Here is a 68,073-nt window from a genome sequence, read left to right as displayed (position 1 = left end):
TATTCCTAAAGCTTCATCCCAGCCCAATTTATGTTTAAAAGAAGTGCTTTGTCTGCATCAACACATGCACACGTACACACACACACACAAAGATGGCATCCCTTGCCGCGTTCTCAGAGAATGCGCAGACCAGCTGGCTGGTGTGTTTACGGGCATATTCAATCGCTCCCTTTCCCAGTCTGCTGTCCCCACATGCTTCAAGATGGCCGTCATTGTTCCTGTACCCAAGAAGGTAAAGGTAACACAACTAAATAACTATCGCCCCGTAGCGCTCACTTCTGTCATCATGAAGTGCTTTGAGAGACTAGTCAATGATCATATCATCTCCACCTTACCTGTCACCCTAGACCCACTTCAGTTTGCATACCGCCCCAACAGGTCCACAGACAATGCAATCGCCATCACACTGTACACTGCCCTATCCCATCTGGATAAGAGGAATACATATGTAAGAATGTATGTAAGAATGCTGTTAATTGACTATAGCGCAGCATTCAACACCATAGTACCCTCCAAGCTCATCATCAAGCTGGAGGCCCTGGGTCTCAACCCCGCCCTGTGCAATTGGGTCCTGGACTTTCTGACGGGCCGCCCCCAGGTGGTAAAGGTAGGAAACAACATCTCCACTTCACTGACCCTCAACACTGGGGCCCCACAAGGGTGCGTTCTCAGCCCCCTCTTGCTCAGCCCCCTCATGTACTCCCTGCATGGCCATGCAGGCCTCCAACTCAATCATCAAGTTTGCAGACGACACAACAGTATTAGGCTTGATTACCAACAACAACCAGACAGCCTACAGAGGCCCTACTCGGACTGTGGTGTCAGGAATACAACCTCAACAAAACAAAGAAGATGATCGTGGACTTCAGGAAAGAGCAGAGGGAGCACCCCCCTATCCACATCGAAGGGACAATAGTGGAGAAGGTGGAAAGTTTTAAGTTCCTCAGCGTACACATCACAAACTGAAATGGTCCATCGTACACATCACAAACTGAAATGGTCCATCCACACAGACAGTGTGGTGAAGAAGGCTCAGGAGGCTGAAGAAATGTGGCTTGACACACTTTGACAAAAGCACGACCGAGAGCATCCTGTTGGTCTGTATCCCCACCTGGTACGGCAACTGTACCTCCCTCAACCACAAGGCTCTCCAGAGGGTGGTGTGGTCTGCACAATTTATTTTACCTTTATTTAACTAGGCAAGTCAGTTAAGGCCAAATTCTTATTTTCAATTACAGCTGGGTCAACTGCCTGTTCAGGGGCAGAACGACAGATTTGTACCTTGTCAGCTCGGGGGTTTGAACTTGCAACCTTCCTGTTACTAGTCCAAAGCTCTAACCACTAGGCTACCCTGCCACCCCTATAGTCAACTACCTGCCAGTCAAGACACCTACAGCACCCGATGTCACAGAAAGGCCAAAGGCCAAGGACAACAACCACCTGAGGCACTGCCTGTTCACCCCGCTATCATCCAGAAGGCGAGGTCAGTACAGGTGCATCAAAGCTGGGACCAAGAGACTGAAAAACAGCTTCTATCTCAAGGCCATCAGACTGCTAAACAGCAATCACTAACTCAGAAGGCTGCTGCCTACATACAGACTCATATCACTGGCCACTTTAATAAATGGATCACTAGTCACTTTAAACAATGCCACTTCAATAATGTTAACATATCTTTCATTACTCATCTCATATGAATATACTATACCTTATACCATCTACTGCATCTTGCCTATGTCGCTCGACCATCGCTCATCCATATATTTATATGTACATATTCTTATTCCATCCCTTTAGATTTGTGTGTATTCGGTAGTTGTTGGGGAATTGTTAGATTACTTGTTAGATATTACTGCACTGTCGGAAGTAGAAGCACAAGCATTGCTCTACACTCGCATTAACATCTGCTAACCATGTGTATGTGACCAATACTATTTGATTTGATTTGTAGAGTGTGAGGTGAGTGGGACCTGGAGAGAGGCTAGGTATTAATAGCTTTATGGACCTCGTCCATCTTTCTGCTATTCTTGGCTATGTCATCACACAGAGCATGGTGTGTGTAAGTGTGTGTGGAGGCTACATGAATGTGAGTCTCTGTACATGTGTGTGTATGTGCTTCTGTGAGAGAGTATGTGCCACATCTCAGGCAGCAGGGGTGAGGACTATGGCATGGTAACCACAGGTACAGGAGGCTAGCCACACCCATAATACGCTCTGTGACAAATGAAAACATAAAAGACAAGAACAGACTGTACTCACACACACACACACACACACACACACACACACACACACACACACACACATAGGGGAATGGAACACCCCATAATTACTGAGAACTGAAGCAGATTGGCCTCCCTCTCAGACTGGTCATGTGTTTTTGGTTCCCTGAAATATCCTAACGTCCTAGACAGAGAGTAAGGTTCTGTTGGCAGCCTCAGTGCCAAGGCGGGCTGAGTGCCAAACACTAAACACTGAACCCTTCTACGGGAGAGGAAAGAGAGGAGGGAAGGGAGAAGAGGACAGCATGAAGAGGGTGTAAGGGTGAGGACTGAGGAAAGAGGAAAGAGGTCATTATTTTCCTGTGGCTCTGGTCAAAAGTAGTGCATATTTCGTTTTTTTTATTGAACCTTTATTTAACTGTGTGGAATAGGATGTAATTTGATATGAGACATATAGCCACAGAAACACAGTTACAGTGTGTAGGAATACAAGGACACCACATAAAGCCATCTATGACATAAGCATCTGTGGTTTTATTCAAAGCAGGACAATGCTTAATGACATTGTTGCCAGGAGGAGGAGTGTGTTGCGGGGGCAGCACGTTGCCAGGGTGGTGTGGTTTAAGCAGTATTCTGCCACCTTCTTGTTGGGGTTCTTTCCGGTGAACCACAGCTGCAGGCAGCAGAGAAGAAAGGGAGGAGAGAGGGGTGGAGAGGACAGGATAAAGAAACAATGTTTCATCACATTGTTTTATTTTGCATTTAAATGTTTGTGTGTGTCTGTGAAAGAGTGTATACCTGTGTGTGTGCGTGTATGTGTGTGTCAAATCACATTTTATTAATCACATGCTTTGTAAACAACAGGTGTAGACTAACAGCAAAATGCTTACTTACAGGCCGTTCCCAACCATGCAGAGAGAAAGAAAAAAGAGAAATAATAGAAAAGTAATAATAAAATACACAATGAGTATGATAACTTGGCTATATACACGGGGTACCAGTACAGAGTCGATGTGCAGGGGTACCAGTCAAAGGTTTGGAGACATCCACTCATTCAAGGGTTTTTCTTTATTTGGTAGGCCGTCATTGTAAATAAGAATTTGTTGTTAACTGACTTAAATAAAGGTTAAATAAATTAACATAAAAAATATAATTTGTACTATTTTCTACATTGTAGAATCATGTAGCAACCAAAAAGTATTAAACAAATCAAAATATATTTGATATTCTTCAAAGTAGCCACCCTTTGCCTTGATGACAGCTTTGCACACTATTGGCATTCTCTCAAACAGCTTCACCTGGAATGCTTTTCCAACAGTCTTGAAGGAGTTCCCACATATGCTGAGCACTTGTTGGATGCTTTTCCTCTGCGGTCCAACTCATCCCAAACCATCTCTATCGGGTTGAGGTCCCTGGTATAGAAGCGTTGATGCAGTCAGTCAGCACTCAGTGGTGCAGCTGTAGAACCTTTTGAGGATCTGAGGGCCCATGCCAAATCTTTACGGCCTCCTGAGGGGGAAGAAGCGTTGTCGTGCCCTCTTTTCCAACTGTGCTGGTGTGTGTGGACCATGATAGATCCTTAATGATGTGGACACTGAGGAACTTGACGTTCTCGACCCACTCCAGCCCTGTTGACAGTGGTGTAAAGTACTTGAAAGTACTACTTAAAAATACTTGAAAGTACTACTTAAGTCGTGTTTTGGGGTATTTGTACTTTACTTTACTATTTATATTTTTGACAACTTTTACTTCTACTACTTGTACTTTTTACTCCTTCAATTGTCCCTGACACCCAAACATATTCGTTATATTTAGAATGTTTAGCAGGATAGGAGAATGGTCTAATGTGCACACTTATCAAGAGAACATCCCTGGTCATTCCTACTACCTCTGACCACATGCTTGTAAATTATGCCTGAGTGTTCGAGTATGCACCTGGTTATCAGTACATGTAAAAAACAAGAAAATCGTACCTTCTGCTTTGCTTAATATAAGCAATTAGAAATTATTTATAGTTTTACTTTTACTTTTAATACTTAAGTACATTTTAGCAATTACATTTATTTTTGATACTTAAGAATTTTGAAACCAAATACTTTTAGACTGTTTCTCAAGTATTGATTTTACTAGGTGACTTTCACATTTACTTGAGTCATTTTCTATGAAGGTATCTTTACTTGTACTTAAGTATGACAATTGGAAACTATTTCCACCGCTGCCTGTTGATGTAAATTGGGGCGTGCTCATCCCTCCATTTCCTGTAGTCCACGATCAGCTCCTTTGTTTCGCTGACGTTGAAGGAGATGTTGTTGTCCCGGCACAACACTGCCAGGTCTCCGACCTCCTTCCTATAGGCTGTCTTGTTGTTCTCGTGGGTGAACAGGGAGTACAGGTAGGGACTACGCATGCACACTTGACGGGTCCCAGTGTTGAGGGCCAGCATGGCGAATGTGTTGTTGCCTGGTGTGTGTCTTGTGTGTGTGTGTGTGTGTGTGTGTACTGCCAGCTATGCCAGCTATGGCAGTCCTCCTGACACAGAGACACATTAAGGATCCGCTCCTATCACCAGGACTGGTCCACCTACACAATAAAAGTCATAGAATGTTGATTCAAGCATAACCTACATAGAAACTAGCTATGAGAAACTCCTTGATTTTCCTTATTAAACTGTTTTGGTAGTGCACGTACACAGGTGCACGGACACCTGCTCATTGAACATATCATTCCAAAATCATTGCCATTAATATGAAGTTGGTCCCCCCTTTGCTGCTATAACAACCTCCACTCTTCTGGGAAGGCTTTCCCCTAGATGTTGGAACATTGCTGCGGGGACTTGCTTCCATTCAGCCAAAAGAGCATTAGTGAGGTTGGGCAATTCATCCCAAGGTGTTCGATCAGATTGAGTTCAGGGCTCTGTGCAAGCCAGTCAAGTTTTTTCACACCCCGATCTCGACAAACCATTTCTGTATGGACCTCGCTTTGCACATGGGGGCATTGTCATGCTGAAACAGGAAAGGGCCTTCCCCAAACTGTTGCCACAAAGTTGGAAGCACAAAATCATCTAGAACGTCATTGTTTCCTGTAGTATATCACTGGCACTAAGTGACCTTGTATCACTGGAACTAAGGGGCCTAGCCCAAACCGTGAGAAACAGTCCAGACCATTATTCCTCCTCCACCAAACTTTACAGTTGGCACTATGCATCCGGGCAGGTAGCGTTCTCCTGGCATCCGCCAAACCCAGATTAGTCCATCTGACTGCCAGATAGTGAAGCGTGATTCATCACTCCAGAGAACGCGTTTCCACTGCACTTTTAAACAAGACCTGTTAAAGGTCTTGCTCACATCGGCTACGGAGAGCTTAATCACACAGTCATCCGGAACAACTGGTGCTCTCATGCATGCTTCAGTGTTGCTTTCCTTGAAGCGAGCATAAAAGGCATTTAGCTCATCTGGTAGGCTTGCGTCACTGGGCAGCTCACGGCTGGTTTTCCCTTTGTAGTCCGTAATAGTTTGCAAGCTCTGCCACATCCAACAAGCATCAGAGACAGTGTAGTAAGATTCAATCTTAGTACTGTATTGACGCTTTGCCTGTTTGATGGTTCGTCTGAGGGCATAGTGGGCTTACTTATAAGCGTCCGGACAGTGTCCCGCTCCTTGAAAGCGGCAGCTCTAGCCTTTAGCTCGATGCGGATGTTGCCTGTAATCCATGGTTTCAGGTTGGGATATGTACTGTGGGTCACTGTGGGGACGATGTCGTTGATGCACTTCTTGATGAAGCTGGTGACTGAGGTGGTATGCTCCTCAATGCCATTGGATGAATCCAGGAAACTTATTCCAGTCTGTGCTAGCAAAACAGTCCTGTAGCGTAGCATCCGTGTCATCTGACCACTTCCATATTGAGAGAGTCACTGGTACTTCCTGCTTTAGTATTTGCTTGTAAGCAGGAATCAGGAGGATATAATTATGGTCAGATTTGCCAAATGGAGGGCAAGGGAAAGCTTTGTATGCATCTCTGTGTGTGGAGTAAAGTTGGTCTAGAGTTTTTTCTCCTCTGGTTGCACATGTGACATGCTGGTAGAAATTAGGTAAAACGGATGTAAGTTTGCCTGCATTAAAGTCCCCGGCCACTAGGAGCACCACTTCTGGATGAGCACTTTTTGTTTGCTTATGGCCTTATACAGCTCATTGAGTGCGGTCTTAGTGCCAGCATCAGTTTGTGGTGGAAAATATTTGGCTATAAATAATATAGATGAGAACTCTCTTGGTAGACAGTGTGGTCTGTAGCTTATCATGGGGTACTCTACATCGGGGGAGAAATACCTCGAGACTTCTTTATTATTAGACATCACACACCAACTGTTATCGACAAATAGACACACACCCCCGCCCCTCGTCTTACCAGACGTAGCTGCTCTGTCCTGACGAAACACAGAAAACCCAGCCAGCTCTATATTATCTGTGTCGTCGTTTAGCCATGGCTCTGTGAAACATAAGATATTACAGTTTTTAATGTCCCGTTGGTAGGATAGTCTTGATAGTAGATCATCCAGCTTATTCTCCAGTGGTTGCACGTTGGCCAATAGAATGGATGGTAGTGGAGGTTTACTCACTCGCCTACAAATTCTCACATGGCATACGGACCTTCTCCCCATGTATCTCCGTCTTTGTGATGGAACTCACGTTCCCAATTCCCTGGAGTGCCCAGTTAGGGTAAAGGAATATGAAGTGGCAAGTGTCAGTGCTTTTATGCAGCTCTCCTACACAGAGGCACGTGAAGTAGTTGAAGGAGTGAGGGGAGCTGAAGATATGGTGGTGGATGCTCCGCAGACTGTAGAGATTCAGTGTTGTTCAACAGTCGAGGGAAACTGATATGCTGACTGTGAAGAAGGTGGATTTTATGGTGTTTATCTTGCATATAATTAATTGTCCTGCACATACACACAAAAAGTCCAAGAAACTGGACATAATAGTTTCTGCGGCTGAAATGTTTTTGGGTTGACAGGACTTCACTGCCTAAACATTGCAAAGAATACTGTCCAAAGATGCTCTTCCCTCTCAGGCCCCAGAGCCTGTAGGGATGGTTGTTGGCAGTTGAATCTGATTTTTTAAATTATATATTTTTTAATTAGTTGGTCTGACATACAGCCAAAACAGTAGGTGGCGGCATGCACCTATTGCATTTGTTTGAGGACTGCAATAATATCAAAGAAGACCTCATATAGCAATACACCAACAAGTGTAGTCTGCCATAAAACCAAAGATAGAACAATGAGATGGTTGAGTTATAAAAATATTTGATAAACCTCTAGAACAAGAAGCAGCAGCAGCAGTAGTAGTAGTAGTAGTAGTAGTAGTAGTAGTAGTAGTAGTAGTAGTAGTAAGCGGAACGTATGTGGAACGATATGCGTACACACCGGGAGCGTTTACAAAACAACACTGGTTTCCGGTCAGTTTAAATTTGAAATTTATATTTTGATAGCTACTAGTCGGGATAGGGGTTTGACAAGTAAGACGGTGAATATTTTGACATGTACAGTAAATATCTGTACAATTTTTTTGTTGATGTATTAGATATTGTTTCGTAACATAGCTAGCTAGCTAACGCGTTAGCTACATTATGCAGGATGAAGAGTGTTTGCTAGCTAGTAAGGAAGATCTGCAATAACTTAACAGATACCATTTTAAAGTATTCAAAACCTAATCTGCAATTCTTACAGTAGCTAACCTACCCAAGTTAGCAGCTAGCTAGCTATGTTGTGACATTTCTTACAGGTAGCTTTCGCTAGCTACACTCTCAACACATTGTTAGGGTCACTGAAACCAACATCTGATTGTACTCATCTAGCCAGGTCTGTTATCTAGGTGGGTGCTGATAGCTATCCTGTCTCAATGAAGTATGTGTGTCTTCTCAGACAGAGATGTCCACGCAGTTCCCCTCGCTGTTTCCCAGGATGACAGAGACTCTGTGGTTCAACCTGGACCGGCCGTGTGTGGATGAGACAGAGTTACACCAACAGGAGCAGCAGCACCAGACCTGGGTACAATCAAACAAACACAGAGAGAGAAAAGAAAGGACAAGACTAGAAGGAGTGACAGAGCCAACCTGGGTTCAGACATACACACACTGACCTCTCCTGTCTCTCCCCCTTAGTTACAGAGCATCTCAGAGAAGGACAATAGCCTGATGCCTATTGGGAAGCCAATTTTCGAGGTATCTGAGCTTTAAATAATGTTTATTTTACTTACCTAGACAACTGACCTGTCGGTCACTCATATTTTCATCCAAAAGTTGGCCCAAATGTATACAAGATGCTTATGGATTTTTACCAAGTCCTGCGATATTACAAAGGTGAATCATGTTCACATTTATTTGACCTTTATTTATGCAGGGAGTCACCATTGAGACCAGTGTCTCTTTCACAAGGGAGCCCTGCAAATACAATTTCATACGACCAAATCGAAAACAATATATATCCAGTAAAATACAGTACAACACAAATGTCATTTTTTTTTAATTACATTCCTCAATAAGAAGGTCAATCAATATTTTAAATTGCCCGAGCAGCACCAGAACATCCAATGGTAATGTATTTTGTAGTTGGTTCTATGTGGGGGTGGAAAGGGCATGTGGGGCACAATTCAATAAAATAGACACATGTTTGCATTTTGTGGTTATTCCCAACAGCTCCCAGGTTTGGGAGAGTCATTAGGGGCAGCAGGGTAGCCTAGTGGTTAGAGAGTTGGACTAGTAACCGGAAGGTTGCAAGTTCAAACCCCCGAGCTGACAAGGTACAAATCTGTCGTTCTGCCCCTGAACAGGCCACTGTTAATCCACTGTTCCTAGGCCATCATTGAAAATAAGAATTTGTGACTTGCCTAGTTAAATAAAGGTAAAAACATGTTTTAAAAAAAATTAGGGCCAGAGGAGGGAGGGCAAGCAAGAGCTTAAATTATACCATCCAAAGATAGTGTAAAGCTACAGTAGGAGAGAACAGCTACATTCCCCACAGATATATTTTTAGGTTCACTGAAACCCAAATCTGATCAGCTGTGTATCTATCCCGGCCTGTTATCTAGGTGGGTGCTATCCTGTCTTAGTGAAGTAGCAGAGATGTCCATGCTGTTTCCCAGGATGACCGTCTCTGTGGTTCAAGACTGCTGTTATGCTTTTGTAATGCACGCTAGCTCGCATTCAAACCAAGTAAAGTTAAAGATGGTGGTCCTAAACCCCCTACCCTGTGTGAACTTGGTTATGGGGGTGTGGTACACAGAAAGAGAGTTTAGCAGCTAGGGAGAGGTTTTAATATGTCATGACATTTAATTCCTCAAATTTTACATATCGTTTCACTGCTACCTTGTCCTCAGACCTGCTGTTTTCAACTCTCTCCCTCCATCCCTCTACTGTACCTGCTGTCTCGACCTCTGAATGGGGCTCAGTGGTCTAAGGCACTGCATCTCAGTGCTAGAGGTGTCACTACAGACCCTGGTTCGATTCCAGACTGTATCACAACAGGCCGTGATTGGGAGTCCCATAGGGCGGTGCACAATTGGCCCAGCATCATCAGGGTTTGGCCGGGGTAGACCGTCATTGTAAATAAGAATTTGTTTTTAACTGACTTGCCTAGATAAATAAAATAAAAACGCTTGGCTATGAAAAACCAACTGACATTTACTCCTGAGGTACTTGACCTGTTGCAGACTCTACAACCACTGTGATTATTATTTGACTCTGCTGGTCATTTGTGAACATTTGAACATTTTGAAGAACGATCTGGCCTTGTATTCTTATAATCTCCAACTGGTACAGCCAGAAGAGAACTTCCTAGGTTCCTGCCTTTCTAGGGAGTTTTTCCTAGCCACAATGCTTCTGCTTTGCTTGCTGTTTGGGGTTTTAGCCTGGATTTCTGTACAGCACTTTGTGACATCGGCTGATGAAAAAGGGGCTTTATAAATACAATTTGATTTGATTGTTTACCATTTTGCGTCAACGTTTGGAATAAAATAAGATAGTGGTATTTTCTTTTATAGTGGCTGTTAAGGATGTTTTCTGTCATTTTTCCATGCTCACTCTGGTGTGTGTTTGCGTTCTCTGTGGGTGTGTAGCAAACATTTGACGAGGAAGAAGAGGAGGAGGATGAGGATGAGGAAGATAGTGAGGAAGACTCTGAGGATGAAGAGGACATGCAGGACATAGATGAGATGAACGACTACAACGAGTCACCGGACGACGGAGAGGTCAACGAGGTCAATGCGCGCGCACACACAATCAGGGGTTAGGGGTCACGTCTATGGAGCACTACATAAGGGAAATACTAGGCCTTCTGATTCTTAATGTCACTCATCCCTCTCTCAGGTGGATATGGAGGGAGCAGACCAAGACCAGGACCAGTGGATGATCTAGGCCAGAGTAATCCTCGCTGCTCTCTGATGCCCCCTTGGTAGCGCTCATCTACTCTGCCGAACAGTGGCTTTTGGTTGGTGAACTTTCCCTGCTGTTCACACCCACCCTGTGAAACTAAAGGGGGAGGTGTGAGCTGCGTGGGGTTTTACTGCATGGAGAAAGTGCTGTGTGCGTGTTCTCTCATTCAGTGTTCTACAGTTGCAATGTGTGAAGACTGTAAACTGTAAAACATTTTTCTCTTGAAACAAGCGTTTTTTGCAACATTAGGAGAAAGAACTGCTCCACCTCAACCTCCCCTCTGCTAGTTCTGTCCTCCCCCACAGATCACGAGACACTCAGACCCTTTGTTTAGACGATGCACACATCAAACTCAAGGACATCAGAGTGCACTTACTCCCCTCTCTGGTACTCGTTTATTCTGTGTGTGTACTTTGACTCTCCCGTCCGTCCGTCACCAGTCGCGTCACATCTGAATGGGCATAAACCATAGCCTGTACACTGCACCTGCATAATCTGCTGTGTGTGGGTGTGCTGTCAACAGAAACCTGGAGAGTTAAAAACAAACGTTAGTATTCAACAAAACTGATTTTAAAAAGGAATTTCACAGGTGCTCGTATGTATGTATGTAAATGCCTTTTTAATTGGTCCAGTGTCTTATGTAAATAAAGAGCAACATTGAGTACAGATAATGGATTTATTGATGCCACACAGACTTGTATAACACGTGTTAGATGCTGTCTGAGCGATATTCAACCAGCAGGGGGCACTAAGCAGAAGGCAGCAGGAGACTAGGAGGGTCAAGGCAGCAGGAGGCTCAGACAACAAAACCAGAAGTAAGTTGTACCCAATCTTGCATGTCTTAGTAATAGATATGTGTGTCTCTCTCTCACTGTGTCATCTTCGAAGCCTCGTGTGACCTCTGCTATGGCAGTGATTCTTGCATCCATTTCCACACTGTAGAGCCTGGTGCCCAGGCGATACGCACTGTGCTGTATCCACAGTGGGAACCCAGCACTGTCAGAGGGCAGTGCTCGGAAAATAATCCGCTTCCTTATCTTACCTACACACACATAGGTGTGGTCAGACAGGCAAATGTGGATGGAGAAGAGAGGGAGAAGAATTTCAGTCAGGTGGGGTCACCTTTCTTGGGGCTGATATTGCTGCTGAACTCCACCTTGCTGCACCAGAGGTCAAAGGTTTTCAGGATGCTTTCTGGGTCTCCGGGGGTGGGGTGGGTCAGAACATACTGGAAGGCCCTCTCTTCCCGGCTCAGCCTAGTATTACAGTCATATCACATCCTCACCAGCACCGCCCGGTAGAACAACAAAGTAGTAGTAGGGAATAAGTCAACACCAGGGGGAGGAAGGCCAGCATTATGGCACCAGACACCATAGTACTGCTGCAAGGAGAAACGCACACATACAGTAGGTACACACACTAACACACATATCTAAACACACACCAGGAGAAGGGAGACTACCAGCGCACATACTATTCATTAAAAAAGATAATAAAATAAACTCTTCCTCAATTACACAAACACCCATTACAGTCCATTCTGTACTTATAGACCAGCAAGCTAACCAACATACACAGCTGTTCCTCCGGCCAACACCATACTGCAGTTACTAGAGTTTTACGCTGAGTGACAGGAGATTCTTTCACCTCACTGACAAACAACGCTACATTGAACTACTACAACTCAACCTACCATAACACAAACCTCTTGTAAAAAGTATATTCTCTCCCACAAAACCGCCATACAGCAAAAACAAGACTCCTCTGCCCAGAGATGAGTTTGTCAAATAGGAGAAATGCAAAAAGGTTATTGTGTGTGTCTGTAGTCAGAGCTCCATAGGTGAGGGCAGAGTGTGTATGTAGTAAGGAAGTTGGCCTTCTGAATTAGTCATTGATAACCTGAGGCACGTTTGTTTTATTCACAGAAAACAGGTGTGGCCATAGTACCCCTCCCCAGCCCCACTCCATCGTTTCTCACACATGATATTATTATTGACTATTATGTCATAATAAACATACAGCAATACATCACTGGTAGGCTACAGGGAAAGTTATTCATATGTTGACTCAAGACACTCGAGATGTAGGAGGGCAGAGAGAAGGGGGAGAGAGACAGACAGACATGGGTGGATTAGGTGTACAGACACGTGTGATGTGAGTCTAGAGTCAGGTTTGTCTCTTCCTACAAACAGAAGGATCCAGAAAACACACATGCACAGAAAATAATAGTGACAGCAGTATTTACAGCTCAAAATAATGTTTATTGGACACTTACACAGCAGTCTCTGATACTATCTGCCAATAATACTCTGCTTTGAATGGAACTAATGCTGCTCTGTGCCTCACTGGTAACTGTGTCCTCACTCGGCTCACACAAATCACAATCATGTTCTCACATTTGATTAAAAAAATAATAATATTCAGAATTTAATACACTTAATAATGAATATGTGACAGGTGCCCAGAACATAGATCCAAACAAACACACTGGTCCTCTGATGGTCTCTCTTCTGCCTAGCAGGTCTTCGTAGATCTGAACAGACTGGGTAGATACTCAATTATTCTTATTTATTTAACCTTTATTTATCTAGGAAAGTCAGTTCAGAACAAATTCTTATTTATAATGACGACCAAACCCGAACGACACTGGACCAATTGTGCGCCACCCTATGAGACTCCCAATCACGGCCGGATGTGATTCTGCCTGGATTCGAACCAGGGAATGTAGTGACACCTCTTGCACTGAGATGCAGTGTCTTAAACCCCTGCGTCACTCTGGAGCCCTATGATGAAGGGACGACTTCTCCAGAGCTAGATGATATGAATATGAAAGGGATATTGAAGGGATATGAAAGGGATGTTGAAGGGATATGAAAGGGATATGAAAGGGATGTTGAAGGGATATGAAAGGGATGTTGAAGGGATATGAAAGGGATATGAAAGGGATATGAAAGGGATATTGAAGGGATATTGAAGGGATATGAAAGGGATATTGAAGGGATATGAAAGGGATGTTGAAGGGATATTGAAGGGATATTGAAGGGATATGAAAGGGATGTTGAAGGGATATTGAAGGGATATGAAAGGGATATTGAAGGGATATGAAAGGGATATTGAAGGGATATGAAAGGGATATTGAAGGGATATGAAAGGGATATTGAAGGGATATTGAAGGGATATGAAAGGGATATTGAAGGGATAGGGTCTATAGGCCAAGAGGTTGACATGTAACAGGGCTGTGGTGTCCTCTCATACGCATCCAATTGGCCAAATTGGAAAGTCTCTTTATGCTTGTTTGATGACATCATCAGCAGGCTTGTTTGAGCAGTCTCCTGATGAACTTCTTGAGTTCTTTGTCCCCCTTCCTCCATCTCACAAGCCTAGAGAGGACCAACCTGCCCTCCTGTATGTCAGCAAGGCCCAGGTACCACACCCCTGCCACGGACCCCTTCCCCTCTCCCCCATTTGCCTCCTCCAGGGCAGGACAGGTGCAGGTACCCCCTTCCTGCAGCCAAAGGGCACTGTAGGCCATTGCCCCCCGGACGCCCTCAGCCCTCTCCGTGCCTCCACCCTCCCACCTCAGGATGCGACTCCGGCCCAGAGGGACTAACCTGCAGTCACCCCCCTCCACAGACACACTCCCGATAAGCAGTTTAAAGGCTGAGAGAAGAAAACACAGAAATACATGTAAACACGTTTACACATGTAAACAGGTTATAGGCCTCTATAAGCCTTTGTCTAAAGTGTGACCAATGCCATACACACATCACTCACCATATGGACTCTTGCAGAAGTTGTTCTGGATGTCGGTCTCCCCCTCAGCAGCCAGACTGCATGAGTCACAGATCACTGTTCCTGAGGACACCAAGAGACATGCCACGGAGAACAGGGTTAGTTCGTGTGTGAGTGAAAGGGCTTGGAACATGTTTGCAGAGGATCAGCTTTCTATGATAATGATGATAACGATAGGCACAAACCCTCTGATGCCTCCTCGTGACCCGCTTCCTCTCCCTTCCGCGCACGCTGTGTGTCTTGGGTCGTGGTGGGAATACAGAGATGGACCCCGCGTGGGAACTGTGTGCAGTTAAACATGTCGGGCCACGGGAACCCGAACGCGCTCATCACAGGGAGACAACCGTCCCTCACAGCCTCGCACAGCCCACGGCAGGGGCGCACGGGCCCCTCCGGTAGGCACACCGGGGCGAATAGCGAGCACAAGAACTTCTTGGTATCTCGGTGGCAGAGTTTGGAGACCAACGGCAGCCAGGCGGCCGACTGTTGCTGGGCTTCTTTCAATGAGTCGTGCCCCAGCAGGTTGGGCAGCCGCATATCCCCGTAACCGACGCCGTGGCACAGAGAAAGTGTGCTGGGGATGGGCTTACACACCGAGCGAAACGATGAGGAACTGAGACTTTCGGACGCAAACTGAATGGAGCTGTCTGTGGTCAAAACCGAGGCGAAAGAAATAGACACCAACACGCAAAGTGATAACTTCAGTTGAGCCATACTGACGACAAGTGTAGAATAAAAAACCAATGCAGCACGGTGGTTGTTCAGCAGTGCGTAGCCGGTTGGAACCAACCTAGTATTAGGCTAGTGTGTAATGAGGGCGCCTGGCGTCACCCAGTCATGCAGAACAAACTGGTTCTTACATCAAATGCAATGGTGTGACTCCCGGTTATTGAGGGCTGTAAAAGTGTCTTTGTTATTAGAACGGGGGGGGGGCGTCTGAAAGACTGTTTGTTGTTTTATCTTCCCATAGAACCTCCCAGAACCTGCCCCCAATGAGTCTGCGCTAGCAATGTATTTTTGCCATCTATTCGTTATGCATTTTCCTTACAACGCGGTCTGTTTTCTGCAGGTTTATTCCCCAGTCAAAACAACAGCAAGCTCACTATTTTAGCAAGTCTTTAAAAAAAAAAAATACCACTGTCACGTGATTAGGGCATCCGTCCCCATGGCATCTTCATATTGGCCGGATGTCATATGTTTGTTGCTGAGCCCTGGCTGCGCAAAAACTGCTGTCATGTGATAGGCTTCGTTTGTTGTAGTAGCTGACAGAAGCGGTCAGCGAGAAAGAGAAACAAAGAAAGAAGTTTGATTCCTTTCCCGTGGACTCAGACAGGGTCTGTTTCTCTTATTATAGCAATAGTTTCCCGGGTGGAGTAGTTGGAGATTGGGTTCGCGTACCTGGCAGACCGCCGAACGCCCAGCGGACGCCATGGGTTGTTGTTACAGTAGCGAGAACGAGACCACCGAGCAGGTAGCTAATGCTATGCTAGTTGGTTATCTAGGGTGTCAAATATTATTTAACAAAACATATTTAATTTCTTTGTGGTCATAAGGCCATTGCAAGACAGTTTGTTGTTACGAATTCCACGAGTCAAAAGTGAAAATATGGTGCTTCTTTGCGTGTTAAAATGAAACTATTTTTAAGTTAGCCAACTACGACCCAGCAGAAAGCTAGCCAGTCCTTTCAAATCAAATTGTATTGTACACATATAGCAGATATTATTGGGGGTGTAGCGAAATGCTTGTGTTCCTAGCGCCAACAGTGCAGTAATATCTAACAATTCACAACAATGCGCACACATTTAAACGTACAATAATGGAATTAAGAAATATATAATATTTAATTGACAACTGCTAGCTGTGCTAGAAAAATTGGGCCTAGGGAGTTTAGCTAACGTTAGTTCCCGTATTGGCAAGTTGACCAACTCACCTAACAACATTAGCTAGTTAAGAGACGTTTCAAAATAGTGACAACCTTTTGTTGACAATTACAAACATTATCTAGCTTACTTAATCAGTTCATATGTGTACGTCAGTAGCTATCTACTTGCAAGGCAGACAATAGCTTAGTTTCAATTCTCAACTATCATGATGATGATCAATCAGGGCCAGTAAAACGTGACCACTTATGTAAATTGGGCCTCAAAGGTTCACATTCGGTCAAGCTGTTGGAACATGTTGATATTGCCAGCCAATCAACTTCTCCCAGATGCATGTCATATGATCTCAGATTTCCCATCCAGTTGTGGTGACATAGGCCAAAATGGAATTTGGAGAAGGGAAGTTTTCTTTTTCCTTTGGAAAAATGTGAGGCAGGGATTGTATCCTGTTTATCAGATGACTGTTGTACACATTATAGCCTGCCACTACTTAGCTAACCTTGTTATAACACAGTATAATACTGAACTATACACACCAGTATCATTATATCAGGGTTCTGTAACTTTTGTTTGGGTTCATTATTTTCTTCCTGTCAAAGCAACAAATCAGAGGTTGAGTATTATAGGTGTTGTAGGGCGCCCCTTTGTTTTAGACTTCAGTTCAGATGTTGTATCATAATCATTTTAGCAATAAGCAGAATCTGGTTACCCAAACAGCCTGTGATAGTGATGAAGGATGTTGTGATAGTTTGTGATCGCGATGCGCATGTTGTGCCTCAGGACCCTGACGAGCGTAAGCCGCTGATCCCCCACCCGAACCCCGACAGCAAGCCCCTCAACGGCACAGAATGGAACTCCACCAGTGTACCCTCAGCCCGCACAGACGAACAGGCCTTACTCACATCCATCCTTACCAAAACAGCCCTGTAAGACACAAACATTCTCTTTCTCCTCTATCATCACGGTGTTTATTTCATTGGAATTGAATTCTGCTGAATACCTGCCTGTCTTTCCATTTCTTAGGAACATCATCGATGTCTCGGCTGCAGACTCTCAAGGCATGGAGCAGCATGAGTACATGGACAAAGCTCGGCAATATAGGTGGGTGTGTGGAGGTAGTTGCTTAATGTGTATGTGGGTTTTGACTGGCCTTGTAGATGTGTTTCAGTACTAACCTGTCTTTTATTGTGTTTTCAGTACAAAACTGGCCTTGTTGAGTAACAGTCTGTCTCAGAAGAAGCCCCTCCCTCTCCCTTCCCTCACCAGCCAACCGCACCAAGTGCTCGCTAGTGATCTGGTGCCATATTCGGATGTACAACAGGTGCTCGCGCACACACACACACTGGGGGTGTAACGTTTCATAGTTTGGTACATGGAAACCATGTGTTTGATGTATTTGATACAATTCCATTGATTCTACTCCAGTCATTACCATTCTGATGTTCATCAGGACATCTTTCTATTACAGTCATGTGCTTTCCCTGTCCATAAACCTGTTAGTGTATGGCAGCTCTGGAGCAACAACAAACGCATTATGTATCCGATTGATGCGAGTTAACCTCATTTGTTCTAATTGTTTTACAGGTGTCCAAGATAGCTGCCTATGCTTACAGTGCAATCTCTCAGATCAAGGTGGACGCTAAAGAAGAGCTAGTGGTTCAATTTGCCATCCCCTGATCTACACTCTGGCCTCCATAATACACCTCCCGTCCTGTCCCCAATGCCCACACTGCATCTATGTGTCCCAGTCCCTGTGCTACCCAGCTATGCCACCAGGAACCTGCTGAGGACTATGACAACCAGGCCTCCCCTGCTGAAAGGGTTAACCAACCTTGCCCTGCACCCCTCAGAACCACCTTTCAAAGCCACCATTCATCCTTCTTTCACCAGCCGTCAAATGTTATGGCAGTATAATGGTGTTAGGGCAGTCTTTGTTTTTGTTATTTTAAATGTTCTTGTTTGAAGAGTGACTGAGTCTGACTGAATAAACGGTTAGCTAGCTGCATGACTAGGCTGCTGCTGGCGTTAGCGCTGGCTGTGAGTTTTTCAGGTGTAGCTAACCTCGTCTGATATGCAGCTCCGGTAATGTACTAACTAACTAACCACAGCTAGGAAAAGAGGGTGATTATGCATGTCCAAATGTAGCACAGGAACAGGGCAAAAAAAATATGTCCACAGCCAGCCAACCCACTACGGTGAGCATGGGGATGCTGTTCTGACACGGTGTGGACCGGTCACCCAGAACACACATCCCACCCCTCATGTCATCAATATGAATTTCTAGAAAGAACCCTCACTATAGTGTTCCTTATCTTTGTTAAAATCCTTAGATTGACCTAAAGTAAGTTGGGTAGGTTTAAAAACAGGAGGGACTTAGTTCAACTATAGTACCTAAGTTCAAATCTGATATGACCCATATGAGTCTTCCCTTGAGTTCAGCTCATGTTGGCAGAGGTGAGGACAGAGGTTGGAATCCACATGGGTTTCTCTGATTTCTGGGGGAAACATGCTTCGCACTTCAATAATTTAGCTGGCAGTCCTTGAATTCATATCTTTAGACTTCACAGAAACAATACAGCTGGGGGTGGAACTGGGCTTGGGGGGAGGGTTCGGGGGCTTGTAATGTAAATGAATCAGTGAAGTGTTGATGCCTTCTATGTACAGATTTATGTGATTCAGTCAGAAGCAAGAAATGGAGTGTATGCACCTCCCCATTGTAGAGTCTGTTGGTCAGGATTGGCTAAAGCTCCAATGAAGTTGTTTTAGGAGCCAATCAAAACTAAGGATACAGCAGCCCAGTTTTTATGACATAAAAGGAAAAAAAACTTAACACCCAAGTTTGTTTGAATTTTTAAACAAAACAGATTGTGATGAGTTACTCACATTAACCATGAACTGAAAGCTGTCATGGCAGTTTGAGATAAACAACCATAACCTGTGAGTATCCCCTAAATTAAAATGATCAGAGGCGTTGTGATTATTTATTCATGTTTTAAGTGTATTTATGCTCCGGGGTGAGTGTGTGTGTGGGTGGGTGCCTCTCTGGGGTCTTTAAAGGGATGATCATCTGCAAGGCCGTGTTTATTTGCCACTTTTTGCAGTGTGCTTGTTTTGTTTGTTTTGTTACTTCAGTGTGCAATAGTACCTGGATAACATTGTTCATTTCTTAGGCTAGTACCAAAAGGTTTATTAAGATATACTGTTAATACATTTTTTTTTCCCCAAATAATGAATTCATTAAAGACTTTCAACAATTAAACTGGTGTTCTGTAGGTCTGTATAGAGAGAATTGTGTGGTGTATCATTACAACAAACCTAATGAACACTATCACATCTTATGTAGTGTGTACTGTAAGTAATGGATATGATAATTTTTTCAACTTTCTCTGAAGCCTTTGTTTACCATGATAGGGATTATTCAGTATGTCTCGTAGCTGCTGGTCAATTCTCAGATCCATATTTCAACACAAAGTAACACCTACCAAAGTGCATTGGGGAGAGTGAGTGAGAGGGCTCTGTTCCTGGTTGGGCCTGGCTGGTCAATGGTCCAGTTCAATAATTATACAGGTCAAGGTCACATCTACTGTAGATGTGCTATTCCTTCTTCCCCAACTCTGACAGACACCAGAGTTTCTGATGAGTAGATTTGTATTGTACTTTTACATGATGCGTCAGGTCATAATGGTCTTCTGATGTAAGCCTGTGGTTCTGGAACTCTGGTTGGTTGGCATGATGATTGTGCCCCCCCCCTGGTGACAGGCCAGTTGTCCTGGTGTTTTGCTGTGATTGCTGGGATGATGCCAGACCTGGGCCATGATTCTATCCTGGCCCGTTACAGCGCAGAAGTCCAACAAGTGAGGCAGGGCCGCAATCACACACACAGCACCACAGGCATTACATGAGAAAGTTCGTATTACTGGGTGTTTGTCCGGGTACACAAATTCTCTCTTGACCATAAGGCTGTAGAACTGAACACATCTTATACATTCAGTGACTATACACACTGTAAACTGGTAGTAATTTAGCACTGAACAGAGAGGGAGAATGCCCCAAAACTCAGTAGGAGTTTAGTGTTGCTATGCAGACAGGCAAAGAGTCGGTGTGTAACTAGACCCTGATCTCTCTGCTCATTTTAAGCACCTGTCAGAATCCTACGCAGCTGCAACGAACTCAGCACCTGTTACACATAGAGCTCAGAGCCACATTGCCCTCGGTGAACATACAGGTTTCAAACAGCACTGGGAGATCACACGAAGAGTATGAGTGGAATAAACCACCCCTGTAACCCACCCCCTATGTGGGGCTTAGTGGCGGCCTATATTTGCATGTGGGTGTGTGTAGATTTGGGTTTGTCCTCACCTTTCTCATGTAATGCCTGTGTGTGTGTACCTGTAGCTCCCCTCATTCTCCATTGTGTTGCCGTGCAGGAAGGGCAGGGCGCCTAGCTTATCCACCTCTGAAAGGTTACAGATGCTTTTATCATGGCAATACAACACCCGCAGTTCCTTCAGCTCTACCAGGACCTGGGAAACAGAGTGTGCACACACACACACACACACACACACACACACACACACACACACACACACACACACACACACACAGGCTTTAGGCCCTTAAATGTAGGGTGATCACTACTAATGTACTAGATCAGTGGTTCCCAAACTTTTTAATAGTCCCGTACCCCTTCAAAAATTCAACCTCCAGCTATACCCCCTCTACCACAAAAGTCAGCGCACTCTCAAATGTTGTTTTTTGCCATCATTATAAGCCTACCATACACACACTATACGATACATTTATTAAACATAATAATGAGAGTTGTTGTCTCAACCCGGCTCGTGGGAAGTGACAAAGAGCTCTCATAGGACCAGGGCACAAATAATAATATAATAATCAATCATTTTGCTTTTTATTAACCATCTTACATATAAAACCTTATTTGTTAATCGAAAATTGTGAATAACTCACCACAGGTTAATGAGAAGGGTGTGCTTGAAAGGATGCACATAACTCTGCAATGTTGGGTTGTATTGGAGAGAGTCTCAGTCTTAAATAATTTTCCACACACAGTCTGTGCCTGTATTTAGTTTTCATGCTATTGAGGGCTCAGAATCTACTCTCACATAGGCATGTTGTTGCAAAGGGCATCAGTGTCTTAACAGCAGAGATTTGCCAAGGCAGGATACTCTGAGCGCAGCCCAATCCAGAAATCTGGTAGTGGCTTCTGATTAAATTTTCACAGAAGCGCAATATTGATGAGGCTCTTGTTCAGATATCGGTAACTGAACTGGAGGCAGGGCATGAAAGGGATAACGAATCCAGTTGCTTGTGTCATTGGTTTCGGGAAAGTACCTGCGAAATTGTGCACCCAACTCAGAGGCTTCGCTATATCACATTTGACATTGTCCGTAAGCTTGAGTTCATTTGCACACAAACAATCATACAATGATGGAAAGACCTGTGTGTTGTCCTTGTTAATGCAGACAGAGAAGAGCTCCGACTTCTTAATCAGAGCCTCAATTTTGTCCAGCACATTGAATATAGTTGCGGAGAGTCCCTGTAAACCTAGATTCAAATCATTCAAGGGAGAAAAAACCTCACCCAGATAGGCTAGTCGTGTGAGAAACTCGTCATCATGCAAGCATCAGACAAGTGAAAATTATGATCAGTAAAGAAAACTTTAAACTCATCTCTCAATTTAAAAAACGTGTCAATACTTTGCCCCTTGATAACCAGCGCACATCTGTATGTTGTAAAAGCGTTACATGGTCGTTGCCCATATCATTGCATAGTGCAGAAAATACACGAGAGTTCAGGGGCCTTGCTTTAACAAAGTTAACCATTTTCACTGTAGTGTCTTTCATGCTGTCAGGCATTCCCTTCCCTCTTTCATGCTGTCAGGCATTCCCTTGGCAGAAAGAGCCTCTAGGTGGATGCTGCAGTGTACCCAAGTGGTGTCTGGAGCAACTGCTTGCACACACGTTACCACTCCACTATGTCTCCCTGTCATGGCTTTTGCACCATCAGTACAGACACCAACATGAGCAGCAGCTACGTTTGGCTACATATGGACCGTTAGTGGAATTACCACGAGAGAGTAATGCTTAATGTGATTAGACTAGGCTACCTGTATTTGACATTGTGCTGAACACCATTTATTTATTTCACCTTTATTTAACCAGGTAGGCCAGTTGAGAACAAATTCTCATTTAAAACTGCGATCTGGCCAAGATAAAGCAAAGCAGTGCAACACAAACAACACAGAGTTATCCATGGGATAAACAAATGTACAGTCAATAACACAATAGAAAAATCTTTATACAGCGTGTGCAAATGTAGTAACATTAGGGAGGTAAGGGAATAAATAGGCCATAGTGGCGAAATAATTACAATTTAGCAATTAAACACTGGAGTGATAGATGAGCAGAAAATGAATGTACAAGTAGAGATACTGGGTTGCAAAGGAGCAAAAAAAATACAGTTGAAGTCTGAAGTTTACATACGCTATCTATCTCTCTGCTGTAGGGTTAGGGGGTGTTAGGAAAATTATGTCATGGCTTTAGAAGCTTCTGATAAGCTAATTGACATAATTTGAGTCAAATGGAGGTGTACCTGTGGATGTATTTCAAGGCCTACCTTCAAACTCAGTGCCTCTTTGCTTGACATCATGGGAAAATCAAAAGAAATCATGCCAGACCTCAGAAAAAGAATTGTAGACCTCCACAAGTCTGGTTCATCCTTGGGAGCAATTTCCAAACGCCTGAAGCTACCACGTTCATCTGTACAAACAATAGTACGCAAGTATAAACACCATGGGACCACGCAGCCGTCATACCGCTTGGGAAGGAGATGCGTTCTGTCTCCTAGAGTTGAACGTACTTTGGTGTGAAAAGTCTAAATCATTCCCAGAACAACAGCAAAGGACCTTGTGAAGATGCTGGAGGAAACCGGTACAAAAGTATCTATATCCACAGTAAAATGAGTCCTATATTTACATAACCTGAAAGCCCGCTCAGCAAGGAAGAAGCCACTGCTCCAAAACCGCCATAAATAATCCAGACTACAGTTTGCAACTGCACATAGGGACAAAGATCGTACATTTTGGAGAAATGTCCTCCGGTCTGATGAAACAAAAATAGAATTGTTTGGCCATAATGACCATCGTTATGTTTGGAGGAAAAGGGGAAGTCTTGCAAGCCGAAGAACACCATCCCAACCGTGAAGCACGGGGGTGGCAGCATCATGTTGTGGGGGTGCTTTGCTGCAGGAGGGACTGGTGCACTTCACAAAATAGATGGCATCATGAGCAAGCAAAATTCTGTGTATATATTGAAGCAACATCTCAAGACATCAGTTGAAGCTTGGTCGCAAATGGGTCTTCCAAATGGACAATAACCCCAAGCATACTTCCAAAGTTGTGGCAAAATGGCTTAAGATCAACCAAGTCAAGGTATTGGAGTGGCCATCACAAAGCCCCTACCTCAATCCTATAGAAAATTTGTGGGCAGAACTGAAAAAGCGTGTGCGAGCAAGGAGGCCTACAAACCTGACTCACAAGCTCTGTCAGGAGGAATGGGCCAAAATTCACCCAATTTATTGTGGGAAGCTTGTGGAGGGCTACCCGAAACGTTTGACCCAAGTAAAAAAAATGTAATGGCAATGCTACCAAATACTAATTGAGTGTATGTAAACTTCTGACCCACTGGGTATGTGATGAAGAAATAAAAGCTGAAATAAATAATTCTCTCTACTATTATTCTGACATTTCACATTCTTAAAATAAAGTGGTAATCCTATCTGACCTAAAACAGGAAATTGTTACTAGGATTAAATGTCAGGAATTGTGAAAAACTGAGTTTAAATGTATTTGGCTAAGATGCATGTAAACTTCTGACTTCAACTGTAAATAAAAAATATGGGGTTGAGGTAGTTGGGTGGGCTATTTACAGATGGGCTGTGTACAGGTGCAATGATATGTAAGCTGCCCTGACAGCTGATGCTTAAAGTTAGTGAGGGAGATATAAGACTCCAGCGTCAGTGATTTTTGCAATTCATTCCAGTCATTGGCAGCAGAGAACTGCAAGGAAAGGTGGCTAAAAGGTTGGTTGGCTTTGGTGATGACCAGTGAAATATACCTGTTGGAGCGCGTGTTGCTATGGTGACCAGTGAGCTGAGATTAGGCGGGGCTTTACCCAGCAAAGACTTATAGATGACCTGGAGCCAGTGGGTTTGGCGACGAGTATGAAGCGATGGCCAGCCAACGAGAGCGTACAGGTCGCAGTGCTGGATAGTATATGGGGCTTTGGTGACAAAACAGATGGCACTGTGGTAGACTGCATCCAATTTGCTGAGTAGAGTGTTGGAGGCTATTTTGTAAATGACATTGCCGAAGTAAAGGATTGGTAGGATAGTCAATTTTACAAGGGTATGTTTGGCAGCATGAGTAAAGGAGGCTTTGTTGCGAAGTAGGAAGCCGATTCTAGATTTAACTTTGATTGGAGATGCTTAATGTGAGTCTGGAAGGAGAGTTTACAGTCTAACCAGACACCTAGCTATTTGTAGTTGTCCACATATTCATAAGTCACAACCTTCCAAAGTAGTGATGCTAGGAGCGGCCAGGTGCGGGCAGCGATCGGTTGATCGGTTGAAGAGCATACATTTAGTTTTACTAGCATTTAAGAGCAGTTGGAGGCCACGGAAGGAGATTTGTAGGGCGTTGAAGCTCTTCTGGAGGTTAGTTAACACAGTGTCCATAGAAGATTTAATTTTATTAGGTTTAATTTTATTTTTGGCAGTGAAACGAGGCTACTCAGGCGAGAAAAAAACTTCACCCAAATGTATAGCCCCGTTGAAAAATATAAATGGACTGTTTGAAAATGTGAATATATATATATTTTTTAAATGTAACAAATAAAAATAAGAAATAAATTAAAAATGTTAATCACATTTTTATTTGCCGTACCCCCGACGGGATTGCGCGTACCCCTGGGGGTACACATACCCCAGTTTGGGAATACCTGTACTAGAGAAATTCATTTTACCACCTGTGTCCATTCAGGGAGAGGCTTGTCTGAAATGACATAATATTGCCTATATAGTGCACCAGTTTTGTCCAGAGACACCCTGTGTGCGTGACTGTGTGAACTCAACACACTGGTGTGTGAGATGTCGTTGAAGGACAGGTAGAACCCAGGTGAGACGCATTATTAAAGTCTGTGATGATGTTGTTGTTGTTGTTGACACGCAGCAGCGAGCAGCTGCAGAACTTCTTCTCTGCATTTTGCTTCAGTGGTCGCACGCCCTGGTTGAGCTCCTCCGTCAGAGCTTCTGAGAGAGAAACAGAGAGAGAGGTGTATGAGAGGACTCAGATGTGGCACTGAGAATAGGAAAGGATGCCATTACTGTATTGAGACGCAGCCAGAAAAGGGATTAGAGAGTTGAGTAAAAGGTACAATACTCTGAATTGCATCTCAATAGTGACTTTCTTTCCTTGTCTCCTTTCCTTCATCTGCACGCATAGTAATGTGAAAGAACTGTTGCTGGTTTACCTGTCATTGGGCTGAGGCATTTGAATAATAAATCCAGAGGATTTCACAGCCTTTTGGCTAACCTGTATGATCATAAATATAATATTTGAATGTAACAACAAACCAGCTAGTTTAAAAGAGGTATCCTGAATCATCTTTGCACTTAGCCTAACGTTAGCTACTTTGTCCATGCTCAAACAATGTATTTTCACTTGACTTCATCTATATGCCTCATTTCAGGGCATACACAACACAATGACATAGCTAAGTTTCTTCCTGAAGAACTAGACTTCTGGCTACTATGCATGCAACATTATTTTGCTAACTTAACCCTTAAAACCCACACAGAGTTTGCTAGCTATCATGTTGCAAGACACTTGTTTTTATTTTCATCACAATGAGCGAGAACTCCAGGATGGAGTCCAGGATGCTGGCCTTCTAGTTAGAGTTCCTCTGTCCAGTGTCTGTGTTCTTTTGCCCATCTTAATCTATTATTTTTATTGGCCAGTCTAAGACATGGCTTTTTCTTTGCGACTCTGCCTAGAAGGCCAGCGTCCCAGAGTCGCCTCTTCACTGTTGACGTTGAGACTGGTGTTTTGCAGGTACAATTGAATGAAACTGCAGGTTGAGGACTTGTGAGGCGTCTGTTTCTCAAACTAGACACTCTAATGTACTTGTTCTCCTGCTGAGTTGTGCACCGGGGCCTCCCACTCCTCTTTCTATTCTGGTTAGAGACAGTTTACACTGTTAGTGAAGGGAGTAGTACACAGCGTTGAACGAGATCTTCAATTTCTTGGCAAAGTCTCGCATGGAATAGCCTTAATTTCTCAGAACAATAATGTTTTTTTTTCTGGCCATTTTGAGCCTGTAATCGAACCCACAAATGCTGATGGTCCAGATACTCAACTAGTCTAAAGAAGGCTAGTTTTATTGCTTCTTTAATCAGAACAACAGTTTTCAGCTGTGCTAACATATTTGCAAAATGGTTTTCTAATAATCAATTAGCCTTTTAAAATGATTAACTTGGATTAGCTAACACAACGTGCCATTGGAACACAGGAGATATTCCACGCATGTAAATATTCCATGAAAAATCAGCCGTTTCCAGCTACAATAGTAATTTACAGCATTAACAATTAACGATGTGATTTTAATGGACAAAAGAAATGTGCTTTTATTTTAAAAAACAATGACATTTCTAAGTGACCCCAAACTTTTGAACGGTAGTGCATGTATTGAAAAAATGGTCCCTTAAATTAAATTAAATTCAGTAGGACATCTGCTAGAGGCGTCACTACAGAGCCTGGTTCGATTCCAGGCTGTATCACAACCGGCTGTGATTGGGAGTCCTATAGGGCGGCGCACAAGTGGCCCAGCGTCGTCCGTGTTAGGGTTTGTCTGGGGTAGGCCGTCATTGTAAATAATAATTTGTTCTTAACTGACTTCCTTGGTTAAATAAAGGTTAAATAAATACATTTTAAAAATCTGTTAGCTCCAAACAATAGGCCTGAAACGTCCACCCTCTGTCTGTCCGGCTGTGCGGAGACAGTCCATATCATTCACCATTAACAACAAGCCCCAGAAGGCAGCCTCCAAGAGTGGCTTCCTACAGAGAGGCTTGAATAGGATTTTCAGCTCCGCCTATAAATCCCCAGGACACGCTTCATGCAAGTCTCCAGGGAACACCAGCTCCCACGTTCCCGGGGCTTGTCCCACCGTCCGGAGCAGTGTAGTCTTCCCGCAGTTGGGCCGGGAGTGTGAAGTACCAGCAGCTGGGAGGGAAGGCACAGAGGATGTCCCCAACGGACTAACAACAGCAAGTCCCCAAAGATTCCCACCAGCACACGCAAGGTGAGCACTACTTCTTTACACCAGACAAGCAACATATGATCATGGGCCTACGAGATGATTTGTAGCAACAATGGACAAAGTGTTTGACCCGCCCCATATCAGACCATGAGTATAACTACATCGCTACTGTGTGTTTAGGAACTTGTGGTGCTGGTTGGAAAGCGGTCTCATCTGAACCGTTTAAAAAAAATTGGTTCTGATTATCACTCAGCTGGTTCTTCAACACTGGGCTGTGTTGCGGGGGCATGTCTGTCTGGAGGGCTTTATGTCACGGTGAATGTGGGGGCTGTAGGGTAGGGTATTTCATTTATTTATATTAGCAATTTGGATCACATGTATATCTTATGTAGGTAGATTGTAAGGATGTATGGATAAACATGCATTTAAGTTTAAATAGTCATCCAACCAAAACTAACATGCATTGATAATAACCAATGATAGTGGCGACATCAACCATCTATGTGCAACAGAAGATTGTCTCCCCAATGCTTTGGTTATGACTTCAAGTTGCAATTGGGGAGGAGCAACTTCAGAAATGTATACTGAAAAAATATAGAAATGCAACATGCAACAATTTCAAAAATGTTACTGAGTTACAGTTCATATCAGGAAATCAGTCAATTTAAATAAATTCATTAGGCCCTAATCTATGGATTTCACATGACTGGGCAGGGGTGCAGCCACCGGTGTGCCTGGGACGGCATAGGCTCACCCACTGGGAAGCCAGGTCCAGCCAATCAGAATGAGTTTTTCCCCACAAAAGGGATTTATTACAGAAATACATACTTCTCAGCACTCCCACACCCCTTCCGATGATACCGCAGGTGAAAAAGCCAAATGTGGAGATCCTGGGCTGGCGTGGTTACACGTGGTCTGCTGTTGTCAGGCCGGTTCAACATACTGCCAAAATCTCTAAAACGACGTTGGAAGCGGCTATGGGAGAGAAAATAACATTACATTTTCTGGTAACAGCCCTGGAGGAAATTCCTGTAGTCACCATGCCAATTGCACACTCCCTCAAAACTTGAGACTTCTGTGGGACTGTGTTGTGTGACAAAACTGCACATTTTAAACTTCCCTTTTATTGCCCTCAGCACAAGAGGCACCTGTTTAATGATCATGCTGTTTAATTAGCTATTTAATAAGCTTCTTGATATGTCACACCTGTCGGGTGGATGGATAATTTTGGCAAATAGGAAATTCTCACTAACAATGGTGTAAACAAATTTGTGCACAACGTTTGAGAGAAATAAGCTTTTTGTGCGTATGAAAAAATTTGATATTTTACTTCAGCTTTGAAACATGGGACCAACACTTTACATGTTGCGTTTATATTTATGTTCAGTATAGTTGTAAGTCCGACTTTTTTATAGCCATAATGCAACACATTTGAAAAGCGGTGGACAACGTTGTTCGGCGTCTTCACAAAAAGTGATCCGCTTGAATTCGCCCATTGACTTCTCTTGCCACGTTCAAGTATTATTCGGAACTAGGAAACTCAAATGTCCGACTTGTTAACCTGTTGTAGTTTACCGTGACGCGTTTAACGAATTAACAAATCAGACATTTTCCAGTTTCCTAGTTCCGACTAGCACTTGAACGCGGCATCAACCCCCAAATCCCGGCCTGGTCTGTTTGATCTGCTTCGCCAGCGCTCCCGGTAGTCTCGCGATGTTGCGCGTCTGGGTTTAGAAACGATCCTCTTTTAAGGTGGAAAGCGAAAGTAAAGTCCGACATTTTGAAAAGGTGGGAGGTAAGAGAGCTGGTAGGTTAGTAGTGTTGTGAGTAGGGTATTATAACTTTCTAAATGTACTTGCCTGTATAGTTTTGGGATCATTATCAATAGGCATTGAAAGCAAACAAAGGCATCGTTTACATTCTGTACAAGAAGTCGAAATGCCAGTGTCACAACTTGCTTGGTATGTAACGTTAGCTAATGCAACACATTCGTTAGCACTAGGCCTTAGGGCAGCCAACCTAATTTTTTTCAACTCCCTGCTACTTCATTATTCTGGTGCCGTCGGTCAAATTAATCTCTCCCCCTTCACAGGAGATTCGGGATTTGAGCCTGTCGGGGGAACCGAAATGGCCTCGGATTCAGAAGTGGAGGGGTGAGTGGACCGGTACCACTGTTTGTTAGGCCTCCGGAAAGAGTGTTTGAACGATTAGCGTCAGTGTGTTACGGTGTTGTTGGAGAAAAACCAAATTAGACATTTGAGCTATATTCCCTTCTCTGTCATCTCAAAATATGTTTTTTAAATAGCTAGGCAGCCGGCGACAAACTACCTGGTCAGAGAAACATGTAAAGACTTTTTGTTAGCAGACTTATCATAACTGATGTTGTTTTGAATAGAACCTTTCCACGTCACAAATATATTTTGGGACACCAACCACAACTAGTAATACACGTTTTGAAAAAGTGACTAGTTTTTTTTCCTGGGATGATGTCAGGATCCTACAGGTGAGCCAGAACCAGGAGAGACCTCCCTCTAGCTATGGCTCCATGAAGAGTGATGAGGAGGAAGAGGACATCACAGAGGCTCAGCGCTCATCTGGCAAATCGGAACTACCCACCTTCACTACACACACACGGTACACACACACACACACACACACACACACACACACACACACAGCTTGCCTGTCAAACCTGTCTGACCACTTAAAGTGCCTTCAGAAAGTACTCACACCCCTTGACTTTTTCCACATAATGTGGTGTTACAGCCTGAATTGAAAGAAGTGTATATCTATTTTTTTACAACCAGATCTCTATTTTTGTTTTTTCCTTTTAAAATTGATTAAATTGAGCTTTTGTTTCACTGACCTACACACGATACCCCATAATGTCAAAGTGTAATTATGTTTTTAGAAATGTTTACAAATTAATTAAATGGAAAGCAGAAATGTCTTGAGTCAATAAGTATTCAATCCCTTTTGATATGGCGAGCCTAAATAAGTTCAGGAGTAAAACTGTGCTTAGCTCACATAATAAGTAGAATGGTGTTTAACATGATTCTTGAATGACTACCTCACCTCCACAAATACAATTATCTGTAAGGTCCCTCAGTTGATCAGTGAATTTCAAACACAGATTCAACCACAATGCATAGGGACGTTTTCCAATGCCTCGCAAAGAAGGGTAGATGGGTAAAAAAAAGCAGTCATTGAATATCCCTTTGAGCTTGGTGACATTATTAATTACACTTTGGATGGGGTATCAATACACCCAGTCTCTACAAAGAGACAGGCGTCCTTCCTAACTAAATTGCCAGAGAGGTAGGAAACCGCTCAGGGATTTCACCATGAGGCCAATGATGACTCTAAAACAGTTAGAGTTTAATGACGGATAGAAAACTGAGGATGGAATAACAACATTGTAGTTCCTCCACAATACTAACCTACATGAGAGTGAAAATAAGGCAGCCTGTACAGAATAAAAATATTCCTAAACATGCATCCTGTTTGCAATAAGGCTCTAAAGTAAAACCTCAAAAAATGTGGTAAAGAAATTAACTTAATTTCCTGAATACAAAGCATTATGTTTGGGACAAAATCGATTGCTTGAAAATCTATGGCAAGACTTAAATGGCTGTCTAGCAATGATCAACAACCAACTTGACAGCTTAAAGAATTCTAAAAATAATTTGTGCAAATATTGTAAAATCCAGGTGTGCAAAGCTCTTAGAGACTGACCCAGAAAGACTCACAGCTGTAATCACTTCCAAAAGTGATCCTAACGTCTATTGATTCGGGGTGTGAATACTGATGTAAATCAGGTATTTCATTTGAAATAAATGTGCATTTTTGTTGTTTACTTTGTCATTATGTGGTGTCGTGTGTAGATGGCTGAGAAATCAATTTAATAAGTCAAGGGGAAAAATACTTTCAGAAGGCACTGTATGCTATCACACAGTGTGACCACATAACACTATCAGATTGTTTCCTGGTTGGCTTGGCTCTCCCCAGTGTTGCCCTAATCTATAACGTTGCTTTTAAAGGTTTGACGTGCAACTTCCATCCATTCTCCTGTCCTGCCGTTGAGGTTGTGCTGATGCACTCTTGTTCCTCCAGGGTCCAGCTGAACCGCAACGTGTCTCCAGAGACGGTCTTCACTGAGATCACACAGCAGCAGTCTGTCAGCAAGCATCACCAAGAGGGAACCTTCGTCACAGAGAGGCCACAAACACAAATATGTGCGGAGGAGGAAGAAAGGGATGAGCACAGCCCCATCCAGGTAGACTACCCTGAGCCCCTGCCCCCCGTCAAGCCTGAGGATGAATCACAGGAAGAGGGTGATGAAGAGCAACAGCCAGGCAAGCTGCACCCTGAATTCGACCTGCCCTACATATTCAAGGTGTGTGAGCATGTTTTCACCAATGTGAATGTCTGTCTGATCTGTGATTCTCTTGCTATGAGAGTATGCATGTTAACTCTCTCCTCCTCCCCTTCCTCTCTGTAGTCCATGCAGAGTTCTCTGACATCCCTGGGTGGTCCCGAGTTACACCTGTTTAAGCGCTATCTATGTGGGCGCCACCCCTCCTTCACCATGACTGAGCTGGAGGAGAGCGATACGCTGGACATAGTGGATAAGATGCTGGAGCGCTTCGGTAAAGACTACCACAAATTTACATTCACACCCTGGTAGTGCACTGCTTACTACATTCACACCCTGGTAGTGCGCTGCTTACTACATTCACACCCTGGTAGTGCGCTGCTTACTACATTCACACCCTGGTAGTGCACTGCTTACTACAATCACACCCTGGTAGTGCACTGCTTACTACAATCACACCCTGGTAGTGCGCTGCTTACTACATTCACACCCTGGTAGTGTGCTGCTTACTACATTCACACCCTGGTAGTGCACTGCTTACTACATTCACACCCTGGTAGTGCACTGCTTACTACAATCACACCCTGGTAGTGCACTGCTTACTACAATCACACCCGGGTAGTGCGCTGCTTACTACATTCACACCCGGGTAGTGCACTGCTTACTACATTCGCACCTGGGTAGTGCGCTGCTTACTACATTCGCACCTGGGTAGTGCGCTGCTTACTACATTCGCACCCTGGTAGTGCGCTGCTTACTACATTCGCACCCGGGTAGTGCGCTGCTTACTACATTCGCACCCTGGTAGTGCGCTGCTTACTACATTCGCACCCGGGTAGTGCGCTGCTTACTACATTCACACCCGGGTAGTGCGCTGCTTACTACATTCGCACCCTGGTAGTGCGCTGCTTACTACATTCGCACCCGGGTAGTGCGCTGCTTACTACATTCACACCTGGGTAGTGCGCTGCTTACTACATTCACACCCGGGTAGTGCGCTGCTTACTACATTCACACCCTGGTAGTGCGCTGCTTACTACATTCGCACCCGGGTAGTGCGCTGCTTACTACATTCGCACCCGGGTAGTGCGCTGCTTACTACATTCGCACCCGGGTAGTGCGCTGCTTACTACATTCGCACCTGGGTAGTGCGCTGCTTACTACATTCACACCCTGGTAGTGCCCTGCTTACTACATTCGCACCCGGGTAGTGCGCTGCTTACTACATTCGCACCCGGGTAGTGCACTGCTTACTACATTCGCACCCGGGTAGTGCGCTGCTTACTACATTCACACCCTGGTAGTGCGCTGCTTACTACATTCACACCCTGGTAGTGCACTGCTTACTACATTCGCACCCGGGTAGTGCGCTGCTTACTACATTCACACCCGGATAGTGCACTGCTTACTACATTCACACCCGGGTAGTGCGCTGCTTACTACATTCACACCCGGGTAGTGCGCTGCTTACTACATTCACACCCTGGTAGTGCGCTGCTTACTACATTCACACCCTGGTAGTGCACTGCTTACTACATTCGCACCCGGGTAGTGCACTGCTTACTACATTCACACCCGGGTAGTGCACTGATTACTACATTCACACCTGGGTAGTGCGCTGCTTACTACATTCACACCCTGGTAGTGCGCTGCTTACTACATTCACACCCTGGTAGTGCGCTGCTTACTACATTCACACCCTGGTAGTGCGCTGCTTACTACATTCACACCCTGGTAGTGCGCTGCTTACTACATTCACACCCTGGTAGTGCGCTGCTTACTACAATCACACCCTGGTAGTGCACTGCTTACTACAATCACACCCGGGTAGTGCGCTGCTTACTACATTCACACCTGGGTAGTGCGCTGCTTACTACATTCGCACCTGGGTAGTGCGCTGCTTACTACATTCGCACTTGGGTAGTGCGCTGCTTACTACATTCGCACCCTGGTAGTGCGCTGCTTACTACATTCGCACCCGGGTAGTGCGCTGCTTACTACATTCACACCCTGGTAGTGCGCTGCTTACTACATTCGCACCCTGGTAGTGCGCTGCTTACTACATTCGCACCCTGGTAGTGCGCTGCTTACTACATTCGCACCCGGGTAGTGCGCTGCTTACTACATTCGCACCCGGGTAGTGCACTGCTTACTACATTCACACCTGGGTAGTGCGCTGCTTACTACATTCACACCCGGGTAGTACGCTGCTTACTACATTCGCACCCGGGTAGTGCGCTGCTTACTACATTCGCACCCGGGTAGTGCGCTGCTTACTACATTCGCACCCGGGTAGTGCGCTGCTTACTACATTCGCACCCGGGTAGTGCGCTGCTTACTACATTCGCACCCGGGTAGTGCGCTGCTTACTACATTCGCACCCGGGTAGTGCATTGCTTACTACATTCGCACCCGGGTAGTGCTCTGCTTACTACAAAAGAAGCAACTACAGCAGGAATAGGTTGTCATTTGAGGTGTTGCCATGGTAATACATTATGTGTAATGTATTTATAATGTGCTTTTGGTTTCTGATGATGGTTATTGTTATTGTTATGTGTCAGGTAAACTGCAAGGCCTGCGGGTGGCGATCCGCATGCTGGAGAGCATGAAGAAACCTGAGCTGGCCCAGGAACTGGAGAAGAAGTGCAAGAGAGGTAACAACCAGAACTGGTTTTCACTGACCACACCAGATCTGGGTTCAATAACATGTGTATTTGTTATTTCAAATCAAGCTTTTTTGTTGTTATTATATAGCACATTTCAGACGTGAATGCAATGCAGTGCGCTTCACAAGTAAAGAACATATTAAAAACTACGAAAATAAAAACATAAATATTTACTATACAACAAACATAAGAGGATAGAAATAACTAAAGAATAACAAGAACGGAATGACTAAAAAGCATTGCTCAGGAAAAGCAAAGCTAAAAATGTGTTTTAAGATCTATTTAAAAAATGTCAACATTTTCATCCCCCCTAATGTTCTCTGGCAGGTTATTCCAGAGGCTGGGGGCATAGTAACTAAAGGCTGCCTCTCCATGCCACCTGGTCCTAGGCTTTGGGATAGTTAAAAGGCTGCCTCTCCATGTCTCTTGGTCCTAGGCTCTGGAATAGTTAAAAGGCTGCCTCTCCATGTCTCTTGGTCCTAGGCTCTGGAATAGTTAAAAGGCTGCCTCTCCATGCCTCTTGGTCCTAGGCTCTGGAATAGTTAAAAGGCTGCCTCTCCATGCCTCTTGGTCCTAGGCTCTGGAATAGTTAAAAGGCTGTCTCTCCATGCCTCCTGGTCCTAGGCTCTGGAATAGTTAAAAGGCTGCCTCTCCATGCCTCTTGGTCCTAGGCTCTGGGATAGTTAAAAGACTGCCTCTCCATGCCTCTTGGTCCTAGGCTCTGGAATAGTTAAAAGGCTGTCTCTCCATGTCTCTTGGTCCCAGGCTCTGGAATAGTTAAAAGGCTGCCTCTCCATGTCTCTTGGTCCTGGGCTCTGGAATAGTTAAAAGGCTGTCTCTCCATGCCTCTTGGTCCTAGGCTTTGGGGTAGTTAAAAGGCTTCCTCTCCATGCCTCTTGGTCCTAGGCTCTGGGATAGTTAAAAGGCTGCCTCTCCATGTCTCTTGGTCCTAGGCTCTGGAATAGTTAAAAGGCTGTCTCTCCATGTCTCTTGGTCCTAGGCTTTGGGGTAGTTAAAAGGCTGCCTCTCCATGTCTCTTGGTCCTAGGCTCTGGGATAGTTAAAAGGCTGTCTCTCCATGTCTCTTGGTCCTAGGCTTTGGGGTAGTTAAAAGGCTTCCTCTCCATGCCTCTTGGTCCTAGGCTCTGGAATAGTTAAAAGGCTGCCTCTCCATGTCTCTTGGTCCTAGGCTTTGGGGTAGTTAAAAGGCTGCCTCTCCATGCCTCTTGGTCCTAGGCTTGGGGATAGTTAAAAGGCTGCCTCTCCATGCCTCTTGGTCCTGGGCTCTGGGATAGTTAAAAGGCTGTCTCTCCATGCCTCTTGGTCCTGGGCTTTGGGATAGTTAAAAGGCTGCCTCTCCATGTCTCTTGGTCCTAGGCTCTGGGATAGTTAAAAGGCTGCCTCTCCATGCCTCTTGGTCCTGGGCTCTGGAATAGTTAAAAGGCTGTCTCTCCATGCCTCTCGGTCTTGGGGGGGGGGGGGCCTCACAGGGCTAAGGGACTGGAGGTTGTGGTGGGGGGGGGGGCTCACAGGGCTAAGGGACTGGAGGTTGTGGGGGGGGCTCACAGGGCTAAGGGACTGGCGGTTGTGTGGGGGGGGCTCACATGGCTAAGAGACTGGAGGTTGTGGGGGGGGGGGGGGTTATAGCTGGGCCAATTGTGCGCCGCCCTATGGGACTCCCAAACGGTTGTGATACAGCCAGAAATGGAACCGGGGACTGCAGTGGCACCTCTAGCACTGAGTTGCAGTGCCTTAGACCGCTGCTCTACTCTGGAACCGCTGCTCCTCTCTGGAACCGCTGCTCCACTCTGGAACCGCTGCTCCACTCTGGAACCGCTGCTCCTCTCTGGAACCGCTGCTCCTCTCTGGAACCGCTGCTCCACTCTGGAACCGCTGCTCCACTCTGGAACCGCTGCTCCACTCTGGAACCCATGTCATATGTATTTTCTGAGTGATGTTCACCAAGGGTGACAAACTCTCCACCCGTTAAATAGGTCCTAAACCCATTTAGATCTGAACCGAAGAGGCCAACCCACCTCTCCAGTCTGTCCAGAAGGACATCAGGGTCAAGTGTCGAATGCGGCACTTAAATCCAAGAGAACCAAGACAGAGAGCTGTTTGGCATCTGTGTTGGCTGTAGGATCATTTTACCACTGTAATTAAGGTGGTCTCTGTGCTGTGTTGGGCACGAAAACCAGATTAGAATTTTTCAAAAATACAGTTGGCACTTTATTTTTGCTGTTTGAAAACCAATTTTTGCCAAACAATGGACGGTTGTAGATTGGCCAAAAAATTGCTAAGAGTTGAAGAATCTAGATGACTTTTATTCAGAATGGGTTTCCCCTTTTAGTGCGGTGTGGAAAATGCCTGGCGGTGTGGAAAATGCCTGTGAACAGGGAGAGATTAACAAAAGCTTACACTTCTTCAGATATGCAATTAAACACGGTATTTGAAGGTGGTGGGGATAAGTTTGAGAAGACCGGTAGGAGGTTGAATTGTGATATCGCTTTCCTGAGCATATCTGTGTCAACCAGGGAAAATAACTCCATAGTGCCTTTGTGTTGTAGGCTATTGCACATATCAAACTTCTCATGAGGTCTTGCTTGACTGGTACCCAGCCTAATGTTTGCCATCTTATCTCTGAAATATACTGCAAACTCATCACCTTTTAGATGTGGAGGAAAGTTCACATAGGTTTGCGGGGGTAGGATGTATCAGGCCATCAACAGTAAAGAAGAGCACACTTATCTGTGCGTTTGAGTATTTTCAAAAAATACACATTCTAAAACAATAACTTTTATTTTGTTATTTGTAAAAAAATAAAATAAAAAAAATACAAGTGAATCAAATTTTATTTGAAAGTATTTAAGACTTATTTCAAGTACTATTTTCAAATATTGAAAAGTCATTTTTAAAACAGTGCATTCTGAAAGTTTTCAGACCCCTTGACTTTTACCACATTTTTGTTAAGTTACAGCCTTATTCTAAAATGGATTCAAATGTATTTTTTCCCCTCAGTCTACACACAATACCCCATAATGACAAAGCAAAAACAGGTTTGTATACATTTCTGCAAATTTATTACAAATAAAAAAACGATCACATTTACATAAGTATTCAGAACCTTTATCCAGTACTTTGTTGAAGCACCTTTGGCAACAATGCTACAAGCTTGGTACAGCTGTATTTGGGGAGCTTCTCCCATTCCTCTCTGCAGAACCTCAAGCTCGGTCTTGTTGGACGGGGAGCGCCACTACACAGCTATTCTCAGGTCTCTCCAGAGATGTTTGATCAGGTTCAAGTCCGGCCTACTCAAGGACATTCAGGGACTTGTCCAGAAACCACTCCTGCATTGTCTTGGCTGTGTGCTTAGGGTTGTTATCCTGTTGGAAGGTGAACCTTCGCCCAGTCTGAGGTCCTGTGCTCTCTGGAGCAGGATTTCATCAAGGATCTATCTGTAATTTGCTCTGTTCATCTTTCCCTCGATCCTGACTAGTCTCCCAGTCCCTGCCGCTGAAAAACATCCCCACAGCATGATGTTGCCACCATCATGCTTCGCCGTAGGGATGGTGCCAGGTTTCCTCCAGATGTGAAGCTTGGCATTCAGGCCAAAGCGTTCAATCTTGGCTTCATCAGACCAGAGAATCTTGTTTCTCATGGTCCAAGAGTCCCTTAGGTGCCTTTTGGCAAACTCCAAGTGGGCTTTCATGTGCTTTTTACTGAGGAGTGGAGCTCAGTCAGAGTGACCATTGGGTTCTTGGTCACCTCCCTGACCAAGGCCCTTCTCCGGCGATTGCTCAGTTTGGCCGGGCGACCAGGTCTAGGAAGAGTCGTGGTGGTTCCAAACTTCTTCCATTTAAGAGTGATGGAGGCCACTGTGTTTTTGGGGACCTTCAATGCCGCAGACTTTCTTCGTACCCTTCCCCAGATCTGTGCCTCAACACAATCCTGTCTCAGAGCTCTACGGAGAATTCCTTGGACTTCATGGCTTTCACATACACTGTCAACTGTGGGACATTTAATAGACAGGTGTGTGCCTTTCCAAATCATGTCCAATCAATTGAATTTACCACAGGAGGACTCCAATTAAGTTGTTGTAGAAGCATCTCAAGGATGATCAATGGAAACTGGATGCACCTGAGCTCAGTTTGGAGTCTCGTAGCAAAGGGTCTGAATGCTTATGTAAATAAGGGATTTCTGTTTTATACATTTGCAAAAAAAAAAAATCTAAATTCGCTTTGTCATTATGGGGTATTGTGGGTAGATTGAGCATTTTTTTAAAAATACATTTTAAAACAAGGCTGTAACATCACATGAGGAAAAAGTCAAATGGTCTGAATACTTTCCCGAATGCCCTGTACCTGAGACAGTATTTGAACCTGGGGAAGTATCTGTACTCACTTTTCTCACTCCTTCCAACCAATCTCTATTTATGTTCTCTCTCTCCCCCTCTTCCATCCCTCCCTCTCTCTCCCCCTCTTCCACCCCTCTCTCTCTGTCTCCCCCTCTTCCACCCATCTCTCTCTGTCTCCCCCTCTTCCACCCCTCTCTCTTTGTCTCCCCCTCTTCCACCCCTCTCTCTCTGTCTCCCCCTCTTCCACCCCTCTCTCTCTGTCTCACCCTCTTCCATCCCTCTCTCTCTGTCTCCCCCTCTTCCACCCCTCTCTCTCCCCCTCCCCCTCTTCCACCCCTCTCTCTCTGTCTCCCCCTCTTCCACCCCTCCCTCTCTGTCTCCCCCCTCTTCCACCCCTCTCTCTCTGTCTCCCCCTGTTTAGCTGTGATCCAGTATGAGTTGAAGTGTGGTCTGATCCGACGACACAACTCTATCTTTGAGGGTGTACCCCGGGCGGGCCAGCATCTATACCTGAAGTACGTCTACGTTGAACCCCAAATCTCCACCCAAGGTCACGGCGGGGTCAATCCCTTGCACGAGGTCCGGTCCGATCCCCCCAACCCTCCCCAGGTTGCCTCCCCAGACAGCATGATTGGTGGGAATAACATTTTCCGTCTCCGGTCCCTGAATGGGTCTCCAGTACGATGCGTTCTGACCACGGGGCTGCCCGGAATCGGGAACTCTGTGGCGGTCCAGAAGTTCATGCTGGATTGGGCAGAGGATCGGGCTAATTTGGACATTCAGTTTGTGTTCCCGTTTCCGTTCCGGGAGATGCAGTCGCTGAGGGAACGGAACATAGTTGAGAAGAAGGACATCAGTATGTTGGAGCTGCTGCAGACGTACCACAACGAGACGCGCTCCATGGACTTTCTGGAGCAGCCAGACTGCAAGGTGCTGTTTGTCATGGACGGGATCGACATCTACAAGAAACATCTCGATTTCAAGGTGCTCACAGTCTCACAGGGCTGAGATGATGTGTTTGGCTATGGAACCGTTCTGTACAGTACCTATAAAGATATGTCTCCTTCTCCCCCAGAACACTCCTGTTGTGACTGACATCAAGGCTGTTATTCCCCTGGACTCCCTGTTGGTAAATCTGATCCGAGGCTCTCTGCTGCCGCACGCCCTCTTGTGGCTGACTGGGAGACGTGCAGCTACCAATCAGATACCTCCTGAGTACATCCACCGTGTCACTGAGATACAGGGTTACAGGTGTGTGTGGTATTTAGAGGGTGGTATGTGCGTTGGGTGTTAGTGTGTTTGGAGTAACTATCCCCCTCGTAACATCCTATGAGTTGTTGCAACACAATGTAAAGCACTGTGGAGGTGAGTGAAACTTAACACGGATATAAAATGTAACAGTTGACTTTTATTGCTGTTCATTAGTTTGTCTGTTTGTTGTTTTGCAGTGACGAGCAGAAGGATGACTATCTGACCCTGCGTTACTCGGACAAGTCTCTGGCTGCTAAGATCATCAGACACACCAAGAAGTCCCCCACCATCTACACCCTGTGTCATATTCCCTTCTGCTGCTGGATGGTTGCCATGGTGTATGAGAGGGGTTTCCGTAACTACGATGACTACGGAGACGAGCCCCCCAAGATTACATCCTTCTTCATCCACTACATGATCATCCAGAACAACCGCAAGCTGGAGAAATACCACGGGCAAAACCCCAACTCACAGGTCTGATCCACCCTCCTAATAATATAATATATACAGTGCCTTCAGAAAGTATTCAGACCCCTTGACTTTTCTCACATTTTGTTAGGTTACATTCTTATTCTAAAACGAATTAAATAAATAATTCTCAGTCATCTACACACAATACCCCATAAAGACAAAGCGAAAACAGGGTCAGAAATTTTAGCACATTTCTTAAAAATAAAAAACCGCCAGCTTTTTTTAAAACCTAAGTATTCAGCCCCTTCGCTAGAAGACTCGCTGCATCCTGTTTCCATTCAGCATCCTTTAAATGTTTCTACAAGTTGATTGGAGTTCACCTGTGGTAAATTCAATTGATTGGACAAGATTTGGACAGGCAAACACCTGTCCTATATAAGGTCCCAAAGTTGACCGTGCATATCAGAGCAAAAACCAAGCCACGAGGTGGAAGGAATTGAGCTCAGAGACAGGATTGTTGAAGCACCAATCTGGTGAAGGGTACTAAATTCTGCAGCATTGAAGGTCCCCAAGAACACAGTGGCCTCCATCATTCTTAAATACATTTGGAACAACCAAGACTCTTCCTAGAGCTGGCTGCCCGGCCAAACTGAGCAATCGGGGGAGAAGGGCCTTGGTCAGGAAGGTGACCAAGAACCCGATGGTCACTCTGACAGCGCTCTAGAGTTCCTCTGTGGAGATGGGAGAATCTTCCAGAAGGACAACAATCTCTGCAGCACTCTACCAATCAGGCCTTTATGGCCTTTATGGCAGAGTGGCCAGATGGAAGCCACTCCTCAGTAAAAGGCACATGTCAGCACGCTTGGAGTTTGCCAAAAGGCACCTAAAGGACTCTCAGACCATGACAAACAAGATTCTCTGGTCTGATGAAACCAAGGTTGAACTATTTTTGCCTGAATGCCAAGCGTCACATCTGGTGGAAACCTGACATCATCCCTACGATGAAGCATGGTGGTGGCAGCATCAGGCTGTGGGGATGTTTTTCAGCAGCAGGGCCTGGAAGACTAGTCTGGGTTGAGGCAAAGATGAATGGAGCAAAGTACAGAGAGATCCTTGAAGGAAAACCTGCTCAGGACCTCAGACTGGGGCAAAGGTTCACCTTCCAACAGGACAATGACCCTAAGCACACAGGTATCTGAATGTCCTTGAGTGGCCCAGCCAGAGCCTGGACTTCAACCCGATCTAACATCTCTGGAGAGATCTGAAAGTAGCTGTGCAGCAACGCTCCCCATCCAACCTGACAGAGCTTGAGAGGATCTACAGAGAAGAATGGGAGAAGCTCCCCAAATACAGATGTGCCAAGCTTGTAGTGTCATACCCAAGAAGACTCTAATAACTGCCAGAAGTGCTTCAACAGTGTACTGAGTAAAGAATCTGAATACTTATGTAGATGTGACATAAAAAAAAACGTATTTTTAATAAATTTGCAAACATTTCTAAAAACCTGTTTTTCTTTGTCTTTATGGGGTATGGTGTGTAGGTTGATGAGGGAAACAAATATTTGATCAATTGTAGAATAAGGCTGTAACGTAACAAAATGTGGAATAAGTCCAGGGGTCTGAATACTTTCCCACGGCCCTGTATGCCACTCATCTTACCTGCTAGTTGTGTACTAGGTCTTATGTACAGTGTAGACTTGGTCTGACATGTTTTCCCCCGATGCTAAACACCTCTAGAAAGTCTCAGGGTCTGGTCCCAGGAGTTTGATTCTGTTTAGTCTTCTCCACGTTATGATGTCATGACATTGGTGTAGGTTGTGTGCTGTTATAGTGTGCTTACTGTGTAAGGTATCTTAGAGGTATCTTTTGAACCTGGAAGAAATAAATTCTAAATGTATAATTCCTGTAAGCAGAAATGGACGGACATGGACAAGGTGTTCATGTTGAATCTGGGTTGCCTGGCTCTGGAGCTGTTGGACAATAACCGCTCTGTGTTCTATGAAGAGGACCTGCATGAGCACCATCTGCTGGTGAGGGAGGTGGCCTGGTGTTCGGGCCTGTGCACTGAGCTTCCCAGGACGAATGCCGAAGACAAGCGGGTCTTCTGCTTCACACACCTGAGCTTCCTGGTGGGTTGGACTTCCTGTCACATGACTTTACTTCTCTTGATTTGAGGTATCGTTTTTGAGATTGACAGATGTATTATTCATAATGAATGTGTTCTTATCATCAGGAGTTCATGGCTGCACATTATGTTTGGCTCACCTTCCGTCTGGAGGAGCGGAACGTTCTAGACCAGTCCCACCGCGTCTCCAAGCTGTTCAAGGAACACTCTCTGGTGGACATGTACCGCAAAGCCGTTGACCGTTACCTCAGCGCTCCTGTCGGCCAGTACGACCTGTTCCTGCGCTTCCTGTGCGGTTTGTCCATGACGCTCAATGACGGTTTGCTCCGAGGGATGCTGTTCCCCCATAATGCCCCTCCACTGAAAGGTCTGGAGGAAGTGGTCAGGCTGCTGACCAAGAGGAAGGACAGTGCAGGGCCAGAGAGACAGGCCAACCTTAGCGAATGCCTCCGGGAGCTGGAAACGTCTGAGGACTGAACAGTCTCCTGCTGTTAGCAAACACGTTTGATAATTTGTCTCTGATGCACTGAACTCTGTTTTGTAAAATGAAAGGTAATGCGACTAAAGTATTGGTGTCGTCTCTGTGCCCCGCTGAAACCAAAACAATGAACATTCAGTGTGTCTCATCCAACTAGCAGACAGACCGAGAGAAAGAGAAGGCATAAATCACAGATGTGTCTTACCAGAAAGAGTTAATCATTGTGTCTGAACGAACTCCGTGACTAATATATATAACCCATCAACTAGCAGTCGAAGATAACGACCACGGTGCTTGTTAGACCTGTGACCATACAGGCTGTTCATCCTCTACTCAACAAGATGACTCACTGGAGGACGGATGCAGACAGTAGTGACCCTAGTTGCAGAATCTGTTATGTATTGCTTCTCCATCACTGACACTAGCCAGCTATACTTCTAGTTGTAGTACAAGAATAATCAGGTATTTAGTTAACATTTTCATTATTCCTTTAATTAACAAACTTGATGGAAAGGGAGTGTTTATATGTTTACACATTTATGTGTGTTTAAATGACATGACTGTGTGTTTAAATCACATGACTGTGTGTTTTGTAGTTTGGGTATTGGGGTGAAAGGTGTACAGTAGAGCTGGGAGATATGAAAAAACATTATCCATATCACAATAACTGGCTGAATTATCACGATAATGATGAATTGATCGATGTTTATTCATCTGCACCAGTTATGTGTTTAGATTACCCTTAGTAGGGCTGACTCCAATCAGTCCACTGGTCCATTGTTTGGTCCTTAGGCTGTTGGTCGACTGAGATTGTTTTAGTTGAGCAGTAAAACATATATATTTTCACCTATCTCAGTGAACTAATCCATTGCTGAGGCCTAGACCAAAAGCCAATTTATGCTTGATTTGAAATTGGGGTGGAGCCTCCAGAGGCCAAATGGAGCTCTATACCACTTCACTATGTCCCTCCCAAATGTTGTACCAATGTGGAGGGCTCTGTAGAGCTCCACGATGACATGATTGGTTCACGGTAGGTGAGGGTGGTACATCCTGTATAAACACACTCCCTTGACAACAGCTCTGTACTGCTCCGTAAGGAGTATGAATGCCCTGACTTCTACTTAGGTCGTTCTTGCCCTGACTTCTGCTGAGGCCGTTCTTGCCCTGACTTCTGCTGAGGCCGTTCATGCCCTGACTTCTGCTGAGGCCGTTCTTGCCCTGACTTCTGCTGAGGCCGTTCTTGCCCTGACTTCTGCTGAGGCCGTTCTTGCCCTGACTTCTGCTGAGGCCGTTCTTGCCCTGACTTCTGCTGAGGCCGTTCTTGCCCCGACTTCTGCTGAGGCCGTTCTTGCCCCGACTTCTGCTGAGGCCGTTCTTGCCTCGACTTCTGCTGAGGCCGTTCTTGCCCCGACTTCTGCTGAGGCCGTTCTTGCCTCGACTTCTGCTGAGGCCGTTCTTGCCCTGACTTCTGCTGAGGCCGTTCTTGCCCTGACTTCTGCTGAGGCCGTTCTTGCCCTGACTTCTGCTGAGGCCGTTCTTGCCCCGACTTCTGCTGAGGCCGTATCACCGTAAATGCTGCATGGCCAATGCAGACGTCAGATTGACCATGCACCCAGATGCACAATGCACTTCTCCATCCAGAATGCACTTCTCTCTCCAGAATGCACTTCTCTCCCGCCTATTGGTGCACATTTGTTTCATGACTTCATTGTGTGAGTTGTTAGTGTATATCACTTCCCCATATCACCAGTAGTATGTTTACCGTTAATTCATATGATTTCTAATCCACAATGTTTGTTACTTTGGTTATGATAGTGTATTTTAATCCATTGAGTATTATTCCGCTAGTCCTGTTCTCATTGTCTGAGTGGACACATTGTTTGCAGAGTGCACAACCTATGCTACACTAGTGAGAATTTTTGGGGGGTTTATCTCAGTCCATTTATGAGTTTTGTCAATTTAATTTTGTCATTGTCTTTTCATTTGGAGCGCTCCTGTCAATGTTGAGTAAGGACGGGCACGCGTAGAAGTAGGCCTATAGGCTATGTGGCCTGATTTACACACAGAAGTAGGCCTATAGGCTATGTGGCCTGATTTACACATAGAAGTAGGCCTATAGGCTCCGTGGCCTGATTTACACATAGTAGTAGGCCTATAGACTACGTGGCCTGCGTGCAAATGTAGGCATATAAATGTCCTCATTTGGGGATCTGATAGTATTTCTGATTGGCTTAATGCACCACCACTAATGACCTGTGGAGCTTCTCAAAGTGAAGTTTTCTTCACCTCAAACAAATTCTGTATTTACATACATTGAGGAACTATTGTAATTGTCAATGTATTTGAAAAATCTTTCCAGCTCTCGCCCTTTCGATAACCACTCACCGTGACAGGGAAAATGTTCTGATCCAGTGGGAATGTCATAAAAGAGGCTTCTCATCAGTGCTTGACTTGGACTGAAATAGGTTCCCGTAGTCATTTTGGGTGTCGGTACTGTTTATATTTAGGTGCAGGAGCTCCACAATACTTTTGAGCTGATATTTATTAAGAGGAACAGGAGCTCAAGTAGTAGAACATTTGAGGTAAGCTCCTGCCCAAGTCAAGCACTGCTTCTTATCCCTTGAGTAAATAGCCTACAGCTCGCTAGTGCAAGCTTTGGGCCAGACCCATTAATTGTATCAATGTTTAAAGTTTTTTGCAGACAGGCCATGTGTAGCAAATGTGATTTATAGGATTTTTAACATTTTAAATCAGGATATTTTCTACCTGCAGGTTGCAATGTTTTTATTTGTTGGCTTTATGCAGGCTATTTTTACATCGTTGGCAATGGCAATTGAAGTTACTTTTTAGGTTTATCATTTGGATTAAATTTGTTAACCACATGACAATGGTTTTGTGATAAGACCTTATAAATTAAATGAAACTATTCCACGTAAATGTGCATATGAAAACCATAACTGGCACGCAGATTGGTAGAAATGGTAAGATAAATTGGCATTCCACATGAGAAAGGTTGCAGACTCGTCGTGTAGCCTATCACCGGCAACTTCAGGAGAGTAATGGCAGAATCTGCTGGAGGAGAATAGTTGGGTCAGGTTTTTTCCTTCTGGTTATCTAGATCTCTGGCGCCCTCTTGAGGCATCAACCCGCACGCTTAAAGCATCAGACAATCTCAATGCATAGAAGAGGACTGGCCACCCCTCATAGCCTGGTTCCTCTCTAGGTTTCTTCCTAGGTTTTGGCCTTTCTAGGGAGTTTTTCCTAGCCACCGTGCTTCTACACCTGCATTGTTTGGGGTTTTAGGCTGGGTTTCTGTACAGCACTTTGAGATATCAGCTGAGGTGAGAAGGGCTTTATAAATAGATTTTATTTGATTTCATATGAACAATAAAATCAGGGTTATTCCTCAAAGATTAAGATCTCTGTTAGAACTATAGAAACAACATTATCATACAAACATAACATCTCTATTAGAGCTATAGAAACATAACATCTCTATTAGAACTATAGAAACATAACATCTCTATTAGAACTATAGAAACATAACATCTCTATTAGAACTATAGAAACATAACATCTCTATTAGAACTATAGAAACATAACATCTCTATTAGAACTATAGAAACATAACATCTATTAGAGCTATAGAAACATAACATCTATTAGAACTATAGAAACATCTCTATTAGAACTATAGAAACATAACATCTCTATTAGAACTATAGAAACATAACATCTATTAGAACTATAGAAACATAACATCTCTATTAGAACTATAGAAACATAACATCTCTATTAGAACTATAGAAACATAACATCTCTATTAGAACTATAGAAACATAACATATATTAGAACTATAGAAACATCTCTGTTAGAACTATAGAAACATCTATTAGAACTATAGAAACATAACATCTCTATTAGAACTATAGAAACATAACATCTATTAGAACTATAGAAACAACATTGTCATACAAACATAACATCTCTATTAGAACTATAGAAACATAACATCTCTATTAGAACTATAGAAACATAACATCTCTATTAGAACTATAGAAACATAACATCTATTAGAACTATACAAACATAACATCTCTATTAGAACTATAGAAACATAACATCTATTAGAACTATAGAAACATAACATCTCTATTAGAACTATAGAAACATAACATCTCTATTAGAACTATAGAAACATAACATCTATTAGAACTATAGAAACATAACATCTCTATTAGAACTATAGAAACATAACATCTATTAGAACTATAGAAACATAACATCTCTATTAGAGCTATAGAAACATAACATCTCTATTAGAACTATAGAAACATAACATCTATTAGAACTATAGAAACATAACATCTATTAGAACTATAGAAACATAACATCTCTATTAGAACTATAGAAACATAACATCTCTATTAGAACTATAGAAACATAACATCTATTAGAACTATAGAAACATAACATCTCTATTAGAACTATAGAAACATAACATCTATTAGAACTATAGAAACAACATTGTCATACAAACATAACATCTCTATTAGAGCTATAGAAACATAACATCTCTATTAGAACTATAGAAACATAACATCTATTAGAGCTATAGAAACATAACATCTATTAGAACTATAGAAACATCTCTATTAGAACTATAGAAACATAACATCTCTATTAGAACTATAGAAACATAACATCTATTAGAACTATAGAAACATAACATCTCTATTAGAACTATAGAAACATAACATCTCTATTAGAACTATAGAAACATAACATCTCTATTAGAACTATAGAAACATAACATATATTAGAACTATAGAAACATCTCTGTTAGAACTATAGAAACATCTATTAGAACTATAGAAACATAACATCTCTATTAGAACTATAGAAACATAACATCTATTAGAACTATAGAAACAACATTGTCATACAAACATAACATCTCTATTAGAACTATAGAAACATAACATCTCTATTAGAACTATAGAAACATAACATCTCTATTAGAACTATAGAAACATAACATCTATTAGAACTATACAAACATAACATCTCTATTAGAACTATAGAAACATAACATCTATTAGAACTATAGAAACATAACATCTCTATTAGAACTATAGAAACATAACATCTCTATTAGAACTATAGAAACATAACATCTATTAGAACTATAGAAACATAACATCTCTATTAGAACTATAGAAACATAACATCTATTAGAACTATAGAAACATAACATCTCTATTAGAGCTATAGAAACATAACATCTCTATTAGAACTATAGAAACATAACATCTATTAGAACTATAGAAACATAACATCTATTAGAACTATAGAAACATAACATCTCTATTAGAACTATAGAAACATAACATCTCTATTAGAACTATAGAAACATAACATCTATTAGAACTATAGAAACATAACATCTCTATTAGAACTATAGAAACATAACATCTATTAGAACTATAGAAACAACATTGTCATACAAACATAACATCTCTATTAGAGCTATAGAAACATAACATCTCTATTAGAACTATAGAAACATAACATCTATTAGAACTATAGAAACATAACATCTCTATTAGAACTATAGAAACATAACATCTCTATTAGAACTATAGAAACATAACATCTCTATTAGAACTATAGAAACATAACATCTATTAGAACTATAGAAACATAACATATATTAGAACTATAGAAACAACATTGTCATACAAACATAACATCTCTATTAGAGCTATAGAAACATAACATCTCTATTAGAACTATAGAAACATAACATCTCTATTAGAACTATAGAAACATAACATCTCTATTAGAACTATAGAAACATAACATCTCTATTAGAACTATAGAAACATAACATCTCTATTAGAACTATAGAAACATAACATCTCTATTAGAACTATAGAAACATAACATCTCTATTAGAACTATAGAAACATAACATCTCTATTAGAGCTATAGAAACATAACATCTCTATTAGAACTATAGAAACATAACATCTCTATTAGAACTATAGAAACATAACATCTCTATTAGAACTATAGAAACAACATTGTCATACAAACATAACATCTCTATTAGAGCTATAGAAACATAACATCTCTATTAGAACTATAGAAACATAACATCTCTATTAGAACTATAGAAACATAACATCTCTATTAGAACTATAGAAACATAACATCTCTATTAGAACTATAGAAACATAACATCTATTAGAACTATAGAAACAACATTGTCATACAAACATAACATCTCTATTAGAGCTATAGAAACATAACATCTCTATTAGAACTATAGAAACATAACATCTATTAGAACTATAGAAACATCTCTATTAGAACTATAGAAACATAACATCTATTAGAACTATAGAAACATAACATCTCTATTAGAACTATAGAAACATAACATCTATTAGAACTATAGAAACATAACATCTCTATTAGAACTATAGAAACATAACATCTATTAGAACTATAGAAACATAACATCTCTATTAGAACTATAGAAACATAACATCTCTATTAGAACTATAGAAACATAACATCTATTAGAACTATAGAAACATAACATCTCTATTAGAACTATAGAAACATAACATCTATTAGAACTATAGAAACATCTCTATTAGAACTATAGAAACATAACATCTCTATTAGAACTATAGAAACATAACATCTCTATTAGAACTATAGAAACATAACATCTCTATTAGAACTATAGAAACATAACATCTCTATTAGAACTATAGAAACATAACATCTATTAGAACTATAGAAACATAACATCTCTATTAGAACTATAGAAACATAACATCTCTATTAGAACTATAGAAACATAACATCTCTATTAGAACTATAGAAACATAACATCTCTATTAGAACTATAGAAACATAACATCTATTAGAACTATAGAAACATAACATCTCTATTAGAACTATAGAAACATCTCTATTAGAACTATAGAAACATAACATCTCTATTAGAACTATAGAAACATCTCTATTAGAACTATAGAAACATAACATCTCTATTAGAACTGGAAACAAGAACAATAGAAACAACATTGAATGTAAACTAAGACAGTTTTTCCAAAAGCACTGATATTAGCATATTGTATGCAGTAAAACATGTTAATGGAATAGGCCTATTTTCTGTACTAACTTTTCCCCTACTAATTATTTCCCATACTAACTTCACTTTTACTTGATGTTTGTCTTTATGTTTGTCTTTAGAAAAGTTTGTCCATATGTTTGTCTTTCCCATATTATTGTGTCAAGTCCATCTCATCATTTCCGGGACAGTCTCCATTGTTTTCTAGCCACTGATGGCTTCTTCTCTGCTGGCCAGTTCACATCTGCCACTTTCACACATTCAGGTGGTCCTCCAATTACTTCCAGATACTGTGGTAAATCTGAGATGACCTTTTGTTCACTGGCAGCGGGTATCGCATCAGACACAAAATTTGAACATCCCCATACCAGTTTATCATCTCTTGGGCTTGTTGACTCCATTCCTGTGCATGCACTTTGACCTTTTGTTCTTTGACCTCCAGTATAACGCCAGGGTATGGTTGTTCATCCTAGTTCACAATGCACCACTGTCCAGTGTGGTGAGCCTCGATGACATCTGGACGAAGTGGAGCTGAGGTATCTGGGTCGATGACATCTGGACGAAGTGGAGCTGAGGTATCTGGGTCGATGACATCCGGACAAAGTGGAGCTGAGGTATCTGGGTCGATGACATCTGGACAAAGTGGAGCTGAGGTATCTGGGTCGACATCTGGACAAAGTGGAGCTGAGGTATCCGGGTCGATGACATCTGGACGAAGTGGAGCTGAGGTATCTGGGTCGATGACATCTGGACAAAGTGGAGCTGAGGTATCTGGGTCGATGACTTCTGGACAAAGTGGAGCTGAGGTATCTGGGTCGATGACATCTGGACAAAGTGGAGCTGAGGTATCTGGGTCGACATCTGGACAAAGTGGAGCTGAGGTATCTGGGTCGATGACATCTGGACAAAGTGGAGCTGAGAGACCATGGCCATTAGCCGGGACTGTGATTTCTTGGAGTCCATAACATGGTCAATCCCACATGCTTTGCGCTGCTTGGCAACTTATGTCTCTGTATTTGAGGATGCCAGGCACGAGACTCTTTCCTTTTATGGTTACCAGAGGTACCCCAGAAATCCTCTGTGCCTTACTTTCCACCTCTGCCTCACTAACATAATACAACTGTATTTGAGTGCCAGAGTCCCTTACCTCCTGGTAGAAAGACATTGTGTCCGTTATGTTTTTCCAGTGGTGGACCAAGAGGTCAGCTGACCCGCCCACTCCAACACTGTTTCTCCTGCTCTCAACATCTGTGTTATTTCTGTCTGACCCACCATTGCTTTCACTCCTGTCTTGTTCCTCTTTCTGTGACATCATTCACTCTTTTTATTTTTTCAACTCTCTAAAAGCTTTCAGTAAATCCTGTGTTTTTTTCCAAGGTATGTCGCTCTGTGATCCGGGTCAGCATCCCTGCGCTGTCTGTAGAGTCTTTGCTTTTCAGCAGCACTTACTTTTTAATTTGCCATACCTTTCAAAAGGAAAGCCATATTATGTTACAAATTGCAATATTGAAACAGTATAAAATCTTCCGGTGATGATAAAAAGTTAGCAATGTTATTGTCACTGGTGTTACCAGGAACAGTAACACCTGTGACGAATCTGCTGACAAGGTGTTATTGGATAATTATTTCAATCATATTTCCTTTCCCCATACTGTAAACTGTATAACACCAGTGACAGGTTTCAAAGCTTCGCATTAAATGACCAAATTAATATCAAATTGCTAACGTGAAGAGTGAGTGAAGACTCACCATGTGCACTTCAAAACAGCCTCCAATGAACCTTTGACCCAGGAAGAAGTTGGCAAGGATGTTGCATTTTAAAAATAGATTTTTAAGGGTAAAACCAGTGACATGACATTAAGTGACAGATATTCACTGTAATTAATTTATAATAATTAGTTGATATTTTAGTTTAAGTAATTCCCTAAACAGCTATAATACATTTAAAGTTGTAGATTTTTTTACATTTTGACTCAAATAGGCACTATACCATAACTCCTGGTGAGGGACAAGCCATTTTCATGGTGCTGACCGCGTTCTACGATGATATGGAACATTTCATTTGCAATATAACTGTCTTTAAATATGTTTATTAACAATAAAACACTTCAATCATTTAAAAAAAATATATTATCCCATTTTTGTGTGTTTTTCCCTGGGGGTTAAGGCGGGGACCAGGAAAGACACCATTTCTGTAGAATCACCCATTTATCGGAATGAATGATATCATCAAAATATCCACGATGTTTGGTCGGCGTTGATCATTTTACAGTCCCAGCTCTAGTATACAGTAGGTCTTGATGTGAGACAGTTGTGTTGGTCAATCAACGTCTGCTGTCTGTTGGATTGCATCATAATGTCACGTTCTGACCTTAGTTCCCTTGTTTTGTCTTTGTTTTAGTATGGTCAGGGCGTGAGTTGGGGTGGGCAGTCTATGTTTGTTTTTCTATGTTGGTTTTTGTGTTCGGCCTAGTATGTTTCTCAATCAGAGGCAGGTGTCGTTAGTTGTCTCTGATTGAGAATCATACTTAGGTAGCCTTTTTCCACCTGGGTTTCGTGGGTGTTTATTTCCTGTTTAGTGTTTGTCATTCACCTTACCTGTTCATTTGTTGTTTATTGTTTTTGTTCAGTGTTCATTTTGCTTCATTAAATTATGGACACATACCACGCTGCGCTTTGGTCCTCCGATCCTTCTCACTACTCCTCCTCAGAAGAGGAGGACGAGATCCCTTACACATAATACATTTAGCATTATAATGATGTATTTTAGTAAAGATCAGCAACACAGAGAACCCATGACCCACAATAATGTTCCCAAATGATGGCACCGCCCGGAGGGGTTGGCTGCGGTCTTATCGGCTCTTAACCAAGCATGCTATTTTGTATGTTTTTTTCGAGTTGTTCATAACTTGTTTTGCACATAACGTTGCTGCTACCATCTCTTATGACTGAAAAGAGTTTCTGGACATCAGAACTGCGATTACTCACCTCAGATTAGACAAAGAGCTTTTCTTCAATGAGTCAGACGGGAGATACTACAGACACCCGACCAGACCCAGATCCCCGTCATTCGCTGGAGAAGGAAACTGAGATTTCGCTGAAAATGGTCAGGGTGCCTTCTGAGGATCAGGTGATGAGTGGCTAATCTGCCTTTGCCTTCCGTCCTGCTAGCTAACGTTCAATCGCTGGAAAATAAGTGGGACGAACTGAAAGCACGTATATCCTACTAACGGGACATTAAAAACTGTAATATCTTATGTTTCACAGAGTCGTGGCTGAATGACGACATTAAGAACATACAGCTGGCAGGTTATACACCCTATCAGCAGGATAGAACAGCAGCCTCTGGTAAGACATGGGGCTGGGGGCCTATCCATATATGTAAACAGCTGGTGCACGATATCTAAGAAAGTCTAGCCTGAGTTAGAGTATCTCATGATAAACTGTAGACCACACTATCTACCTAGAGAGTTTTCATCTGTATTTTTGTATTTTTCTGTCTATTTACCACCACAGACCGATGCTTGCACTAAAACCTCACTCAATGAGCTGCATACGGCCATTAGCAAACAGGAAAACGCTCATCCAGAGGCGGCGCTCCTAGTAGCCGGGGACTTTAATGCAGGGAAACTTAAATCAGCCTTACCTAAATTCTATCAGCATGTTAAATGTGCAACCAGGGGTAAAAAAAACTCTGGACCAGCTTTACTCCACACACAGAGACATACAAAGCTCTCCCTCACCCTCCATCTGGCAAATCTGACAATAATTCTATCCTCCTGATTCCTGCTAACAAGCAAAAATTAAAGCAGAAAGCACCAGTGACTCAGTCAAGAAAAATGTGGTGAGATGAAGCAGATGCTAAACTACAGGACTGTTTTGCTACCACAGACTGGAATATATTCTGGGATTCTTCCGATGGCATTGAGGAGTACACCACATCAGTCACTGGCTTCATCAATAAGTGCATCGAGGACGTCGTCCCCACAGTGACTGTACTTACATACCCCAAACAGAAGCCATGGATTACAGGCAAAATTTGCACTGAGCTAAAGGGTAGAGCTGCCGCTTTCAAGGAGCGGGACTCTAACCCAGACACTTATAAGAAATCCCACTATGCTCTCCGACAAACCATCAAACAGGTAAAGCATCAATACAGGTCTAAGTTCGAATCGTACTACACAGGCTCCAACGCTCGTCGGATGAGGCAGGGCTTGCAAACAATTGCAGACTACCAAGGGAAGCACAGCTGAGAGCTGACCAGTGACACGAGCCTACCAAACGAGCAGAATAACTTCTATGCTCGCTTCGAGGAAAGTAACACTGAAACATGCATGACAGCATCAGCTGTTCCGGACGACTGTGTGATCACGCTCTCTGCAGCTGATGTGTGTAAGACCTTTAAACAGGTAAACATTCACAAGGCCGCAGGGCCAGACGGATTACCAGGAAGTGTACTCTGAGCATGAGCTGACCAACTGGCAAGTGTCTTCACTGACATTTTCAACATGTCCCTGATTGAGTCTGTAATACCAACATGTTTTAAGCAGACCACCATAGTCCCTGTGCACAAGAACACTAAGGTAACCTGCCTAAATGACTACTGACCCGTAGCACTCACGTCTGTAGCCATGAAATGCTTTGAAAGGCTGGTCATGGCTCACATCAACACCATTATCCCAGAAACCCTACACCCACTCCAATTTGCATACCACATCAACAGATCCACAGACGATGCCATCTCTATTGCACTCCACACTGCCCTTTCACACCTGGACAAAAGAAACACCTACGTGAGAATGCTATTGATTGACTACAGCTCAGCGCTCAACACCATAGTCCCCTCAAAGCTCATCACTAAGCTAAGGACCCTGGGACTGAACACCTCCCTCTGCAACTGGATCCTGGACTTCCTGACGGGCCGCCCCCAGGCAGTAAGGATAGGTAACAACAAGACTCCAGCCACCCTAGTCATAGACTGTTCTCTCTGCTACCGCACGGAAAGCGGTACCGGAGCGCCAAGTCTAGGTCCAAGAGGCTTCTAAACAGCTTCTACCCCCAAGCCATAAGACTGCTGAATATCGAATTAAATGGCTACCCAGACTATTTGCATTGCCCCCACCCTCTTCTATGCTGCTGCTACTCTCTGTTATCTATGCAGTCACTTTAATAACTCTATGTACATATTACCTCAACACCTGTGCCCCCGCACATTGACTCTGTACCAGTACCCCCTGTACATAACTCCGCTATCTCTAGCCACTTTAATAATTAAAAATGGAATGTAATAGATGTATCACTAGTCACTTTAAACAATGCCACTTTACATAATGTTTACATACCCTACATTACTCATCTCCTATGTATATACTGTACTTGATACCATCTACTGCATCTTGCCTATGCCGTTCGGCCATCGCTCATCCATATATTTTTATGTACATATTCTTATTTATTCCTTGACACTTGTGTGTATAACGTAGTTGTTGTGAAATTGTTAGATTACTTGTTAGATATTACTGCATGGTCAGAACTAGAAGCACAAGCACTTCGCGACACTCGCATTAACATCTGCTAACCGCGTGTATGTGACCATTAACATCTGCTAACCGTGTGTATGTGACCAATAACATCTGCTAACCATGTGTATGTGACCAATAACATCTGCTAACCGTGTGTATGTGACCATTAACATTTGCTAACCGTGTGTATGTGACCAGTAACATCTGCTAACCGTGTGTATGTGACCAATAACATCTGCTAACCGTGTGTATGTGACCAATAACATCTGCTAACCGTGTGTATGTGACCATTAACATCTGCTAACCGTGTGTATGTGACCAATAACATCTGTTAACCGTGTGTATGTGACCATTAACATTTGCTAACCGTGTGTATGTGACCAGTAACATCTGCTAACCGTGTGTATGTGACCAATAACATCTGCTAACCGTGTGTATGTGACCAATAACATCTGCTAACCGTGTGTATGTGACCAATAACATCTGCCAACCGTGTGTATGTGACCATTAACATCTGCTAACCCCGTGTTATGTGACCAATAACATCTGCTAACCCCGTGTATGTGACCATTAACATCTGCTAACCCCGTGTATGTGACCATTAACATCTGCTAACCCCGTGTATGTGACCATTAACATCTGCTAACCATGTGTATGTGACCAGTAACATCTGCTAACCATGTGTATGTGACCAATAACATCTGCTAACCATGTGTATGTGACCGATAACATCTGCTAACCGTGTGTATGTGACCGATAACATCTGCTAACCGCGTGTATGTGACCATTAACATCTGCTAACCGTGTGTATGTGACCATTGGTTAAGGGCTTGTAAGTAAACATTTCACTGTTGTTTTTCGGCGCATGTGTAACGGTCGTCGTTGCTTGAAGGATCGGACCAAAGCGCAGCGTGGGAAGTGTTCATGATTTTATTGGATCAACAAACACTCAAACAAAATAAACCAAGAGGGAAACCGAAACAGTCCTGTCAGGTGCAGAACACTAAACAGAAACCAACTACCCACAAAACACAGGTGGGAAAAGGCTACTAAGTATGGTTCCCAATCAGAGACAACGATAGACAGCTGTCTCTGGCCAAAACAAATAAATACAAAACATAGAAAAAGGAACACAGAATGCCCACCCAAATCACACCCTGACCAAACCAAAATAAAGACATAAAAGCTCTCTAAGGTCAGGGTGTGACAGCATGTGACAAATAAAATTGTATTTTATTTGTAATGTACCATTGTTAATGATTTTGTGCAAAATTGACAAGGGAGTTTATGTAATAATGTATGTTTTATAGAATTGTGCATGAGGTGTGAGTCAGTGGAGAAGAAGATAGAAAACCCAGTCTAGTGGGTTACAGTACAACAGCACCAGTCAACAGTTTGGACACACCTGCTCATTCAAGGGTTTTTCTTTATTTTTACTATTTTATACATTGTAGAATAATAGGGAAGACATCACAACTATGAAATAACATATACGGAATCATGTAGTAACCAAAAAGGTGTTAAACAAATCCAAATATATTTTTGATTTTAGATTCTTCAAAGTAACCACCCTTTGTCTTGATGACAGCTTTGCATTCTCTTGGCATCCCTGTCTGAGATAGAAGAGTAGAGGCCTTTCTAAAGTTTCCTATGCTAAAGTTAGAAGTGGAGATTAAATGTGGATATGCTAAAGTTAGAAGGTTGTTTCTCTCCTCAGGACTGCAGCAGAGGTATCCATAACAGAGAGAAGTTAGGTTGTTTCTCTCCTCAGGGCTGCAGCAGAGGTATCCATAACAGAGAGAAGTTAGGTTGTTTCTCTCCTCAGGGCTGCAGCAGAGGTATCCATAACAGAGAGAAGTTAGGTTGTTTCTCTCCTCAGGACTGCAGCAGAGGTATCCATAACAGAGAGAAGTTAGGTTGTTTCTCTCCTCAGGGCTGCAGCAGAGGTATCCATAACAGAGAGAAGTCAGAAGGTTGTTTCTCTCCTCAGGGCTGCAGCAGAGGTATCCATAACAGAGAGAAGTCAGAAGGTTGTTTCTCTCCTCAGGGCTGCAGCAGAGGTATCCATAACAGAGAGAAGTTAGGTTGTTTCTCTCCTCAGGACTGCAGCAGAGGTATCCATAACAGAGAGAAGTTAGGTTGTTTCTCTCCTCAGGACTGCAGCAGAGGTATCCATAACAGAGAGAAGTTAGGTTGTTTCTCTCCTCAGGGCTGCAGCAGAGGTATCCATAACAGAGAGAAGTTAGGTTGTTTCTCTCCTCAGGGCTGCAGCAGAGGTATCCATAACAGAGAGAAGTCAGAAGGTTGTTTCTCTCCTCAGGGCTGCAGCAGAGGTATCCATAACAGAGAGAAGTCAGAAGGTTGTTTCTCTCCTCAGGACTGCAGCAGTGGTATCCATAACAGAGAGAAGTCAGAAGGTTGTTTCTCTCCTCAGGACTGCAGCAGAGGTATCCATAACAGAGAGAAGTTAGGTTGTTTCTCTCCTCAGGACTGCAGCAGAGGTATCCATAACAGAGAGAAGTCAGAAGGTTGTTTCTCTCCTCAGGACTGCAGCAGAGGTATCCATAACAGAGAGAAGTCAGAAGGTTGTTTCTCTCCTCAGGGCTGCAGCAGAGGTATCCATAACAGAGAGAAGTCAGAAGGTTGTTTCTCTCCTCAGGACTGCAGCAGAGGTATCTATAACAGAGAGAAGTTAGGTTGTTTCTCTCCTCAGGGCTGCAGCAGAGGTATCCATAACAGAGAGAAGTCAGAAGGTTGTTTCTCTCCTCAGGACTGCAGCAGAGGTATCCATAACAGAGAGAAGTCAGAAGGTTGTTTCTCTCCTCAGGGTTGCAGCAGAGGTATCCATAACAGAGAGAAGTCAGAAGGTTGTTTCTCTCCTCAGGGTTGCAGCAGAGGTATCCATAACAGAGAGAAGTCAGAAGGTTGTTTCTCTCCTCAGGACTGCAGCAGAGGTATCTATAACAGAGAGAAGTTAGGTTGTTTCTCTCCTCAGGGCTGCAGCAGAGGTATCCATAACAGAGAGAAGTCAGAAGGTTGTTTCTCTCCTCAGGGTTGCAGCAGAGGTATCCATAACAGAGAGAAGTCAGAAGGTTGTTTCTCTCCTCAGGGCTGCAGCAGAGGTATCCATAACAGAGAGAAGTTAGGTTGTTTCTCTCCTCAGGGCTGCAGCAGAGGTATCCATAACAGAGAGAAGTTAGAAGGTTGTTTCTCTCCTCAGGGCTGCAGCAGAGGTATCCATAACAGAGAGAAGTCAGAAGGTTGTTTCTCTCCTCAGGGTTGCAGCAGAGGTATCTATAACAGAGAGAAGTCAGAAGGTTGTTTCTCTCCTCAGGGTTGCAGCAGAGGTATCCATAACAGAGAGAAGTCAGAAGGTTGTTTCTCTCCTCAGGGCTGCAGCAGAGGTATCCATAACAGAGAGAAGTTAGGTTGTTTCTCTCCTCAGGACTGCAGCAGAGGTATCCATAACAGAGAGAAGTCAGGTTGTTTCTCTCCTCAGGGCTGCAGCAGAGGTATCCATAACAGAGAGAAGTCAGAAGGTTGTTTCTCTCCTCAGGGCTGCAGCAGAGGTATCCATAACAGAGAGAAGTCAGAAGGTTGTTTCTCTCCTCAGGGCTGCAGCATAGGTATCCATAACAGAGAGAAGTCAGGTTGTTTCTCTCCTCAGGGCTGCAGCATAGGTATCCATAACAGAGAGAAGTTAGGTTGTTTCTCTCCTCAGGGCTGCAGCATAGGTATCCATAACAGAGAGAAGTTAGGTTGTTTCTCTCCTCAGGACTGCAGCAGAGGTATCCATAACAGAGAGAAGTCAGAAGGTTGTTTCTCTCCTCAGGGCTGCAGCAGAGGTATCCATAACAGAGAGAAGTTAGGTTGTTTCTCTCCTCAGGGCTGCAGCAGAGGTATCCATAACAGAGAGAAGTTAGGTTGTTTCTCTCCTCAGGACTGCAGCAGAGGTATCCATAACAGAGAGAAGTTAGGTTGTTTCTCTCCTCAGGACTGCAGCAGAGGTATCCATAACAGAGAGAAGTTAGGTTGTTTCTCTCCTCAGGACTGCAGCAGAGGTATCCATAACAGAGAGAAGTCAGGTTGTTTCTCTCCTCAGGGCTGCAGCAGAGGTATCCATAACAGAGAGAAGTTAGGTTGTTTCTCTCCTCAGGACTGCAGCAGAGGTATCCATAACAGAGAGAAGTCAGAAGGTTGTTTCTCTCCTCAGGGCTGCAGCAGAGGTATCCATAACAGAGAGAAGTCAGAAGGTTGTTTCTCTCCTCAGGACTGCAGCAGAGGTATCCATAACAGAGAGAAGTTAGGTTGTTTCTCTCCTCAGGGCTGCAGCATAGGTATCCATAACAGAGAGAAGTCAGAAGGTTGTTTCTCTCCTCAGGGCTGCAGCAGAGGTATCCATAACAGAGAGAAGTTAGGTTGTTTCTCTCCTCAGGACTGCAGCAGAGGTATCCATAACAGAGAGAAGTTAGGTTGTTTCTCTCCTCAGGACTGCAGCAGAGGTATCCATAACAGAGAGAAGTTAGGTTGTTTCTCTCCTCAGGGCTGCAGCAGAGGTATCCATAACAGAGAGAAGTTAGGTTGTTTCTCTCCTCAGGGCTGCAGCAGAGGTATCCATAACAGAGAGAAGTCAGAAGGTTGTTTCTCTCCTCAGGGCTGCAGCAGAGGTATCCATAACAGAGAGAAGTCAGAAGGTTGTTTCTCTCCTCAGGACTGCAGCAGTGGTATCCATAACAGAGAGAAGTCAGAAGGTTGTTTCTCTCCTCAGGACTGCAGCAGAGGTATCCATAACAGAGAGAAGTTAGGTTGTTTCTCTCCTCAGGACTGCAGCAGAGGTATCCATAACAGAGAGAAGTCAGAAGGTTGTTTCTCTCCTCAGGACTGCAGCAGAGGTATCCATAACAGAGAGAAGTCAGAAGGTTGTTTCTCTCCTCAGGGCTGCAGCAGAGGTATCCATAACAGAGAGAAGTCAGAAGGTTGTTTCTCTCCTCAGGACTGCAGCAGAGGTATCTATAACAGAGAGAAGTTAGGTTGTTTCTCTCCTCAGGGCTGCAGCAGAGGTATCCATAACAGAGAGAAGTCAGAAGGTTGTTTCTCTCCTCAGGACTGCAGCAGAGGTATCCATAACAGAGAGAAGTCAGAAGGTTGTTTCTCTCCTCAGGGTTGCAGCAGAGGTATCCATAACAGAGAGAAGTCAGAAGGTTGTTTCTCTCCTCAGGGTTGCAGCAGAGGTATCCATAACAGAGAGAAGTCAGAAGGTTGTTTCTCTCCTCAGGACTGCAGCAGAGGTATCTATAACAGAGAGAAGTTAGGTTGTTTCTCTCCTCAGGGCTGCAGCAGAGGTATCCATAACAGAGAGAAGTCAGAAGGTTGTTTCTCTCCTCAGGGTTGCAGCAGAGGTATCCATAACAGAGAGAAGTCAGAAGGTTGTTTCTCTCCTCAGGGCTGCAGCAGAGGTATCCATAACAGAGAGAAGTTAGGTTGTTTCTCTCCTCAGGGCTGCAGCAGAGGTATCCATAACAGAGAGAAGTTAGAAGGTTGTTTCTCTCCTCAGGGCTGCAGCAGAGGTATCCATAACAGAGAGAAGTCAGAAGGTTGTTTCTCTCCTCAGGGTTGCAGCAGAGGTATCTATAACAGAGAGAAGTCAGAAGGTTGTTTCTCTCCTCAGGGTTGCAGCAGAGGTATCCATAACAGAGAGAAGTCAGAAGGTTGTTTCTCTCCTCAGGGCTGCAGCAGAGGTATCCATAACAGAGAGAAGTTAGGTTGTTTCTCTCCTCAGGACTGCAGCAGAGGTATCCATAACAGAGAGAAGTCAGGTTGTTTCTCTCCTCAGGGCTGCAGCAGAGGTATCCATAACAGAGAGAAGTCAGAAGGTTGTTTCTCTCCTCAGGGCTGCAGCAGAGGTATCCATAACAGAGAGAAGTCAGAAGGTTGTTTCTCTCCTCAGGGCTGCAGCATAGGTATCCATAACAGAGAGAAGTCAGGTTGTTTCTCTCCTCAGGGCTGCAGCATAGGTATCCATAACAGAGAGAAGTTAGGTTGTTTCTCTCCTCAGGGCTGCAGCATAGGTATCCATAACAGAGAGAAGTTAGGTTGTTTCTCTCCTCAGGACTGCAGCAGAGGTATCCATAACAGAGAGAAGTCAGAAGGTTGTTTCTCTCCTCAGGGCTGCAGCAGAGGTATCCATAACAGAGAGAAGTTAGGTTGTTTCTCTCCTCAGGGCTGCAGCAGAGGTATCCATAACAGAGAGAAGTTAGGTTGTTTCTCTCCTCAGGACTGCAGCAGAGGTATCCATAACAGAGAGAAGTTAGGTTGTTTCTCTCCTCAGGACTGCAGCAGAGGTATCCATAACAGAGAGAAGTTAGGTTGTTTCTCTCCTCAGGACTGCAGCAGAGGTATCCATAACAGAGAGAAGTCAGGTTGTTTCTCTCCTCAGGGCTGCAGCAGAGGTATCCATAACAGAGAGAAGTTAGGTTGTTTCTCTCCTCAGGACTGCAGCAGAGGTATCCATAACAGAGAGAAGTCAGAAGGTTGTTTCTCTCCTCAGGGCTGCAGCAGAGGTATCCATAACAGAGAGAAGTCAGAAGGTTGTTTCTCTCCTCAGGACTGCAGCAGAGGTATCCATAACAGAGAGAAGTTAGGTTGTTTCTCTCCTCAGGGCTGCAGCATAGGTATCCATAACAGAGAGAAGTCAGAAGGTTGTTTCTCTCCTCAGGACTGCAGCAGAGGTATCCATAACAGAGAGAAGTTAGGTTGTTTCTCTCCTCAGGGCTGCAGCAGAGGTATCCATAACAGAGAGAAGTTAGGTTGTTTCTCTCCTCAGGGCTGCAGCATAGGTATCCATAACAGAGAGAAGTCAGAAGGTTGTTTCTCTCCTCAGGACTGCAGCAGAGGTATCCATAACAGAGAGAAGTTAGGTTGTTTCTCTCCTCAGGGCTGCAGCAGAGGTATCCATAACAGAGAGAAGTCAGAAGGTTGTTTCTCTCCTCAGGGCTGCAGCAGAGGTATCCATAACAGAGAGAAGTCAGAAGGTTGTTTCTCTCCTCAGGGCTGCAGCAGAGGTATCCATAACAGAGAGAAGTTAGGTTGTTTCTCTCCTCAGGGCTGCAGCAGAGGTATCCATAACAGAGAGAAGTCAGAAGGTTGTTTCTCTCCTCAGGACTGCAGCAGAGGTATCCATAACAGAGAGAAGTTAGGTTGTTTCTCTCCTCAGGACTGCAGCAGAGGTATCCATAACAGAGAGAAGTTAGGTTGTTTCTCTCCTCAGGACTGCAGCAGAGGTATCCATAACAGAGAGAAGTCAGAAGGTTGTTTCTCTCCTCAGGACTGCAGCAGAGGTATCCATAACAGAGAGAAGTTAGGTTGTTTCTCTCCTCAGGACTGCAGCAGAGGTATCCATAACAGAGAGAAGTCAGAAGGTTGTTTCTCTCCTCAGGGCTGCAGCAGAGGTATCCATAACAGAGAGAAGTTAGGTTGTTTCTCTCCTCAGGACTGCAGCAGAGGTATCCATAACAGAGAGAAGTTAGAAGGTTGTTTCTCTCCTCAGGGCTGCAGCAGAGGTATCCATAACAGAGAGAAGTTAGGTTGTTTCTCTCCTCAGGACTGCAGCAGAGGTATCTATAACAGAGAGAAGTTAGAAGGTTGTTTCTCTCCTCAGGGCTGCAGCAGAGGTATCCATAACAGAGAGAAGTCAGAAGGTTGTTTCTCTCCTCAGGACTGCAGCAGAGGTATCCATATCAGAGAGAAGTTAGGTTGTTTCTCTCCTCAGGGCTGCAGCAGAGGTATCCATAACAGAGAGAAGTTAGGTTGTTTCTCTCCTCAGGACTGCAGCAGAGGTATCCATAACAGAGAGAAGTTAGGTTGTTTCTCTCCTCAGGACTGCAGCAGAGGTATCCATAACAGAGAGAAGTTAGGTTGTTTCTCTCCTCAGGACTGCAGCAGAGGTATCCATAACAGAGAGAAGTTAGGTTGTTTCTCTCCTCAGGGCTGCAGCATAGGTATCTATAACAGAGAGAAGTTAGGTTGTTTCTCTCCTCAGGACTGCAGCAGAGGTATCCATAACAGAGAGAAGTTAGGTTGTTTCTCTCCTCAGGACTGCAGCAGAGGTATCCATAACAGAGAGAAGTCAGAAGGTTGTTTCTCTCCTCAGGGCTGCAGCAGAGGTATCCATAACAGAGAGAAGTCAGAAGGTTGTTTCTCTCCTCAGGGCTGCAGCAGAGGTATCCATAACAGAGAGAAGTCAGAAGGTTGTTTCTCTCCTCAGGGCTGCAGCAGAGGTATCCATAACAGAGAGAAGTTAGGTTGTTTCTCTCCTCAGGACTGCAGCAGAGGTATCCATAACAGAGAGAAGTCAGAAGGTTGTTTCTCTCCTCAGGGCTGCAGCAGAGGTATCCATAACAGAGAGAAGTTAGGTTGTTTCTCTCCTCAGGGCTGCAGCAGAGGTATCCATAACAGAGAGAAGTCAGAAGGTTGTTTCTCTCCTCAGGACTGCAGCAGAGGTATCCATAACAGAGAGAAGCCAGCGGAGCCAATCAGGCCAGAAGTGAAGAACTCGGAGGGGAGGAGAGAGAATGAAGCTAAAGCCTCGGGGTGACCCCTGTGTCATCCAGGCTCCTAAACCACTGGAGCTGATACATAGACCGAGGTAACACACACAAACTCATGCACATACACATACAGTTTGTATTGATCCTTAGTGATAACGCATGTGTGTCAAATCAAATCAAATTGTATTGGTCACATGCAGATGTTAATGCGAGTGTAGCAAAATGCTTGTGCTTCTAGTTCCGACCATGCAGTAATATCTAACTAGTAATCTAACAATTTCACAACAACTACCTTTTACACACAAGTCTAAAGGAATGAGAATATGTACATATAAATATATGGATGAGCGATGGTTGAATGGCATAGACAAGATGCAGTAGATGGTATTTATTTTACCTTTATTTAACTAGGCAAGTCAGGTATGTGGCAGGGTCTACAGTCAATCACAGAGTACAAAAGGAAAACCAGCCCCGTCGCGGACCCCAATGTCTTGCTCCCAGACAAAATAAACTACTTATTTGCTTGCTTGGCTCATAGGCTCTCTCTCTCTCTATCTCGGACAGGAGGATGTGAATATTGGCACATCCTTGTAAGAATGGAGGCTGCTCCAAGGTAGAGTACTACTCCTGTTCATATTCTCATCATTTCCCAGTGTGTAGAAGTTACCAGTTCAGAGAGTAGCTCAGTGGTAGAGGGAGGAGATGTTTAGAGGAGTTTGATTATCTTTTTAGTGTGATCTGTTGTTTATGGTGTGTATCCTGGTTTCTCTCGGTTGCAGTCTTTCTCTGGTCCAGGGAGTAACGAGGAGAAGTGTAAACAACCACCCTGGAGTAACCAACTTCCACGAGGGGTGAGACCCAAAACACTTGCTATTCTGATGCTAATATGTCCTCCTCCTGTCTAGTTTGTCTGGATAGATGTGTTGTTGGCCTCTGTTCTGGGCTGTCCCCTGTCGGTCAGGATGAAGTTCTGGAGCTGTCCCCTGTCGGTCAGGATGAAGTTCTGGAGCTGCTGTAGGAGGAAGACATCAGCCTTTTAACTGTTTCCTGGCTGCACCACAGGAGGTCTTGGCTCATTGCGCTCTAGCGCCTCCTTGTGGCGGGCCGGGCGCCTGCAGGCTGACTTCGGTCGCCTGCAGGCTGACTTCGGTCATCAGTTGATGAGACAAGCGATGAGACAAGATTGTAATAACCAAATTAGGGAGAAAAGGGGGTAAAAAAGAAACAATTAGATCTCAAAGTAATCTCTTATTAAGTTACTAAGTAATTTAATAGGATCTCTGTGGTATTCATATAATTGATCTCCCTCTCATGTCTCCTAGGTGATATACTGGAGCCAATCACCTGGGCTCATCTGGACCTTCCCTCTCCCACAGACACGCACACTGAGAGGGGGAAGGAGAATGGAAAGTGGAATGCATAGAACCAGACAGAGAATGAAATCTAGCACACGGTACATGCTGCTCCCATATGTTTGAATGAACCTGTACCCTGTTGATGGTAGGCTGATAGCAGTATGTATGTCGTATGTACGCAGGCTTTCTATATTTAGCTGTAGAATTACACTGGGCACTAATGACACCGATGACATTCTACTCTGAATGCAGAGACTAAACTTTACTGCATTGAAACACTGTCTGAAGGCAATAACCATCAGGTCTTCCTACTACCTCTATCTTCTCACTGAAAAGAGATCCAGGCAGCTATCACCATAGAAACCCTCATCTGGATCAGTAACTAATGGATCGGGATCTGTAACTAATGGATCAGGATCTGTAACTAATGAGTAATTAGGTACAGCAGTTCTCGACCACACACAAACACACACACACACACAGTGGCAGTCCTCTTCTTTGTTAAGTGCATTTGAGACTGTGTGTGGCATTTTATTGATATCAGCTGCCTTCCAGCAAATTTAACTGGTCAAACGATGTTCTCTTACCTGCATTCATCATGGTCGTGCTTTAACTGTCTTTGTTTTGGGTTGTTTAACAGCACGTCTGAAATCTGTGATTTAGTTTCACTCTTTGCTATCACACAACGTAATGAAACTCTGCACCTACATTGTAATTACACTGCTCAGGATGGGCTATCTTTATACCAGACGGATGAAGTTCACAAACCATTACTTCATTAAAAGTCTGTTTTTATTTTCAAAATGGTGCAGTTTTACTAAAAGCAGCCAGATAGCGATGGGAGAGGATGTGGCTTCAGACTACTGGCTCAGATAAAGCATGGAGTGTAAGGCAGGGCTGGTGTGTCTTTCTCAGTTGCTGTGTGTGTGTGTGTGTGTGTGTGTGTGTGTGTGTGAGAGAGAGATCTTTTCGTTAGGCAGGAGGTGTGAGTGTCATGGCGGCAGCTTGGACGGTAAACGCAGCGATGCTGATCTGTCGCCTCACTTCATCCCACGCCTGTTTGGGATTGGCTGTACGCTCGATGTCAAACAGCGCATCATAAATGCCAGGGAAGGACTCGCCAGCATATTTATTATGACTGCTGGGAGCAAAGATCACATGTCTGAAGAGAGGGAAGAGGGTGAGAGAAAATAAAATCTGATTCTAAACTGATCATGAAGACATTACACAGCACTGAGTATGTGCTGTAGCTGGCTCTCACCTGTAGAATGGTCGGCCAGGTAAACCTAGCGGGTCCACGAAGGCTCTCTCCAGGTACATTAGCTGGTCATTGACCATACGTATCTGTATAGGGCTGAGAGAGTAGGGGGAACACACCTGTTAACACACTTCCACAACAATAAACATGACACACACACACACGCTCTCTCTTACTCTGTCCTGTCCAGAGTGGTGAGACGCTCATGGAAGTCCCTAGCAGCCACAGTGAAGTTCTCCACCGCAGAGAACAGAGAATCTGGACAAAAACAAATTTGACTTTGTAGGTGATGGGGGATTCAGAATGAGTGTCTTTGTATGTAAACATGTGTGTGTTTTCTCTTACCGAATGATACCCCGTATTTCACAAGAGCATCTGGGTGTTTTTGTCCCAGCTGAGCGATGGTGTGGGCATACTTTGTCAGAGAGCCAGCGTATTGACTGGCATCCAGGGGGAGGAGCTGGGAATCAGCCAATAGGAAGATGAGGCCTCCCCTGACCTGAGCTACGGCTCTGAGCTTCCGGAAGGAAGGGTCGTAGAACCTTTCCACCAACTCAAAGGTCTCATACACACTGTGATACACTGGGTAGCTGCTGTACCGCTCTGTCTTCTACAAAGTAGAATACACACTGTGATACACTGGGTAGCTGCTGTACCGCTCTGTCTTCTACAAAGTAGAATACACACTGTGATACACTGGGTAGCTGCTGTACCGCTCTGTCTTCTACAAAGTAGAATACACACTGTGATACACTGGGTAGCTGCTGTACCGCTCTGTCTTCTACAAAGTAGAATACACACTCCGGGTTTGTTTGCATGAAAAAACATGAATGGTTTTTCCTACTTTAAATGCCCAATGATGACCCCCATATTGGTGGTGGTGGGCTATTGTATTGCATCAAAAGGACATCTGCAATGTGCTCCTGTCT

The 68,073-nt window shown here is 43.8% G+C and overlaps 6 protein-coding genes across 14 annotated transcripts in view; 3 read left to right on the top strand and 3 right to left on the bottom strand.

The window, feature by feature from the left end:
* Nucleotides 1–7,400: 7,400 nt before the first annotated feature.
* On the top strand, nt 7,401–11,309 carry hs020 (HSPC020 homolog). 5 transcript variants are annotated; one of them, XM_021586902.3, is made up of 5 exons: nt 7,401–7,670; nt 8,137–8,262; nt 8,376–8,435; nt 10,328–10,468; nt 10,578–11,309. In XM_021586902.3, exons 2-5 carry the CDS (start codon nt 8,143–8,145, stop codon nt 10,623–10,625), a joined length of 369 nt encoding a protein of 122 aa, XP_021442577.1. In that variant the 5' UTR covers nt 7,401–7,670; nt 8,137–8,142; the 3' UTR covers nt 10,626–11,309.
* A 1,574-nt stretch (nt 11,310–12,883) lies between these two features.
* Nucleotides 12,884–15,401, bottom strand: LOC110508005 (secreted frizzled-related protein 2). The gene is made up of 3 exons (XM_021588445.3): nt 14,621–15,401; nt 14,418–14,498; nt 12,884–14,303 (listed from the first exon to the last, which is right to left on the bottom strand). Exons 1-3 carry the CDS (start codon nt 15,147–15,149, stop codon nt 13,951–13,953), a joined length of 963 nt encoding a protein of 320 aa, XP_021444120.2. The 5' UTR covers nt 15,150–15,401; the 3' UTR covers nt 12,884–13,950.
* Nucleotides 15,402–15,560: 159 nt separating this feature from the next.
* On the top strand, nt 15,561–19,574 carry lamtor1 (late endosomal/lysosomal adaptor, MAPK and MTOR activator 1). Its single transcript, XM_021588446.3, has 5 exons — nt 15,561–15,906; nt 17,096–17,241; nt 17,339–17,416; nt 17,513–17,636; nt 17,900–19,574. The coding sequence occupies exons 1-5, from the start codon at nt 15,865–15,867 to the stop codon at nt 17,990–17,992; spliced, it is 483 nt and encodes a 160-aa protein (XP_021444121.1). The 5' UTR covers nt 15,561–15,864; the 3' UTR covers nt 17,993–19,574.
* Nucleotides 19,575–20,543: 969 nt separating this feature from the next.
* lrrc51 (leucine rich repeat containing 51) lies at nt 20,544–25,873 on the bottom strand. Its single transcript, XM_090223894.1, has 4 exons — nt 25,867–25,873; nt 25,473–25,645; nt 20,705–20,838; nt 20,544–20,553 (listed from the first exon to the last, which is right to left on the bottom strand). The coding sequence occupies exons 1-4, from the start codon at nt 25,871–25,873 to the stop codon at nt 20,544–20,546; spliced, it is 324 nt and encodes a 107-aa protein (XP_090080020.1).
* A 3,489-nt stretch (nt 25,874–29,362) lies between these two features.
* Nucleotides 29,363–46,723, top strand: nlrc3l (NLR family, CARD domain containing 3-like). Of its 3 annotated transcripts, none has more exons than XM_036965281.2 (11): nt 29,363–29,449; nt 29,747–29,807; nt 30,148–30,288; nt 31,768–32,050; nt 32,156–32,303; nt 34,591–34,683; nt 39,470–40,032; nt 40,124–40,299; nt 40,497–40,773; nt 42,623–42,838; nt 42,943–46,723. In XM_036965281.2, exons 2-11 carry the CDS (start codon nt 29,782–29,784, stop codon nt 43,309–43,311), a joined length of 2,292 nt encoding a protein of 763 aa, XP_036821176.2. In that variant the 5' UTR covers nt 29,363–29,449; nt 29,747–29,781; the 3' UTR covers nt 43,312–46,723. The 3 variants fall into 3 exon arrangements, with proteins under 3 accessions (XP_036821176.2, XP_036821177.2, XP_036821175.2); XM_036965282.2 differs by having other exon boundaries at nt 29,399–29,461; XM_036965280.2 differs by having other exon boundaries at nt 29,409–29,615.
* Nucleotides 46,724–66,660: 19,937 nt separating this feature from the next.
* The window catches only part of naalad2 (N-acetylated alpha-linked acidic dipeptidase 2), a 19,350-nt gene continuing 17,937 nt past the window's right edge, over nt 66,661–68,073 (bottom strand). For 2 of the 3 annotated variants that reach the window (XM_090223952.1, XM_036965269.2), the window contains exons 17-20: nt 67,490–67,754; nt 67,321–67,402; nt 67,148–67,240; nt 66,661–67,048 (exon numbers count right to left, since the gene is read on the bottom strand). In XM_090223952.1, the coding sequence (XP_090080078.1) occupies nt 66,859–67,048; nt 67,148–67,240; nt 67,321–67,402; nt 67,490–67,754 (630 nt within the window). In that variant the 3' untranslated portion in view covers nt 66,661–66,858. The other variant, XM_090223953.1, reaches the window with a different exon arrangement.

The sequence above is a fragment of the Oncorhynchus mykiss genome, chromosome 27 (assembly GCF_057628025.1).
Source record: "Oncorhynchus mykiss isolate SJ-2025 chromosome 27, ASM5762802v1, whole genome shotgun sequence".
NCBI lineage: Eukaryota > Metazoa > Chordata > Actinopteri > Salmoniformes > Salmonidae > Oncorhynchus > Oncorhynchus mykiss.
The sequence above is the reverse complement of the archived record's forward strand: the minus strand, read 5'-3'. Positions and strand labels throughout refer to the sequence as shown.

Bases quoted from the DNA above. Each gene is read 5' to 3' on its own strand.
- hs020 (XM_021586902.3), top strand. From the start codon at position 8,143: ATGTCCACGCAGTTCCCCTCGCTGTTTCCCAGGATGACAGAGACTCTG. The intron at 8,263-8,375 runs GTACAATCAAAC...TCTCCCCCTTAG, and splicing joins AGCAGCAGCACCAGACCTGG to TTACAGAGCATCTCAGAGAA. The intron at 10,469-10,577 runs GTCAATGCGCGC...TCCCTCTCTCAG, and splicing joins ACGACGGAGAGGTCAACGAG to GTGGATATGGAGGGAGCAGA.
- LOC110508005 (XM_021588445.3), bottom strand. From the start codon at position 15,149: ATGGCTCAACTGAAGTTATCACTTTGCGTGTTGGTGTCTATTTCTTTC. The intron at 14,499-14,620 runs GTTTGTGCCTAT...TGGTGTCCTCAG, and splicing joins TCACGAGGAGGCATCAGAGG to GAACAGTGATCTGTGACTCA. The intron at 14,304-14,417 runs GTGAGTGATGTG...TTCTTCTCTCAG, and splicing joins CTTCTGCAAGAGTCCATATG to CCTTTAAACTGCTTATCGGG.
- lamtor1 (XM_021588446.3), top strand. From the start codon at position 15,865: ATGGGTTGTTGTTACAGTAGCGAGAACGAGACCACCGAGCAG. The intron at 15,907-17,095 runs GTAGCTAATGCT...GTTGTGCCTCAG, and splicing joins AGAACGAGACCACCGAGCAG to GACCCTGACGAGCGTAAGCC. The intron at 17,417-17,512 runs GTGGGTGTGTGG...TTGTGTTTTCAG, and splicing joins GACAAAGCTCGGCAATATAG to TACAAAACTGGCCTTGTTGA.
- lrrc51 (XM_090223894.1), bottom strand. The intron at 20,839-25,472 runs GTGTGTTGAGTT...TCTGTTTCCCAG, and splicing joins CAACGACATCTCACACACCA to GTCCTGGTAGAGCTGAAGGA.
- nlrc3l (XM_036965281.2), top strand. From the start codon at position 29,782: ATGGCCTCGGATTCAGAAGTGGAGGG. The intron at 29,808-30,147 runs GTGAGTGGACCG...GGATGATGTCAG, and splicing joins TCGGATTCAGAAGTGGAGGG to GATCCTACAGGTGAGCCAGA. The intron at 30,289-31,767 runs GTACACACACAC...TTGTTCCTCCAG, and splicing joins ACCTTCACTACACACACACG to GGTCCAGCTGAACCGCAACG.